The sequence below is a fragment of the Gossypium raimondii genome, chromosome 9, assembly GCF_025698545.1.
Source record: "Gossypium raimondii isolate GPD5lz chromosome 9, ASM2569854v1, whole genome shotgun sequence".
Classification (NCBI taxonomy): domain Eukaryota; kingdom Viridiplantae; phylum Streptophyta; class Magnoliopsida; order Malvales; family Malvaceae; genus Gossypium; species Gossypium raimondii.
In genome coordinates, this window is record NC_068573.1 from 46841875 (window position 1) to 46911272 (window position 69398).

General features: G+C 32.7%; 11 protein-coding genes across 16 annotated transcripts in view; 3 read left to right on the forward strand and 8 right to left on the reverse strand.

Moving 5' to 3' along the window:
• Positions 1 to 3842: 3842 nt before the first annotated feature.
• Positions 3843 to 5805, forward strand: LOC105800440 (protein STRICTOSIDINE SYNTHASE-LIKE 13). The gene is made up of 4 exons (XM_012631588.2): positions 3843 to 4387; positions 4558 to 4842; positions 4949 to 5116; positions 5294 to 5805. Exons 1-4 carry the CDS (start codon positions 4020 to 4022, stop codon positions 5691 to 5693), a joined length of 1221 nt encoding a protein of 406 aa, XP_012487042.1. The 5' UTR covers positions 3843 to 4019; the 3' UTR covers positions 5694 to 5805.
• An 85-nt stretch (positions 5806 to 5890) lies between these two features.
• Positions 5891 to 10000, reverse strand: LOC105800438 (probable transcription factor PosF21). Of its 2 annotated transcripts, none has more exons than XM_012631586.2 (5): positions 8939 to 10000; positions 7679 to 7811; positions 7409 to 7493; positions 6413 to 6787; positions 5891 to 6201 (listed from the first exon to the last, which is right to left on the reverse strand). In XM_012631586.2, exons 1-4 carry the CDS (start codon positions 9595 to 9597, stop codon positions 6423 to 6425), a joined length of 1242 nt encoding a protein of 413 aa, XP_012487040.1. In that variant the 5' UTR covers positions 9598 to 10000; the 3' UTR covers positions 5891 to 6201; positions 6413 to 6422. The 2 variants fall into 2 exon arrangements, with proteins under 2 accessions (XP_012487040.1, XP_012487039.1); XM_012631585.2 differs by having other exon boundaries at positions 6399 to 6787.
• A 10762-nt stretch (positions 10001 to 20762) lies between these two features.
• On the reverse strand, positions 20763 to 25482 carry LOC105800442 (probable hydroxyacylglutathione hydrolase 2, chloroplastic). Its single transcript, XM_012631590.2, has 8 exons — positions 25315 to 25482; positions 24220 to 24402; positions 23150 to 23353; positions 22665 to 22788; positions 22352 to 22452; positions 21956 to 22030; positions 21764 to 21862; positions 20763 to 21244 (listed from the first exon to the last, which is right to left on the reverse strand). The coding sequence occupies exons 1-8, from the start codon at positions 25366 to 25368 to the stop codon at positions 21098 to 21100; spliced, it is 987 nt and encodes a 328-aa protein (XP_012487044.1). The 5' UTR covers positions 25369 to 25482; the 3' UTR covers positions 20763 to 21097.
• A 1092-nt stretch (positions 25483 to 26574) lies between these two features.
• LOC105800443 (probable dolichyl pyrophosphate Man9GlcNAc2 alpha-1,3-glucosyltransferase) lies at positions 26575 to 30321 on the forward strand. Its single transcript, XM_012631591.2, has 6 exons — positions 26575 to 27204; positions 27290 to 27476; positions 27565 to 27672; positions 28470 to 28631; positions 29337 to 29589; positions 29681 to 30321. The coding sequence occupies exons 1-6, from the start codon at positions 26789 to 26791 to the stop codon at positions 30175 to 30177; spliced, it is 1623 nt and encodes a 540-aa protein (XP_012487045.1). The 5' UTR covers positions 26575 to 26788; the 3' UTR covers positions 30178 to 30321.
• Positions 30322 to 30920: 599 nt separating this feature from the next.
• On the reverse strand, positions 30921 to 32386 carry LOC105800444 (60S ribosomal protein L38). Its single transcript, XM_012631593.2, has 3 exons — positions 32220 to 32386; positions 31476 to 31659; positions 30921 to 31111 (listed from the first exon to the last, which is right to left on the reverse strand). Exons 1-3 carry the CDS (start codon positions 32220 to 32222, stop codon positions 31089 to 31091), a joined length of 210 nt encoding a protein of 69 aa, XP_012487047.1. The 5' UTR covers positions 32223 to 32386; the 3' UTR covers positions 30921 to 31088.
• Positions 32387 to 33259: 873 nt separating this feature from the next.
• LOC105800445 (uncharacterized) lies at positions 33260 to 39525 on the reverse strand. Its single transcript, XM_012631594.2, has 8 exons — positions 39209 to 39525; positions 38910 to 39103; positions 36761 to 36860; positions 36356 to 36421; positions 35546 to 35657; positions 34711 to 34793; positions 34164 to 34225; positions 33260 to 33630 (listed from the first exon to the last, which is right to left on the reverse strand). Exons 2-8 carry the CDS (start codon positions 39092 to 39094, stop codon positions 33519 to 33521), a joined length of 720 nt encoding a protein of 239 aa, XP_012487048.1. The 5' UTR covers positions 39095 to 39103; positions 39209 to 39525; the 3' UTR covers positions 33260 to 33518.
• A 9506-nt stretch (positions 39526 to 49031) lies between these two features.
• LOC105800446 (uncharacterized GPI-anchored protein At1g61900) lies at positions 49032 to 55015 on the reverse strand. 4 transcript variants are annotated; one of them, XM_052620972.1, is made up of 11 exons: positions 54814 to 55014; positions 53132 to 53254; positions 51785 to 52627; positions 51010 to 51255; positions 50867 to 50881; positions 50591 to 50731; positions 50394 to 50441; positions 50076 to 50100; positions 49902 to 50005; positions 49562 to 49642; positions 49032 to 49308 (listed from the first exon to the last, which is right to left on the reverse strand). In XM_052620972.1, exons 1-10 carry the CDS (start codon positions 54830 to 54832, stop codon positions 49581 to 49583), a joined length of 1626 nt encoding a protein of 541 aa, XP_052476932.1. In that variant the 5' UTR covers positions 54833 to 55014; the 3' UTR covers positions 49032 to 49308; positions 49562 to 49580. The 4 variants fall into 4 exon arrangements, with proteins under 4 accessions (XP_052476932.1, XP_052476933.1, XP_052476930.1 ...); XM_052620973.1 differs by lacking the exon at positions 49902 to 50005; XM_052620970.1 differs by lacking the exons at positions 49032 to 49308; positions 49562 to 49642 and having other exon boundaries at positions 49728 to 50005; positions 54814 to 55015.
• A 553-nt stretch (positions 55016 to 55568) lies between these two features.
• Positions 55569 to 57609, reverse strand: LOC105797981 (transport protein particle 20 kDa subunit). The gene is given in 5 exon segments (XM_052620974.1): positions 55569 to 55863; positions 55968 to 56232; positions 56324 to 56409; positions 56535 to 56639; positions 57519 to 57609. Coding segments are annotated over 4 exon segments (525 nt in total). The 5' UTR covers positions 56616 to 56639; positions 57519 to 57609; the 3' UTR covers positions 55569 to 55770.
• A 2367-nt stretch (positions 57610 to 59976) lies between these two features.
• On the forward strand, positions 59977 to 60870 carry LOC105800447 (uncharacterized). Its single transcript, XM_012631599.2, has 3 exons — positions 59977 to 60318; positions 60412 to 60483; positions 60580 to 60870. The coding sequence occupies exons 1-3, from the start codon at positions 60151 to 60153 to the stop codon at positions 60634 to 60636; spliced, it is 297 nt and encodes a 98-aa protein (XP_012487053.1). The 5' UTR covers positions 59977 to 60150; the 3' UTR covers positions 60637 to 60870.
• Positions 60871 to 63435: 2565 nt separating this feature from the next.
• Positions 63436 to 65288, reverse strand: LOC128032492 (endochitinase EP3-like). The gene is made up of 2 exons (XM_052620776.1): positions 64841 to 65288; positions 63436 to 63973 (listed from the first exon to the last, which is right to left on the reverse strand). Exons 1-2 carry the CDS (start codon positions 65238 to 65240, stop codon positions 63567 to 63569), a joined length of 807 nt encoding a protein of 268 aa, XP_052476736.1. The 5' UTR covers positions 65241 to 65288; the 3' UTR covers positions 63436 to 63566.
• Positions 65289 to 67155: 1867 nt separating this feature from the next.
• The window catches only part of LOC105797754 (endochitinase EP3), an 8171-nt gene continuing 5928 nt past the window's right edge, over positions 67156 to 69398 (reverse strand). The window contains exons 1-2 of one of the 2 annotated variants that reach the window (XM_012627678.2): positions 68412 to 68895; positions 67156 to 67750 (exon numbers count right to left, since the gene is read on the reverse strand). In XM_012627678.2, the coding sequence (XP_012483132.2) occupies positions 67344 to 67750; positions 68412 to 68811 (807 nt within the window). In that variant the 5' untranslated portion in view covers positions 68812 to 68895 and the 3' untranslated portion in view covers positions 67156 to 67343. Of the gene's footprint in view, positions 67751 to 68411; positions 68896 to 69398 lie in introns of those variants that run through there. The other variant, XM_052620777.1, reaches the window with a different exon arrangement.

Below are 69398 nucleotides of genomic sequence, written 5' to 3' on the forward strand. Positions count from 1 at the left end.
TGGCCCAATATACTTACAATCTTTCACTTCCTCGTCATATGAATTTATAAATTTCCACTTATTTGTTGAATTCATCACGAGTACCTGAATTGATCCGTTTCATTACATATTCTCATGTCGTCACATTTTCCTATTTAACTATTGTAATATATCAATTACTCAATATCTCATAAGCTAAGTGTCACATATACATTATCCATTCATCTCCCATACAACTATCAATATTAGCCACAAAGATATTACAAACTTTCTCTATTCGATGTTAAACCAAAACATGTTACTTCATTACCAACTAACCTTACTAAATATACACCTTATACTAGCCCAAGTGTTTAACTATTCACTCATGACATAAATATATTTTATCTATTATTATGAATATAGATGTGCTACCCAAATCATAATTCACCTCGCATAGTAACCGAGTTAATTTTTATCATGTGTCAAATAAATTACAAAACAAGTTATATAACAAAATATAGATACATTTTAAACCTCACCAATAAACAAATTCTCATGGCATTAAATAATCATCACATATTAAAGACAAACGTACTTAACATTTCCATCACATAAACCGAATTAATCAGTGCAACCTCAATGATGTAATCATTATTTTAACTTACTTAACCAAGCCAAATTATACCATCATCTCACACATAGAATGACCCACCTATCATACTTCTCAATTATGTCACTTAATAGACCAAGTATACCTAACATTTATCATCATGATCAATCCACAACCAAAATACATCCATATATCAAAATTACTACACACACATATATATACCATGACTAAATTTCTTAAACATTTGATCAATTGCTTTTCAATACCGCAATAATTCTTTCAATACCAATACGTATTTACCATTCAATTTACCATTGACCGATTATAATTGGGGATATAACCATTTATACACAATTCATTCATATATTTTATTGTCCTCCTCCTCTCCATTCCACATCCTTAATGTATATAACACGCTTAATAACATTATACATAATTTCATTACTCACTTATATGTAAATTTAAAGCTGCCCATCTGAGTCAGAGTCACTAAATTATTTTATTCCGGAGCTACGGAGCTCCAAATTAAAATCCGTTAATTTTCCCTGAAACTAGATTCATATATATTTTAACCATAAAAAATTCAGAATATTTAACTTAGCCAATAAGTATAGTTTATTCTTTAAATTTTCCCTTGTTGCACTGCTCGACAGTTTTAACCTCTCTTCACTAAAAAACAATTATCTCATTGTACAGAATTCGGATGGTATTCCTGTTTATTTCTCATGAAAATAGACTCGTTCAGGATTCTAAAGATATAAAGTTTAACCCATAATTAATTTTGTACAATTTTTAATGATTTTCCAAAATCAGAACAGGAGATTCTGAAATTATTCTAACTCTGCCTCACAAAATTTATTATATCTCATGACTTACAATTCCATTGCTTACACCGTTTCTTCTATGAGAAACTAGACTCAATAAGCTTTAATTTCATATTTTACTCATCTTCTAATTCGATTCCCAAGATTTTTGGTGATTTTTCAAAGTTGGTACACTGCTGCTGCCCAAAACTATTTTAGTGCAATATATTGATTACCATTTTGACCCTAAACTTTTAACACATGACAATTTCTTCCCTAGGCTCGGAAAATGAAATTCTTGTAATTTAATCATTGATCCAAGCATAATAATTCTCATAAATATCAATAACAGCCCATGGATTCCATGAAATTTTAGAATTTTTCCACAATTTCAATACTTTTCAAGTTAATCCCTAAAACATGTTTTCATCCAAAATTCTTTAATAAAACACCTTTAAACATCCATTAACATATCAACTTCATCATCAAATAACAAAAATCATATGAATTTATCAATGGTATCTTCCTAAACTTTCAACAAAATGAGAAACTAGTAGAATACTAAGTTGGACCTAATTGTAAAAGTTTAAAAATATAAAAATTTCAAGGAAAAAGTAAGAATTACACTTACTTGAAGCTAAAATATGGAAGACCAGCTCTAAACCCTCTTCCATGACTGTTTCCCACCGAAATTTCAAGAAGAAATGGTCTTAAAATCCTTAAAATAAATTTTGGCCACATAAACTTTATTGTAATTCCAATTTTGTCCTTAAATACATAAAAATCTTTGATTTTTTTAACGGTATGCCGTCTCTGCCACTTAAGTTGGTTCATTTAATCTTTTAGTCATTTCTTATTTAATTGTTAAGATATTTAATCATTTTAGCAAGTTTTGCATCTTTTCAATTTAGTCCTTTTTAATTAATTGACTGCCAAAACGTTAAAATTTTCTGACGAAACTTTAACACTACCATATTGACACTCCGTAAATATTTATAAAAATATTTACAGCTTGATTTATAACATTGAGGTCTCGATACCTCTTTTCCTCAATTCCTTGACTTAATAAATTTTTATAAAACATAAATTACTAATTCAAAAATCTCTTAAAATCATATTTGACTCGTAATTATTAAATAATAAAATTTACGAGCTTATTTTCTGAATTTAATGGTCTCGTACCACTATTTTCAACATTTCTAAAAATCGGCTATTACAACAAGATTCTCAATATTTACAATAACAAGAAGATTTCTAAATTGCAATGCGAAATTTTTAATGAATATTTAAGAAATTCAAGATTTTAAAATAAAAATTCTAATTTCTTCGAGGATTTGTATTAATCAACCCTAAATATTATTTCTCAATCAAGATGCTAGAAATCTCATACAAAATCAATATAATTAAAGCACTAAAAATATAATCTTACATAAAAATCCTAATCAATCACAAGCAAGGTCATAATCTTAAATTTTAGAGATTAATCAATAAGTTTTAGAGATCAACCTAAGAGTATTTGAAAGATTAATCACCTATGGATAGCGTTTGGTATGATGGAAAGTGATAACTTTTCCGGGAATTTAATTAGTTAAAAAGTAATTCTAACGTTTGGTATGTCAAAGTTTTTTTATTTTATTTAGAATCTAACTTTCCCATTAACATGACAAGGTGGTTCCCATGATAAAAAGCAAAAATTTAAAAAATGCTAAAGACGATATTAACTTCTTCTTTTTTTGGTCTAGGGTATTAATCTATTAAATGTAAAAAAATAAATTATTATCTCTTTTCCTCTACCAACTCTATTGTCATTTCAACCGATTCGTACAAAGTAAGTTTTTTTCCTAATTTTATTTTCAATAGGCAAATTTAATCCTCTACTAGTATATTGTTTGCATATTATATTTATTTTCTATTATTTTCCTCTTTCTTCTTTTCGTATTTTGATTGAAGTTTCAATTTATCATAGTATTTATTCTAAAACAAGTTTTATATATGTAGGATTTTGTATATGCTTTGTTATATTTAGAAAATACATGCAAGATAAATTTGAAATAGGTTTTTAAATTAAAATTATAAATTAATACAATAATATTAAAAATATCATTTAAAATATTATTATTAAATATTTAATCCAAGATTTATTACTAATAAAGTTTATTGTAAGATATTAAAATATTAAATACATGAATATAATTTTTATTTAATAAGATTAAATTTATAAATTTTCATTTCAGTCCCAAGAAAATATTTAGTGAACTAAAGGAGATAATGTGATTTTTCAAATATTTTAATGAATACTTCAAATAGAATTTTCAATAAAGGGAATTGAAAGATTGAATTGTTTTGGTATTTCCCAGAATTAATTAGGTTTCAATTTCAGGTGTAAATAATAATCAAAGTGTAAAAAATGAATGAGTAAAAGCTCCATTGATGAATCTTTCTCATAAAACAAACATGACCAACAATACGCAACCTGCTTTCATCATAATATCAAAATATCATATCAATTGCATGTTCTCTAACTTCTTAACCAATGAATTCCTACCCATGTCTTGTAATGAAAAAAAATAGCACTAAATTAACCACTAATTTCATCATACCAGAGATTTGATTGATCTTTCACAGAAAAAAAAAATTAGACATCAATGGAGCAAAAAGGCAAACATAAAGAAGAAACATTTTTGCAGCACCCAGTTTTGTTCATCGTTGTGTTGGTTTTCGGTTTCGTTTTGATGGATCCTTTCGAAATCGGTCCGGTCGGTGGGATCGAGTTTAGGCCTGTGAAACATGACATTGCACCATACAAGGAAGTGATGGCAAGTTGGCCAAGAGACAATAAAAGCCGGTTGGGAAATGGGAAACTCGAGTTTGTCGACGAAGTGTTCGGTCCCGAATCGTTGGAGTTTGATGGATTCGGCCGTGGACCTTACACTGGATTAGCCGATGGGCGTATTGTTCGATGGATGGGTGAGGATATCGGATGGGAGACATTTGCCATTGTTACATCAAACTGGTGAGCTTCTTTCAATCATTTTGTTTAGAACTTTGATGGAAATGAAAATCTACGGATCTTTGTTGCTCGGATTCTTCATTTTTCGAGTCTGAGCAACATATGGTCGGATAGATGATAAGATATAACCTTAATGCTAATTTGTGGTGAACATGTACATAAAAAAAATTAAGGTCAGAGAAGTTATGTGCTAGAGGTGTGGACTCAACAACATCAAAGCAATGGAAACATGAGAAATGGTGTGGTAGACCATTAGGCCTAAGGTTCAACAAAGACGGTGGAGATTTGTACATTGCTGATGCCTATTACGGATTGCTCGTGGTTGGACCGGGAGGCGGACTCGCCACACCATTAGCGACTCATGTCGAAGGGAAGCAAATACTGTTTGCTAATGATCTGGATATCCATAAAAATGGTTCAATCTTTTTTACTGACACTAGTAGAAAGTACAACAGAGTGTAAGTGAACCAAATTCTTAAACATATATATACACACATGCATACATATATTATACATATATATATATATACAATGAAGGGTTACTTACAGAAGATTATTGAGCAGGTATCATTTCTTCATATTGTTAGAAGGCGAAACGACCGGAAGGATTCTCAGATATGATCCTCCAACAAAGACAACTCATGTAGTTTTGGATGGTTTAGCTTTTCCAAATGGAATTCAGTTATCTAAGGACCAGAGTTTCCTTTTATTCACTGAGACTAGCAATTGCAGGCATTTCCCATTTTCATTTTTCCGCTCTTTCAAGTTTTTATTTCTTTTCTTTTTTGGATACTAATGAGACCCTAATCTTAAAATAAAGAAAAGATTGCAAATTTTAAGATTTGAATCTTAAAACTACTTGCATACCCATTGAATGCATTTTGATACTGATTTTTGCCATGGTGACAGGCTAATGAAATACTGGGTTGAAGGTCCAAGAGCAGGGACAACGGAACTGGTTGCACATTTGCCTGGTTTTCCAGACAACGTAAGAATAAACGACAGAGGTCAATTCTGGGTAGCCATAGATTGTTGTAGAACACAAGCACAAGAGATCCTGGTTCATAACCCATGGATGAGGAGTTTATACTTCAGATTACCCATTAAAATGAAGATTTTAGCAAGAATTATGGGGATGAAGATGTACACCGTAATCTCGCTTTTCGACGAAAATGGAGAAATTGTCGAAGTACTTGAAGATCGAAAAGGTGTGGTGATGAAGTTGGTGAGTGAAGTTAGAGAAGTTGAAGGGAAACTGTGGATTGGAACTGTGGCTCATAATCACATTGCTACTTTGTCTTACCCTTAAAATCTCTTTCATCTCATTTTACATGCCATTTCTCTTATATATTATGTTTGTCTTAAACTCTTATAACTATGTGTTCTATAGCCATCTTTTCCTTCGATTATGAACTTTTTAATCCCTGTTTTTCTCTAGTTTTATCAATGAATTTCCAGCAATGCTAAGAAAACCGGATTAAAGATCAATGAATTTCAATCAATTGGTTTAATGTTAGAGATGCACATTATCAACTTTGATTCAAAAAAATATGAATTGGGTTCAATGTAATTTGTTCAAAGTTCAAACTAGCCCGTTTTCTTTACTCGGGTAAGGCAGATGGGCAACTAAACAATGTTGTCAAACACTTACAAGACAAGCTTAAACAATACTACAATAGTCATAAAAACTAGACATAAACAAAAGCATTGTGCCCTGCAAAATTCATATAGGAACTTTGTAAGCATCATAAGCGAATAAAGCTCGCACGACAAGTTCTTCCCTATCTAACGCCTCAACAGCAGCTCGGCCCTTCAAACTAGCGATGAAAGCAAATGTAACAGATCAAAATCGGATAATTCCAGAAAAAGATATATTGGATGATTATATATACCTAGAAATAAATGTTATATAGAAATACCTAGAGAGATAAAAGAGATGTGAAAGAAGAAATGTCCTATCTAACAATGGACTGTTAACCAAAATTTGGAACCAATTGTGAAGAGCCATGAATACCTGGCCCTACGGACCTTTAACTCCTCAATCATTTGATGCCGTTGAGCTGACATCTGATGAAGATGGACCATCTCTTCGGTTGGGGGAAGGCATGGATCCTCTAACTCTCATCTCCCCAGCTTGCTGTTGGAGCTCTTGTTGCAGCTGAAGTTGCTGCTGAAGTTGATGCAGTTGATGCGGTGGGAACTGATGCTGATGCTTTTGCAATTGAATCTGTAGTTGCTGGAACTGCTGGGCCGTTAGAACAGCCTGCATAGCATGATTATTTGGGATGTATTGCTGACTAGCTCCAAAAGATGCAAAGTTCATCATTGGTCCACCATTTGGCATAGGTTGGGCAGTCAGCACCTTCAGATGCTGGATTTCTTCTTTCAGTGCATCGTTCAATGCTATCGGATAACAGAAGACAAATAAATCATCATAATATGGACCACAATAAGAGCAGCTCAAAACATTAACAAGGTGCTCATAGTAGAACAAATGGCGTTATATTCCCAACAAATATGCAACCCAAAAGTAGAAAACCTACTTTAAGAACCATTCCATTACATGGACAGTCTGAGGTACTGTAAGTGTAAAATGGATATTAACAAGCAGTCCGCAAAAGGTGTAACCTACCATAACATCAGTTATAATATGAATATCCAAGGGAAATAATGTATTGGGGTATTTGCAATAAATACTCTTTATACGTCATCACTGCACTTGAATTGATTCATCAAGAAAGACTAACAAGCAGACCTCTCAGCCCCTCTCTTCCCTCATACATATGGCCTCATTACTATTAAATATCTATGATGGTAAGTATATGTAAAGAACACACATCCAATGTATTGTGGATTCAGTCTATTTTTTCTCTCTTTGACTGCCCATCTGCTAAATTCTCACGCGCAAAACCTTTCAAATCCCTTTCCCTTATAAGGAGGATAATAGACAAAAACAATAAGGAAAGAGAAGGCAGTAAGACAAAGATTTAGGTATTTGAACAAAATATTTTGAGAGGTGCTCACAATCTTGCAAGTAAACCTGTTGCTCCATTGTTTGTAACCGCAGTTTCAACTCACTATTTTCAGCACTCATACCACTGGAGTCTCTCTGCTCATAAGTTACCATGAGAAGAGTCAAATGAACCATTAGATAAAAAAACATAAAAGTAAAAGAGAAAAGAAAATGAAGGTCCAATGGAATATATACATACATATTTATAGCCAATGGAACCCTTGAATGTGGAAAACATTTAGCAAAGACACGAAGAGAGGGGCCAGAGCTGATGCAAATACCTGTAGTAGAGTCAGCTGAGCAGCGAGCGACGTTGCTTCTGTTTGCAATGTCTGTATTTTCCGTTCAAGCTCAGCTATATACCGCATCTTTCTTTCCTTTGACCTCGCAGCAGACTGCCTATTCGCCCAGATCCTATTGCATAGCAAAGACAAAAAAACATATCAGGATAACAACATACATTTCAGTTCTGGAAGAGATGAAATCTATAGAAAGGTAGAGGTTCCTTAAACCAGAGGGGAAGAAAAGTAACGGAAGGGGAACAGGAGGAGAATTATCAAGAAACACGAACACGGGAAGATAAAAGATATCAACTATAACATACGAAACTACACTAGTTTCCAGTTAAAACATTGTCTCATAGTGATCTCTGCCACACATCTTTATAGAAACGGTTTTGAGTTAAATCATAGTCTCATAGTGATCTCCGCCACCACATCTTTATCGAAACGGTTTCAATTTAAAACATAATCTCATAGTGATCTCCGCCACCACATCTTTATTGAAACGGTTTCAAGTTAAAACACATCTTTTTCGAAACGGTTTCAATTTAAAACATACTCATAGTGATCTCCGCCACCACATCTTTATCAAAATGGTTTCAAGTTAAAACATGGTCTCATAGTGATATCCGCCACCACATCTTTAGCGAAACGGTTTCAATTTAAAACATACTCATAGTGATCTCCGGCTCCGCCACCGCATCTTTAAAGAAACGGTTCCAAGTTAAAACATGGCTTCAATTTAAAACAAATCTTTATCGAAACGGTTTCAATTTAAAACATAGTCTCATAGTGATCTCCGCCACCACATCTTTATCGAAACAGTTTCAATTTAAAACATAGTCTCATAGTGATCTCCGCCACCATATCTTTATCAAAACGGTTTCAGTTTAAAATATAGTCTCATTGTGATCTCTGCCACCACATCTTTATCAAAATGGTTTCAACCAGACGACAAAGCACTTAATGCCAAACTTTAATAACAACTACGAAGTTAATGACATTATATGAAGCACAATTGCTTCAATAACAGGTAATACATTCATATTAATTCTACATTCAGTCATGAGTTACATTACGCTTACGTTCCAAAATATAGTGACCAAACTCATTGTCATCATTAAAACTTATTGCCAAAACCCCACAAACTTTCCTTATAAACGCGAATTTTTAAGTGAATTCATAACAAAAGAAACTGGTATGGCAGTAAAATTCCATTCACTTAGCAAATATAAGAAATTGAAATGAAAAACAAGATACCTCTTAGCACGCTTGGGATCAATAAGAGCAAGCTCAGCAAGCTTAGCAGCGGACATTGCTTTCTTAGAATCAGCAGGCGTAACCTCATCCGAACCAGAGAGGAGCATTTCGGGCTTAATACTTGTCGACCCATCCATCGACTGGCTATGTTGGTGCCTAATTCTAGGCTTCTCAGAAGACCCAACACCAACACTCGCATTTTCCTCACCGGACGTTGCCGTACCTGCTCCCATACTCACCGCAGCCGATGGACCAGAATTTGGAGCAGTCGTTGTCAACGACTTGCCAACCTGAAACATTGAGGTGACGGAAGAAGAATTGAACTTATCGATATCGAGATACATAGACAACATATCGTCCTCCGTTTCATCGGAATAGGAAGGCCCGTCGGCTGCCCCAACGACGCCGAGATCACCGTCGAAGTTAATATCATCAGGAAGAGTTATGATTTCGGAATGGGCACGGCGGTGACCTAAATTCTTCGGTGGATTATCAGGCATTTTGCTTATATCGTGACTAAAACTATTCGAATCCGAAGTTTGACCAAAATTTCCCGTTTCAGATATCGCATTTGAAGTGCTTGCAGCATTTCCGGAAGATGAAAACCCCGGAACTCGACCTGACATTGGCGGTAAACATGGAGATTTATCCTTTTCCATTTTAGGAAAAATATGAACTTGAAATTCCGAAAAGGAATAAAGAAAACCCAATGGAGACGACTTTCACAAAGTAATTACGTAGAAAGGAAAACCAAACTGGGAATTCGGTGAAGAAAATGGAAAACAACAGCAAAGAAAGAAGATTTTCCGGGAAAATGGAATGGATTTTCAGGGACAAGAAAATCTAACAGTAGATCTTCAAATTAAACAAAGGAGAAAGATGGAAACAACCCACTAAGGAAAATAGGAAATGGGAAGGAAAGGAAAAGAGGAATAGGGGAAAGCCATTGTCAGCATGAATGAGGAGAACAGAATCGAATCAAGGAAATCACATGGTGGGAAATGTTTTTCCAGAGAAAAGAGAACGAGAAATCTGAGACAGTGCTATTTTATATAAAATGAACATAAAAGGGAGATTTTTTTTTTATATATATAGAATAAGGGAATTATTATATGGATTTTGACTAAATTACAAAATAATACCTATAGGCCGATTTTTTGAAAAATTATTGTAATGGGCCGTTTTTGCTAAAACACTTTCAGTTGATGTTGTTTTCAGGGAAAGCTGAGAAAAATGCTTCTAGCGGGAAATGATTTTCTTCACTAACCAGTAAAGTGCTTCTAGCTCAGCGCGCTAAGCAAAAACGCGTCCAGCTCAAAATGTTCCCCTAACGATCACTTCCAACGGCTATTTAAATAGCATTGCCCCCAACAGTAAAAAAAAAGAAAAAAACTATAAGCCCCTACATTTCTCACATTCTCTCTTAATTTTTTTACTAAAATTTTATTTCTATCTAAATTCTATTTTCTATTAATATTTTCAAGAAATATTTTTTTATTAAAAATTATTTCGTGTTATAATTTAGTAATGGTCGGGTCTCTAATCTGTCTTGATAACAAGCACATCTCCATCAACCAATTGAAAATGATAAGAATAAATTTTAATCTTGTTTAATTCTTTTATTTCATTGTTATATTTTAACTTAATATTTTTTATAATTTTTACGTAAATAGGCGGAAGATCGAATTTTACAATGCCATATTCGTAATCTACCCGGTCCTCCATCATCGTTGGTCGAACCATACTTGAAGGAAACTGGTTTTTGGCACGTGGCCCTTGTAGGCGAGGGGTGTAAGTTGGACCCGAAACTCATAAGCTCGTTGGTGGAGAGGTAGAGACTCGAGACGCACACATTCCATCTTCCATGTGGCGACTGTACTATCACTCTAGAAGACATGCATTTACAGTTGAGGTTACCCGTGGACGGGTCGGTAGTCACCGGGTTTGTTTAGTCTGCTGATTGGGGAGTCATATGTGGTGAACTTTCGGGTACGGCTCCAGAGACGATTTATGGAGGTTGGATCGAAATGGCTTGGATACGAAAAAAATTCAAGGAGCCAGTTGAGGATTTGATTGAAGTCCAAAGAGAACGATATGCTCGGGCGTACATCCTTCAGATCATTGGGGGTATCCTGATGTCGGATGAGTCACGAAATCTCGTCCATCTCAGGTGGCTGTTGAAACTCGTCGATTTTAGAGCAGTAGGTGAACTCAGTTGGGGGTTCGCTGTGTTGGCGACATTGTACCAAGAGATGTGTCGGGCGACGCAACCAGGAAAAATCAAAATTGGTGGTTGCCTTTTACTACTACAATCATGGGTTTGATTTTGATTTCCATTTTTACGTCTTTGAGTGAACTACTCGTATACATTTTCACTCGTAACAAGGTAAAATTTAGTAGATATTACCATGATTAAATTGATTTAAATTAAAATTATTATGCTAATAAGTTATTTAAATAGGTGGAACCATTCGCCGAGTCACGTGGGATTATCTACTGAGCTTCAAGATATACAGCTTCTATTAGACCAACGATCGGAAGCAGAGGTATGTATTTATTTAATTTTGAACTATATACAAATAACGTAGTTGATTTCGTATTTAATAGTATATATATAACTAATGTTTTTATCACGTTTATATAGTTTGAATGGACACCATACAAGGATCCAATAATTCGAGAAGTAATCCCCGAGGAATTCTTAGTGAATCCCAAAGTTTGGCACGTGAAGGTCCTATTGGTAGTGTACGCTACCGTCGAGATGCACGAGACCGACAGAGTGTTGCGACAGTTCAAATTTCGACAGTTAATTCCTGTGGCACCTTAAGACCTTGATGATTTGCATCCTATCAACTTATGGTGGCCAGATGAGAATTGGTCAGTATTCCACTCCCCACATATCAACATATGGAATAATCGATATGATTTTTTACCTACTCGCGAACCTATTATCGTTCCTGAGTTAGCATGCGATCTGGAGTACATGATATGGTTTAGGATCCATGGCAAGCCATATTTGTACGGAGAAGAGGAGAGGCGACAACATCCCTATAATGGCCCAAATTCAAGGTTATCGGAATAGTGGTTTCGTAACCACAAATCCAATTTAAAGAGAAATTTATTTTAATATTTTTGCATGAATATTGGTATGATAGGAAAATCGTATGAAAATATCAATAGAAAATTTTACCGATTTAGTGGTTAGTTAGAAAAAAAAATTATTGAATAAATTGAGTAAAAATAAGGTATCGAGACCTCAATCTCGTAAAATCGAGTCAAAAATATTTTTATAAATATTTATGAAGTGTTAGTAATATGGTATTAAAATTTCGTTAGAAAATTTTAATGTTTGGGTAGTCAATTAAGTAAAAAGGACTAAATTGAAAAAGGTGTAAAAGTTACTAGAAGGATTAAATAGCTCAATTGTTAAATGATGAGGGACATAAATTACAAATAACCCCAAAAGGAGATATTTTGGGCGGCATAAGCTGAGAAAAATCAGGAGAATTGAAGAATTAAGAGTAAAAATTGGAATATTACAAAATTTGCTTTAAAAGTTAGGACTAAAGTGGAATTATCTAGATTTCTCTTTATTTTTCTGCATTCTCATTAGCCAAAAACGTCCTAAGGGTTTCTTCAAGCTGTTTTTTCATAATTTTTGCACCAAGTGAGTTAATCCTTGCCTTTTTCTTGTATTTTTTTGTGTTTCTAAGACTTTTACAACTAGGTACTATTACTAAATTCATTAGTTTTTGATTTTATGAATGAATTTGAAAGTTGCTATGAATATGTGCTGGAATTTTATGATGAAATAGGATGAAATTGAAGCTTTAATCTGTTTATGAGATGATTTTATTAGGTAATTTCAATAGAAATTAATTTGTAGGACCTAATTGTGAAAAAAGTTTGGAATTAAAGTCTAGTACAAAATTCTGATTTCCAAAGCTTATAAAGTAGTTTAAAGTGATGGGATAAAGTATAATTGAGAAAAATCAGCTCAATTGAGAGGTTAATTGAGCAGGGATAAAATTATCATTTATTGAAAGTTTAGGGAAAAATGGTAATTAACATCATACACTAAAACAGTTTTGGACAGCAGCAGTAGTCTAACTTTGAAAAATCACCAAAAATTTTAAAGATCAAATTAGATGATGAATAAAATATGACATTAAATCTTATTGAGTCTAGTTTCTCATAGAAGAAACGACTTAATCAATGGAATTGTAAATCATGAGATATAATAGATTTTGTGAGACAAGGTCAGAATGAATTCGGGTTCCCCTGTTCTGACTTTGGAAAATCATTAAAAATTGTAAAAAAATTATTATCAGTTATAATTTATATGGTTATAATCCTTAATGAGTCTATTTTGAGAAGAAACAAATGGAAACATCATCCAAATTCTGTACAATGAGATAATTAATTTTTAGTGAAGAGGGGTCAAAACTATCAAACAATGAAATAGGGGAAACTTTAAAGAATAAAATGTACTTTTTGGATAAACCAAAAAATTCTGAAAATTTTATGGTAAGAAGATATGTGAGTCTAGTTTCAGGGAAAATTAACGGATCTTAATTTGGAGTTCCGTATCTCAAGATATAAATAATTTAGTCACTGTGACTCAGTGAGACAGCTTTGAATGCACTATAAATAATAATGGAATTATAGAGAATGTTACATATGAACATGAAATGTATTAGATTAATGATTAAATTTATTTATTTATTTAGATCCAGAAAATTCAAATACGAAGCCTGATCGAGGAAAAGAAAAAGTTCGGGATTAGTAGATTTTTGTTTACGAACAAGTGTCGAGGTAATTTCGTGTAACTTGAATTATATTCTTAAATGCCTGAAATGTTTGTTATTGATGTGAATATGATTTGAATGTTCATTATATGAAAATTGATGAAACATTGATATATTTGATAAAAATGGGAAGAAATCCCGGTTGAATAGAAGGAAAATTCGATGGATCTCTGAAAAGGAATTGACAGTAAAAAGGATCTAACTCGGACGGGTGATCCTATCCTGATATAGCCCTCCCGAAGAATATGTGGAAAATGGATTTAGCCCGGACGGGTAATCCGAATTAGGGTTTGAATTTAGCCTGGACAGATAATTCAAATCCAAGCTCATTAGAGTAATTGTCGTTGCAGGGGATTTAGCCTGGACTGGTAATCCCGACAATACTCTATGAGCTTATATTACAAGGGATTTAGCCTGGACTGGTAATCTCGCTGTAAGGATGAGGTTCGCGGGAGTGTGCTCTCTGAAATGGAAATGTGCGCATATGAATATGAATTGACGGACCCAGATTTGTACACTTAGGTGTACCCCTGAAAATCCATCGAAATTCTGAGAAGTTCTACTGGATAAATATGGAAAAATAACAAGGAAATGGAAATCATGGAATTGATTTTGCTCATCAATCATGATATATATTATTGATACATGGAAATTATTGGGCTAATTTGAATGTTGAGTTTGTGCATGATAGGGGAATAATGTATTGAATGAATGTATGAATGTTTATTGCATTGTATTGAAAATATTAGGTAAGTATAATTCTTGTTACATGAGCTTACTAAGCAGAAAGTGCTTACCCTGTTTCCTTTTCCCCTGTTTTGTAGTGTTAAGAGCTCAGAGGTCGAATTTGGTCGGAGACGCATCACACTATCAACCTTAAGATCTCGGTATATAAAGAAACTTTATTTTGGAAATCAATGGCATGTATAAGCTAGTAAAGTAGATGTTAATGTGAAATGAATGTATAGTTAGCCATTGGTATGGCTAACAAATTTTGGTTTTGGTATGTGATGAGATTATCTTAAGAATACGATAAATCTATCTTGAAAATATATTGAAATGGATTGGTTGTGTCGGATTGTTCTCGGTTTAAAATTTGCAGGGAAGATTAGATATTTATAAAGGGGTTATATTGAATAAAAAAATTATTCGGTAAAATCTGGTAATGCCTCATACTTTATTTCGGCGACGAATATGGGTAGAGGGTATTACAATCCCCATACAAGTAGGCCACGACGGTCCCTTTTAAATCCAAAGGCTAGTGAGGTGAGTCCACCATCAGCGCTCATGTAAGAACCGACACCGATGGCCTCAACATCAATGCCCACACCACCCTCCGTTCAGTATGTACTGTCTTATTCTAGTGCATATTCTAACCATATCATCTTCACACAGGCACCATATGTTGCACCACATTTTTCTGCTTCTAGTCCTATGCCAGGTTGGACTGTTGGACATCCATCCCTGATGTTTTACACGCCAGGGCCATCTACTTTCCCGATGATGTCAACACCGACGATGATGTATAAGCCATTTATGTATCAAACACTGATGGAGAGTCCACTCGTTATCCCATCGGTGCATGAGACTCAACATAGTTATGCTCATTCGTCGTTTGTGACGCAAACACCTCCGGAATCTTTGTTATACCAAGGTGAGTCATCTTCTCAACTATATGTTCCTAGATTTAAGGATGCACGATGGCAACTGAGAATACAAGGATTGCAATTGATCGAAGGCGAAGAAGAGGAGCAACCGATACCACAACCCCGCCCAGAGGCAGAACCAAGAAGAAATCTAACGCGTAACCATTAACCACCCCGATGTGGCACAGATTCTGATCGGTGTATGCACTGATTAATTTTATCATTGTATCAAACATTTATATTGTATAGATGATATTTATTATTATGTTTTTAGAGGAATATTGTTATCATTTAACAAAATGCTAGTTGATATTTGTTATCATTTTACAAAATTAACGTTGTAATTTGTTATAATTTCACAAAATGAAAAGCTAATATTTGTTATCATTTCACAGAACCGCAAGTTTATATACTATAATGGAATTGATATTTGTTCTCTACTTTGCATAGTCCTTTTGATGTTGACATGATGACATTGTATGGCTCGAGTTCCTACATTACTTGCATAATCTCGTTGGTTTGACCTGTCTCGAATATCCATATTGTCGCGTATTCAAGTCGACGTCAATAAAACATAAAACTTAACCATAAAATCCTAAAACCCTAATAATAAACCTTAAAACCCCTAAAATTTATACAAAGCCCTAATAAAAACTATAACGGCCCGATTTAGACCCTAGTTGGACAGTGGTTTCGGGATCACAAATCCGAGTTAGAAAAATATTTTAATATTATTTTTGGTGTCTACAGCATGTTAATTTATATGTGTGAAATTTTCGTGTGAAAATTTTATCGTTTGTGTGCTCGATTTAAAAAAAAGGACTTAATTGCGTAAAATGCAAAAGTGGCTAGCTATTTGTTAAAGTGTTATATTGCTATGACTTTTATAATGTGGGACCCTTATGTTGATATTATACCATTGAAATTATAAGTGGACTTTTATGGACATGGTTAGTTAATTATTTAAGTAATTACAATAAGGTTAAAATGGTAAATGGATTATTAATATGTATTAAATAAAAACAAAACATGAATTTAATGTTTCGTTCATCTTTCTTTCACCGAAATTAGAAAAGAAAAAGGGGTTTTAAAACTTTTGTACATTCGGCTATGGTCCAAGCTTGATTCAAGGTTCGTTTTTGCTCGGTTTTTGATAATTTTTACGTTTTTGAGATCGTTGCTTTGTGTTTTAGCTAGCCCATGCATTAATTTTATGAATGGATGATGAATTTGAGATTTTCCATTGTTGATAGCTTGATGATTTTTGTGTTTGATGATGAAAAATAAATATATGTTGTTAGATTGTCAAGTTTAATTAAGTGATTTTTAGTAAAAATGCCTATTTAGGATTAAATAGAGAATTTTGTAAATTTAAAGATCAAAATGTGAAATAAATGAAAGGTATGGACTTATATGAACTATATGTATAGTCGGACAAGCATGGGAAATATGAAATTTTGTGTATTTTGTAATTTTATGAAATAGGGACTAAAATGTCAAAAATGTGAATTTTAGGGGCTAAAGTGTAAAATGCCCTAATTATGTGTTTGTGGTTTGAATTGAATGAAATGTGTTATTAAATAGCCAAATTTGAATTTATATAGATCAAGAACAAAAGAAAATTGAATTAGATCGGGGAAAGTCGAAAGTGATCGAGTAGTCGATTCCATCCGTTCGTTTCCATATGAGGTAAGTTCGTAAGTGAATAAATGATGTTAAATTGTATGTATTTATTTTGTACATGGTCGAATAGAATTATAAGTGTATATAACTACATTGCCGAATTGAATTTAGCATGGAATGATTTGTTATGAGCTTGAATCGATCGAATTACGATGTCCGAAAGTCCCGAACGAACCATAGGAATAGTTAGGATACATATGTCATGACATAAGATTCCGGTATGTGATTTTGTGTAAGACAACGTCTGGGGACGTTGGCATCGATTTGAGATTTATGTGTAAGACATTGTCTGGGATAGTGACATCGATATTTGATTTCGTTTGGGACGTTAGCATTGTACGAGCTTTTTGAGCTATCTGAGTATCCTTATTGATTCCGAATGGTTTAGCAGGCAATGTTGAGTTAAGATCGAATGTGAAATCGAGCTAAATGGTTCAGGTACGTGTGAAGTTAAGTGTTCAAGAAAATAAGGTAAGAATAGTACTTGAGATAATGATATAATTATGCATGTTAAAAGAGTGATTTATGTGTATATGAGATAGTTTATATTCGGCCAAGTTAAAATCATAACGCTAATGTTTATTTGATGATTTATTTGCTTATGACTTACTAAGCTATCCAAGCTTATTGTGTGTTTGTATGTTTGTTGTTTTATAGATTTTGGAAGTTAGTTACGAGCTCGGAGATCGTCAAGAAAGTCCGTCACACTATCGATCGCTATTTTGGTATTTTAAAAGCTTGAATTATGAACCTATGGCATGTATAGGCTAGTATTTGTTTTGGTTGATTTTGAAATTGTTTATAAAGCCATGCGAAAATGGCTAGAGATGATGCTTATGTTTATGCATTTTCGGTCATGGTATATGTGTGTGGTGTGTTTGGTATTTGAGTTCGGTATGAAGTAATTATATATATATGGCTTATGATCAGTTCACTTTGGTAAGCTTGATATATGATTGATGGATGAGTTTTGGTTGTGGTTTGTTATTGGCTTATTATTGGAATGTATGATTTGTAATTTGAATCGGTGTGAAAGTGGTAAAAGATGTGCTTATGTATTCAGCTAGTGATGAGTTAAAATACTTATGCTTATGACATGGTTGCTTGTAGTTTGGTATTTAATTATTAAGTTGATGGTTTCATGCTTGGTACGAAATGTGTTGAGTATATAGATGGTGGTATATTCGGCCATGATATGTAATTCAATATGATAAATATGCAATATAGTATTTGGTTCGGCTAATTATAGACTTATAGATTGATGTATAATTGACTTATAAATAGGGTTAGATTTAGTAAATGATGCACATTCATGTTCGGCTAAAGACAGGTAAATTGAATATATATATACATATATGCATATGTCATGTTAGCTAATAAATGTATATGTCTGTGATAAGATCAATTTTGGTTTGGATATTTTGATTCGGTTTGTAGTGACAAGTATACACACATATTATGCTTGAATGTTTGGTCATATAGGTTCGGTTTTATATGGCTCTTTGGATGATTGAAAGAGTAATGTTTAGACATGATATACTTTACTATTGGTGATTGAAATTGGTTCAAATCGAAACGGTGTTTATGCACATGAGGATATATACATAAATGGTATTAAAAGTATACTTGACCATAATGTAAGTTACTAATGTCGTATATGTGTATAAATTTGAAGTAGTGTAATATGGCTCGTTTGGTGTATAATAGGCACATGTGCAGAAGTTACTAAACGATATGTTGGATATTTAGTTAATGATATGGTTAGTCGTGGCTTAGATATAAAATGGTCATATACAACTTATTATGATGGTATATGTGTTTGGTATATGAAATGATACATACCTAGTTGTAAAATAGAAAATCAAATGTCATATATTTGATAGTTATATGGTTTAAATCTTGTAAATATGAAGCATGTGTAAATTGGTTTGTTGTATAACAACTTAGTTTGAATATTCGAATAGACCAATAATATTGATGTGATTAAATTGATGAAGCATGGTTCATATATGTATTATAAGTAGTAAAACTTTGAATGATTTTATTATTTATGTGTTTCATATGTGATAAATTGACTTTTATATTTGAATGAATGATTGCTATTTAATTTCACAGTTTATTTATGACAATTGATTATGAGATGAATTTCATGACTGTGTTAAACTGTGTTTTATCCGGTAATGCCTCGTAATCCTATTTCGGTGACGGATACGGGTTAATGGTGTTACAAAAACACAAGGTAAAACACTTTCAGGTGGAAGCGTTTTTCTGAGTTTTCCCTGAAAACGACATCAGTTGGAAGCGTTTTATAAAAAACGGCCCATTCCCATAATTCTTCAAAAATTCAGCCTATTTTCATAATTAAAAAAAAAGGCTTTGGTAATTTAGTTCTAGATTTTAGATGCATGTTATTTACATTCCCCAATTTTGGAATAGATATAAATATTAATCAAAAAAATACTATATTTGAAAAAAATTCTAATAAATATCTTTATTGAAAGTTAAATAAATATTTTATTGAGATAATGGAGGTTTTTTGATTGATTAAAATAAATTTAATTTGGTTAAAATATATTATAATTTTTGTATTTTTGAAAAATTAAAATTTAGTTCATGTATTTTTACTTTTAAAATTTTAAATTTTATTTTTAAATTTCAAAATTTAGGTTTAATAGTTGATATTGTTATTTTTTTGTTAAATTTATTTGTGTCACATTTTAAAATAAAAAATACTCACTTAGTTATCATGTAATTAAAATGACGCTAAATTTAACAAAAAATATAAAGTTAACAGTTAGACTTGGATTTTGAATTTTAAAAGAACTAAATTCTTAAAGATAAAGGTGTAGTGGCTGAATTCCAAAATTTTGAAAATTATAAGGACGGCCTTAAAAATTTATTGTGAGTTCAAATTCAATGTTTCATATAAAAATATAAAAAGAAATAAAACTATTTTAATAATAGACAAAATGTATTTTATATACAAAAGATATTTATATAAAATAAAATGATATTATTTTTATATTTTGCAACAGTGTGAAAGAAATACACCACCCATCACCATTTGTAGGTTATATAAAAGACTTCATTTATTTTTCTTTATTGGATGTTGTAGGGTTATTTTTCAACTCGTCCAAAATATATTGCATTACACAATTCTTAAAGATGGTATAAATTCAAGGTTTTATTCATCAAAATCTATTTATTTTAAAAAAATGTTTTCCATTACATGTACTACAATCTTCTAATCTAATTATATTTTCATCCAATTTTCTCTCATTTATTTTTTAACCTCTCTGATTCCATTTAAAATCCATTTTATTGGTGCTTTTATTATTTTAATTTAATTATTTCAATCTTTAAGAAGTTTAAAATATCAATGAAAAATACAAAAAGAACAACTCGAGAATTCAATTTCAGAACTTTAAAAAGAAACAAGAAAGGGTTAATTCCCGAAGAGTCCCCAAAATACCACCGAGATTCTTACCAATCCTTGAACTTCAAAAAATTCCTATTGGATTCTCAAATTATCTAAATTACATGAACCAGACCCTTCCATTAAACTTAACCAATTTGAATCTACCATGAAGTATATTTAAATATGTATGAGAGTTATTTTCTTTTCTTCTAACACATTCATGCATTTGCAATTTGATCCATTTAACATCCAAGCTAATGATACGATAGTAAAGAATGAAATTGGGTTTTAAGAAAGTGAATTGACATGCTAAACATTCAAAGATTTTTATTACATAACCTATACACAAAGAGGAACCGAGTATAACTAAAGGGTATTCCGTAAATTGATCCCTAAACTATACACTTAAAAAACAAAACATAAAATACTAACGTGACATGATCAACTAATACTAAAATCACAATTTAATATTGATCAATTATGTCACATCAGTATTTTATGTAACAGAACTAACTCATTCGTAGCTAAAATAATATATGTTGAGGGATCGGATTTACCGGATTGCATTCGGGGACCAATTTTTGTATTAACCCCAAAAGTAATCCTAGAAATTGTCCTTTGCTCGACGGATGACACCCAAGGCTTCTGCTTCATTCATGGTGGCTGGAATATCTAATGCCTGCCGGATTTCTGTACTTGACGTCCGAAGGAAGGGATTGCATGCCTTCTCTGTCTTTAACGTAGTCGGAATCTGAAACAGCAAGTTGATAATCAACTTATCATACAAAATTTAGATTGAATATGCAGCAACAGCATCGACAAAATGGGTGCTTGCTGCCAAGCTCGTACAGATGGAGTCGAACTACGGCGTAGTGCAGTTCCATAATATGTTAAATCAAGAAAAATGTATACGACACGGACAAATCAAATAGGGAAATATTGCTCATATCAAAATAACCAAACTGTGGTCAAACCAACAAACTGTCCTACGTCAAAGACAACAAGAAAAAACATGATTCACGACGTGTTCTCAGTCAAATATGGTGTAAAGTATGTACAACATGCATCCAAATGTATAGATAGCAAGTGCAAAAGCCGTTTATGTCTGTGCATGGAAGAAAAAGTACAACAAAAGACTGGCCCCAAGCTCAGTCAAACAAAATAATGGTCATTTATCGACAAATTTCATGATCTAATCCTTGGATGAATCATAACAAGAACACAAAATTAACAGTTGGACCATAAATTTGATGTTAAACCCAGAAATTACCGTAGGCAATCCTTTATTGCGAAGTTGAGCTACATGGGCCGCATACGACCTAAGCGCCTCGTTCTTGGGTTCTATAGATAATGCAAATTTTGAATTACTCTGCCAAAATGGGTACATATATTGGTTAGTGCTTTCCAGAATGCCAATTTGGGGGAAATTAAGTGGTTGGTCCCAAAAATTAAATAGACTGACCAAAGTATATTCATGACCACAATATACATTTGTACCATCAGGCAAAGACATGATCCTCTGAAGGGAAGAATGCATCTGTGGAACAGAATTCAGCCATCACGATACTATCAAGAACAATGAAGAAGATTTGCGCTAATATAAAGATCACAATATGTTACTCAAATTTTACATTAATTTGGAAATAATTTTAACTTCATGAACCTTCAATAGTAAAGGAACTAATGTTCAAAAGTTATTTTGCTCCAACTATTCATTTTTCTTGAATACATGGAAAAATTTTAAAAAGCTGAATATACTATGTCGGACACATACGCATATCCGAAGCTCAAACCCGAGTCTGAGTAGCAATAGCATAGTTGTCAACTAAGAGATAATACATGATAGAAGCTAAATTACCTGCTCTGGAGTTCCTTCAAAAAGCTTGCCACATGATAAGCTGAATAAAGTGTCTCCAGTAAATATTGCTCCAGAACCCGTAAAATAGAAGCTAATATGGCCTGTATGACACTTTTTCAGTTTAACAACAACAACAACAATAATAATAGTAATAATGACGGAAGGGGGTTCAAAGGAATAAACAACCACAAAGCTTGCACAACCAAGACTGACTTTTCTTAATTCTAAATTCAAGTGTTATTGCATTGAATTTTGAAATAATGAAAAATATTGAATTCGACAATTTTCGATGGAAAAGACTAATGAATCAAACCTCGGGTATGGCCAGGAGTTTCAATAACGCGCACCTCATGACCTGCAAACATCCACTTGTCCCCATCTTTTAGAACAATATCGATTCCAGGAATCCTATCTTTGTCTATTCCTGAACCAATCACCTACATGAAGAAGAACATTATTATAGGTCATTATCTATTCCCAGAAATGGCTGTGATGTTAGATACAGGTAAGTGTTTGACACTAGAATGTAATTTAAAAAAAAAAAAAGTTTTCTTAATGTATTTGGAGGGTCCTTCGAGGGTCATATATACCTATACCCTATTTGAATATGTGTCGGGGACAATTGCCAGTCCTTGAAAGATAATCAGAGCAACATACCCATCATTACGAGAAAGATACAAAAACCCTATTAGACTACACATGGTTATTCCATTTAAATGTTCCTTTGAAAGGAAATTACTCATCTGACATGAGCTGAAAAGGTGATAGAAAAGTTACAAGGAGATGACATTTTCATACCTTTGCACCATATCTTGCTTTTAACACTGCGTTCCCACCAGTGTGATCATGATGGTGGTGGGTATTCAATATATAAGTCAAATTCCAGTTTTTCCGACTCAAAGCATCAATAATTGGCACAGCTTCTGAAGGATCAACAACTCCAACAGTGCCTGTGTCCGCATCATGTAAAAGATATGCATAATTGTCTCTGAGACATGGTACCTAACAAAAATAACCGTAAGCTAAAGGTTCGTATCTAATATATGGGTAATGTATATGAAATCAGTTATTATAACCTTCAACAACAACAAATTGAAGAACTTCCATTTCAAGTTATAAGCATAAACAAAGTTACTCCAACAGCAGAATCTAGGAAATCGAGCATGAGATTCAGTATCACTCAATCAGCTCAAACCCAGGAGTAATACACTACACAGTTTAAGTCCCTTAAAGAAAGCAACTCTAATACCTGGCAGCTTGGTTTAACAAATTATAGGCCCCGGTTGGTAAAGGTATCAAGCTACTTCAGCAGGGGCCCATTGATACCACCTATCTGATGCTCCATATCCAAACATGGATATAAGAGATTAAGTACCTCTGAATTTCATTTGGCAAATTCCTTTTTTTCCACTATTCCAACCGAAACGGTCTTAAGAATTTGAAAATAATTAATAAGAGAATGGATGTACCTTAAATTTCATATTTTACACATTGTCATTTCACCATTTGAACTCCGATGTCATCTTAATCATTTGAATGATGACGACCAACTAAATACCTTAAATTTGATGTTTCGCTATTCAAACGAATATCTAAGTATTCAAAACAATCAGCGAGAATGAAGACACTGAACCTAATAGATCAAGGAGCTCTAATCCTCAACCTGAACCCCCCCCCCCCGGGGGGTCCTAAGAAAATGTGAACTGAACTATTTTGCTCATAAAAGATAAGTTTGAAGGCATCCTTGTTAACAATGGCAGAAGATCTAAAAAAAAAAACACAAGGATGGCACCAGAAAGGGAGAAAACGGTGAAAATGATTAAAACTGCACATTCAAAACTGAGAAAGATGGAAAGCAGTGCACTCACCAGTTCAATTTGTAAAGAGGAAGACATGTTTGAAACACTGCAAAACTCTGCAACCCTAAGAGACCGACTTGCTCCACGCAAGGTTTTGAAGGGTGTTGATAAAAACCGCATAAAGCCATACACAAGACCCTTCCTAAGGCAAAGCTGTCTCATGCCTGGCCACAAACACTGTCCACTCCTCACCTAAAACATCACAAAACAGGCTTTCAAACTTAAATACCATAAACCAACATATATGTAAGAAAAAGTTCCCACAATAAAAATCAATGGATTTCAGAGAAGCTCTGCAGAAAATAGTAATACAATATCACAAAAAAGCGTTTTGGAACTATTAACCAGATTGTAAACCACCAATCATTTCTCATTAATACATAGTACTACTCTGCATTAAATGATTTCAAATAGTTCATATCAGCATACACTACTTAAATATATATATATGGACAAAGCAACAAGTTCAACTGTTCGAGTTCATCTCGAAGTCGATGCTTTACTTTTATGAGTTGTTGGAAACAATTCATACCATATAATCCAGAAAACCAAAACTCCAAAACAAGCCAAATAAACTATACTGAAAATAACCCCCATTTGCATACACCATTTCAAGACAAGCAAGACAAGATTCATATAAAAATGTGGTGATAAAATAATTTGCTATCTTTTTCAAAACAAGTTTAAATTGTTCTTATTAAGGTAAAACTATAGGAAAACATGTCTAAATTTTGGAAGATGAAATGAAACAAAGAAAAGATAGTTAAAATTGTAATATAATTACATAATACAAAGCCAAAACTCAGACTTCCTATTAAGCAAAACTAAGACTAACTCTAGGCCATATGAAGAGGGAAAATAAAGAAAAATGAAAAAAAAAAAAACAAAAACAAATATACCCATTTCCTGAATTAGCCACAGCAAGAATTGTCATTTTCCTAGAAGGGCTAGAAGCAAAAATCAGATCTTTACCACTATATTTTCATTTCTCTCGCCAAAAACAAAGAAATAATTTACAAATTGAACATAATAAAACGCAAACTTGCCTAATAAAAAAGCAGAGGAAAAAGAAAATCCAAGAAAAAGGAAGGAGAGAAAGCAAACCCTGGAACAAGGAAAGGAGGCGACAGCAGAAGAAGCTTTACAGAGCATTTGCATATCAGTTTCTCTCTCTAAAATGGGTTCTCCTTTTCCAGAAAGTTTACTCAGTAGTGAGAGAAAGTACGTGTATTTATGGGCTGTCACTCAATAATGCGTGAGTTTTATTTTGGGTGACTGGGTGGTTAGATTTGCCTTTGAATATTGATATTGTATGGGTTTTATTATTATTATCATGGAAATTCTATAAAAATAAATAAAACTTATTTTTTTTAAAATGATTTAATTTTAAAAATTTTAAAAAATATTGGAAAATATTTTAAAAAAACTCATGTCAAAATTTTAAAATTATTTATAAAATAAAAAATTATATTATCAATATACCAAATATTCGCCTATTTATTATATTTAAATAGATTATCATCTTATAAAAACTTCGCAACATGTTTATAATAATAAATAGTAATAAAATAATTTAAAAAGATTTTACATCATGTTAAACTTGAGAGAGTTTTTATTTTATTTTATTGACAATAGAAGTGTCTATAAACTTAGAAGAGTATGCCTACAAATAATATTTGTAGGCTTTATGTTTGATTAAACTTGGCTTGATTCCATATTCTAAAGTTTTACTTAATTTCACTCATATTTTTAATTCACTTGTACTAATTTGTTTTTATCTAAATATATTATATTTTAATTTTGTATTTTAAATGTTTTTATTAAATATTTAAATATACAACTTAATATATTTATTAGTGTTTACCTAGTATTATATTATTATATATTTTATTTTATGTGTAGTAATTTGTATAATTTAAATTATATTTTGAATATTAAATTTTAAAAGTTATGATATGATTTCTAAGTAAGTGACGATATAGTCACTAATGTCATCAATTTATTACATTTAAATAGTTGGGCTATTAATCGTAATTAAAATATAACGACAAGCTAAAGTGACACGTTATATCATTATTTTAGACAAAAATTTTAGTGTAAATTACACTAGTCCCTATTTTTTTTTTTACTTTTTGAGCTATTTTATATTTTTAATTTCTTTGATTTAAATATGCATTGGGTCCTTGAATTTAATATATGCTCCCAAATTGGTACTGAGTACTTAGAAAATTAAGAAAAAAATTAAGTCTCAACATTTTAAAACTTTTTGGATTAATCCAAGAAAAACCCCAAATTGCACTTTCCGTCACCAACCGTTTAAGTAAAAAATTTGGGGTTTTTTTTGGATTAAGCCAAATTATTTATAGGTCCCAACAGTTTAGTTTACGCATTTTTATTTTTTACAATTCATTTCATTCGTATCAATATTCAAATGGATTTCATACTTGTAAACGAGGCTTAAAATTTAAATGTGTATTGTAAAAGGGCTAACCTCGCTCGAGTCCAGATCCATACTCGCCACCGCCAGCGGCAGCTCCCGACGAGGTTTTCCTGACGGAATGAACTTTACGGCACAAGAATGAAGAAAAAAGGAGAAATGAAAAAAGTTAAAAAGGTTAAAGATAAGGTCAACGATGGTCAATATGATGATCCTTGGTGGTGGTTAGTTCAAGAAGGGATCAGACCCTCCTTCCTTTGTATATCCCTTTTCGCGCTATTGGTACGCGTCGCCGTTGGTCTTCACCCATATTCCGGTGCCCGTACTCCTCCCAAGTTCGGTGATTATGAGGCGCAGAGGCATTGGATGGAGATCACTCTTAATCTTCCACCAAAAGATTGGTATCGCAACAGTAGTGTTAACGATCTTTCTTATTGGGGTCTTGATTATCCGCCATTAACTGCTTACCAGAGTTACGTTCATGGGGTTTTCCTTAAAACCTTCGATCCCGACTCCGTTGCACTCTTCACTTCACGAGGCTATGAATCTTATCTTGGGTGGGTTTTCATTGTTTCTACGTTTAGGTTTGTAGATTTTCAATTTGTAGGCATTTGACTGTGGTGTTTGTGCACGTATTTGTAGGAAATTGCTAATGAGATGGACTGTTTTATCTTCTGATGTGCTGATATTCTTCCCGGCAGTTCTTTATTTTGTGTTGGTGTATCGTTCGATGCGGTTTGGCATGGGCCAAAACAGCGATGTAGCTTGGCACATTGCAATGATTCTACTGAACCCATGCCTGATCTTAATCGATCACGGTCATTTTCAGGTACTTTCAAGCCCTTTTTTCCAGTCTACTTCCACTAAATTATGAACAATTATATTGGGTCTTGATATTTGCTTGGTTCCTTTTGCAGTACAATTGTATCAGCTTGGGTCTTACCATAGCTGCCATTGCTGCAGCACTCTCTCAAAAGGATCTTGTGGCTTCCGTGCTATATTGTCTTGCTCTCAACCATAAACAGGTAATTTATGGTTTAGCTATTGTTTTGCAAAATTTTAAGTTTTCAGGTTTTCTTCGGATTTGAGAACTGTTTGATCAGATGTGTGATTTACTGCATTCGTGGACTGTTTATTGTTGTAGGACAAGCTAGTACTAGAGTCCAACACTTTTTTCAAACATGGATAGGGGGATATGACCTTTAAAGACATCCAAATATGTGGAAAAATCTAAAAGAATGAACATAGCAGTATTGGACACATACTCGTATCTGGCACTCACATGAGTCTCAGTACCATAGAGAACAAGTAACTCAAAACTCAATTTTCAGAAATATCAATCTTTCATTCGTCAAAAGCCCTTAAAACTATTAGAACTTGGCATATTTATAACTCAACTGAACCTTAATAGAAACATCAAGTATCAATTATAGCCCTAAAGTCCTAATTTGTAGAAAAGAAGAAAATAGTATACATGAGATTTTGATTTATTTCAAATTGTAGCCCTAATACGTGAACGTTGATCTTGTGTAATTGTATAGAAGAGATTTTGATTTTCAAATTTCTCAAAGCATTAACATTGTTGTGGACATAGCACAGCCACAGTTACATATTGCTTTACAAACACTTATTTTTATCTAACATGAAAATAATGTGTAAAATTGACTCAAAATAAAAGTTTTATGTGTACCATTGAACCAAAATCAGATGACAAAAAAATCTGAAATTTATTTGTTATTTGTGCTATGTAAGATGTTTATTTGTTGATATATTCAGGATTAGAATTTTAATATGGGTCTTCCTATGTTTTTATGTTTTCCAGATGAGTGCATATTTTGCACCCGCCTTTTTTGGCTATCTATTGGGTAAATGCCTGAGGAAAAAGAATCCACTGCTCGAGGTGACAAAACTGGGATTGATGGTTATAGGAACATTTGCTGTCGTCTGGTGGCCATATCTTCAGTCGAAAGATGCTGCTTTGGCTGTAAGTGGCAGAATAAAATCCTTTTATCTTTTTCCTTCTTGTTCTCTCTCTAAATTTCTTTACTCCCTAGTTAGCTTTCTGTTCTTTTATAGCTTGCTTTTATTATTATTTTTAATAGAGCTTCTCTTTTCCAGTTCTCTTCTTATATATGAAGAATTCATGCTTGCTAGAGAAATAGACAGCCCTATGTTAATTACCTTTTATATTTTTTTTATTGAATATACATTTACTTATGGGATTTATTTACGATTAATAACTATATCAGTTGTTAATCTTTTTGTCAAACAAGAGGCCAGATGCTTCTGAATATTTAATCATATTGCATCTAGTTGGTGTGGAACTATCTAGTTGGTGTGGAGCTATCCTTGAGATTCACCCATGAAAGTATCTCATATGCTAATAATCTTGTCTGGAGAGTATAATTGCTTGAGGACTAAATGAAACTCATGGATAATTCCCATCACGATGGATAGAAAAATTTCCAACACCCAATAATTTGTTATATTCCATTTTACCAGAGTTGACACATCATATTTATAGGATTGAATACCGAGTTACTGACACGCCACTGCTGCTAAGCTGGTGCCTGCAAGTAGCTTCCATTTTGTTGAAAGAAAATTTTCTTACTGGTTCTTAAGAAATTGAGGTATTTTAGTCGTTTAAGAATGCCACTGTGACTTCCTCTAATATGTTTGCCTGTTGCAGGTTCTATCTCGTCTTGCACCATTTGAGAGAGGGATATACGAGGATTACGTGGCTAATTTTTGGTGTACCAGTTCAGTGCTTGTGAAATGGAAAAAGTTATATTCTACACAATCATTGAGGATTTTTAGCCTTGCTGCAACCCTTATAACATGTCTACCCTCAATGGTTCAACAAATCCTTGCTCCGAGCAGTAAGGGTTTTCTCTATGCGTTGCTTAATACTTCTTTCTCGTTCTACTTGTTCTCATTTCAAGGTATGTATTTCCTTTCGATTTTCATCCTTCTAGCCTTTTTTTTTTTTTTGTACCAGTTCTCAGAATCATTACTTGTCCTTGAAATATGCAGTGCATGAGAAATCTATTCTACTTCCGCTTCTGCCTCTTACCCTATTAGCCCTGGAAGAAAGTCGCTCAATATTGTGGTTAACACACTTCGCCATGTTCTCTATGTTTCCTCTTCTACACCGGGACAAACTGGTTCTAGCGTATATGGCTCTTTATGCTCTCTTTATCCTTGTGTATTTTGCACCCTGTGGGCCAAGTGGAAGATGCCACGGCACCAAGACTCTCGACAATACCCAAAAGACCAAGAGAAGTGTGGATTTCATTACTTCCATTACTTTCCACCCGCTTCTAATGGGCTTTCTTGGTTTGTGCTCTCTGATTCTGCATGTTATTTACCTAACCATGCATCCTCCAAATAAGTATCCTTTCCTTTTCGAAGCAGTGATCATGCTTATCTGCTTCTCTCAGTTTGTCTTGTTTACTTTTTACTTCAATTCAAAGCAATGGATGTTATCTAAACACCTAACATCAAAAGATAAACAAAAGAAGCTTATTTGATTGTGCACTAACATTAACTTCATGAGACTGATTTTTACTGGGATGTATCAGCAGATTGATTTGTTAGTTCTTGGTTGATGATCACGATTTACATACATGCATGTATGTATGCTTTCTTGATGAATTGGTTTCGAGTATACAGAACTTATGTTTGTCTCTTACTAGATGTTCTCTGGCTAAACTTGCGCCGTCATAATGTTATTTTTATTTGGTACCAAGTCGGAATTACATTAACAGTCTCAATTTTGGTCATTGGGGTGTCAACAAGGTTCCTTAAACTCTTGTTGTTGACACCGGCATAATGTTATTTGCCCTCTTATGTTTAAATGAGTCTAGGTAACGCTGCTTCATAGTTTGATTTCTTCAACAATTCTAGTCTTAGTTCTTTGTTATTTATATAATTAAATGTGTATTTTTAAACTGGAATTTTGAGCTCCAATGATTTAGTTAGAGATTTCAACAAATTGTATGCTAATAGAAAGGCTGAAAACTAATTGAATTGTTGTTTTGATCCAAATTATAACTCTGTAGAGGGTTAACAGTCATTATATTAGATTTATAGAAATCATGCAAAATCTCAATACAATTCGTTTAACCATTCGATTTGATGAATTCATTGATCTAAACATGTCTAGATGTAGTGCTTAATCTATAAACAAAATTAACATTAATACTTGCAGCATCCGCAACGTACGCAAAGATGATGGCAAATTTTGAAATGATTGAATTCAACAGATAATCACTTTTGTTCAATCTCCCAATCAATTAATTCAAAGAGTGCCAAGGTTTAATTGAACATCAAAAAGTACATCCTCCAAACACCAAATGGCGTGAAATACAATAAAACCATAAATCAAAATCCAGATTTCTTGGCCTAGTAATTGAATAACAGACTTGGAGAAGCACTATTTTCACAGATCTTGGACACTCAAACCTGCAAACATGAAAAAGAATGAGAGGTAATGGTCAACACCAATGACCCAGAACATCGAGATGTTACTAGAATAGAAACAACACTAAGAATGAAAGATATAGTCAAGGCCAAGAACGATAAGAAAGAACACTGGGACAACTTGTAATGTTGCAAGTATGACAGCAATGGCAACTTCATTTCAACTATGTATGTATCTACAATTTTCTAACATGCTTGTTCAATCAAGAAAAGAACAAAGGGAATGGTCGGGACCAAGAATGTTGAGATGGAAACAATAAGTCGTTCCATTTTCAATTCTATAACATGCTGGTTCAATCGAAACAAGAAAACAAGAGACTACTTCCAATAATGCATATCTATCTACCTGGAGGAAGGGACTGCTTCAACTTGTCGGCTTTCTCAGCATCAGACACACAAAGTGTGTACAAGTACTTGGAGCAACGGACCTTAAACTTCACTACATCTTTGCTCTTCTTGATCTTTACCGAGCGAGCATCTTTCCTTCTAGCAGTGAGAAGGAAGTCCTTGATCTCATGAATTTGCTTAGGCTGTCCATCATAACATCTGAATCAGAGATCATAACCACACACAAGCATAAAATGTTTCACCTCTACTCCGACTTCATTTTTCATTCGAGAATTTATCTTCGATATAATAAGACCCTCCAAATGAACAAACAAAAAGGTGACAATGTAGCAAATAAACAACTGAAAAGAACAAGCCCTAAAAACACAAATTGTTATTTTCACAGATGAATCAAAGTTATAAAACCAGAGCTCAAAAATCAAAACCCTAAACCCAATCAATATTTTAAGCAACCCCATCAATGGAAACTACTAGTTATCATAGTTCTACAATCCCTAGAACTATTAGGGCATAAACCCTAAACCCAATCAATATTTTAAGCAACACCATTCATAAGTTGTAAAGGTTCAATCCCACTTCAATTAGGGGGGGGGAACACAGCAGTAGGAAAGCTATAAACATAAACAAGAAAAAGGATCCGAAGTAATAATCAGCAATTAACGTAAAATGGGGGAAATGAGCATCAACTGAAGAACAAATTCAGAAATATAAAGAGAGAATTGAAGTGAGAAATGAAATTAACCATCTTGGATTGAAGGTTTTGGAGACTTTTTCAGTTTGAAACCCAGCACGCGCCGAACCTTTAGATTCTTTGGTAGTCAACAAAATATAGGATCTCCTGACAAAACCCTAGAAGATATTTCCCCTCGCATTGCCCGTTTTGGCCTTGGATCTATAATTTTACTATAATACGTGTCCGAGGGCATAACACGACTCAAATTATTATTTAACAATAAATATGTTTTAATTTAAATTTAATTATAAAAATTCATTTATATTAGTATAAACTTCGATTTTATTCTACCTTTTAATGGAATTCATTTAATTAAAATAAATGTTTGATTCGTTGAAATGAAATAAAAGATAAATATACTTATTTATATCGAACTTATAGAGATAATGGGCTAAAGAGTTGTGGTGATGGATAAAATATTTATGAATTAGGTAATTCAATTTGTTTTGGGTTAGATTTAGATTTATATTTTCAATCTCAAACTGGTTTGGTTTAACTCATTTTACTGTTTATAAATAATAAAAATTATAAAAATAAGTTTATATAATTAAATTTAAATAAACAAAATTTTGGTATTATTTTCTAAACAATAAAATGAGCTTAGGTTAAGTTTAGAGCTTAAAATTTTTTTAAACTAAACTTCAACCTAACTTGAATAAATATTTTATTAGTCAAGCCAATATGACCAGATTAAATTATACTTACCCAAGCTCAAAATATGAGCTTAAATTTTTGCCTAAATTGTTCATATTTTTAATAGCTGATTGAAGCTCATTTTGACCCAATTATATTTTTATTTTAAAAATATTTATATTAATTTCAATTTAATATTTAATAATTCTAAGTATAGGTAACCTAACATTTTAAAAAATATTTATATGATTTAGTTTTTATGTGAATATTAAATAATGTATATTACTAACAAATATTAAAAATATAATTTTTTTAATGATAATAATTCAAGGGTCGACGTCGGAGTTGGAGAGGAAGATAAGAAAAACTGGAGAAGAAACAGAGAAAGATTTCAAAACTATACCAACACAAAGAAATAAAATAAAAATGTTACTAATTCATTGTATATGCATAATATCCCCTATACAAGCCCTAAATCACCTTCTACTGCATCAACCAACAATCAAACTATTAAGTTCAGAAGCCAAATAGAACACAATCCTAAGTCTTCTAAATTCCTAAACGCTAAAACTGAGCTAACCTCATCGATGGACTAATTTTCTCGTTCAGCAAGGCCACACCGTGCCATGTTTTAAGGGAAACTATGTCAAGAAACTTAACGAGTCAAAAGGTGGATCACAACTGCATAGGATGGGGTGAAGGAGAAAGGAGGAAGTTGAACATCTTGTCCCTTATTCTCTCCCGAAGTTGTGGCATCTGCCTCATTGCGTCCGGCATGTCATTCAATCTGCAAATGTAAATTAGTAGAAGCATATAAGAATCGTCTCCTCATACCAATATTCATATGGGCTGGAAATGGATGGCAAACAAGGGTATTTTTAGAAAAATAAGATGTCAGAGCAACATAACCCGAAATCCCAAATAATATTTATGCTTACAATATAATTTAATGGCTAAGAATATATTTGCCATTCGTAAAAACAGAAGCAAACCTGCATACTATCCAATCGTATAACAATAAGGTGAAGAAAAACGGTCATAAATACACAAAGTATTGCGTAAAATAAACTAACATGCATGAAGATAAACCTGCATCCCAATTCTACCATACACCTATATGTGCCCAAAACCTATGCATCAGAATACTTGACAGTTGCAAAAAGAATGTATTAAATGATATGATCATATATCATCACCATCAAGAAGGAAAATGTGCATAAACTCGACGATTGTTAAAAGAACTCTCTATTCTTTTTTGTGACACATAACAAAGATTTCAATTATTATAGAAAGGAATGCTTAGCGGAAACTGGAACTTACACATTTATGATTTTGAGAATATTTTCACGAGTTTGGCAGAAGAGACCGATATTTTCCTGTAACTGGAAAAGGGTAAAAGAGACAAGTTCTGTTAGGGATCCACCAAGGCTGAACAGAACAGAACTTTGGGTTAATCAACACAAATGAACAGAAATTCTATCCACTTTTACATGTTCCGCATTGCAACTACAATTCCTATGATACTAACTCCAAAACATTACCGTCCTGGTAGAGGGAGATATTAGAAGAAGAGACTCTTCGAATATTTATTACTATAGGTAATGGGACTGGTAATAGTATGTACAAGCTATGTTACTTGGACTTGGGTATGTCAAAAGTTTTCAAATTTTTCCATGTATTTCAAGGATCCTTGAAAGGTCACGTCCTCATACCTATGCCCACATATGGGTTGGATATAGGTGGGGACACAGGCATTTTAAGAAAAAAAATGAAGAGTCAGGGTATGTAGCATTGAAGAACCAGAACAAAAATCAAATAAATAGAAGAATAAAGGGAATTTGATATACTCATGACATGAGTACTTCACCTGAAGAGCCGCAATATTTTCAGATATCCGATTTAAGGCTTGAGCATTCTGCTCCAGAAGTTCTCCTGTCACCCCGCCAATGGCTGTGAAACAGCATAATGCAGCTTTTCAATTAAATTTTCTGATAATAACAGCACAGAAGACAAGGGACTTTTCATGCTCACAGAACTTCAGGAACCATAGAACTAGACTTAATCTTCGTTGTTTGCAAAACCAATGATATAGAACAGAAACTATATTCGATAAATATTTTCAGCTACTTCTTTGCACTATTTTAGTTGCTTGCATTGTGCAAAGAATTGACATTCATCCACACAACAAAGTTTCCAAGAAAAGAACAGATACTTTTAGCTTATTAAGTAAACAATGAGACAAAAAAGGGCAAAGGGATCGAGTCAGGACAACGCCAGTGACACAGGCTAAACGAAGGAAAGAAATTATGTTTCACCACCCACAGTTCGAATCCTCCAAAAGTAACTTGTTTTCTAGACCTGAAAGTTTCAACAGCTTTGACGGATAGCTACAAACATTTAATACCACCCAAACATCATCCAGAGAAAATGCCAAAAATTGAATGCAACTATAGAAGCAAACAATATATTACAATTGTATATAAGACTCAATCTCTCTCCAACAAGACTATGTATATAAAACTTCTTCTAGTATGACACTAAGTCTTGATGAAAAAGAAAACATTTGATTACAGTAAAATTAATTAAAAATTCGGGGTAACAGATGGGACTTTTAAGGAAGTAAAGAACGAACTTGCACATAAAAGCAAACAAAAACTGAGCCATTATTAGTTACTTAAAAGTCTTCAAAGATAAAATCCAACCTGTGTATGAAATACCATCATTAAAGTCCACAGGAATCATTGGGGTTGGATATGGGGGAAGATTAGGTTGAGCAGCAAAATGAGTATGATTTCCAGAAAGATAAACTCTTTCCTGAAAAGGAAAAGCAAAAGATATTCCTAAGTATCATTGGTCCAAAAATGGTCATGAAATATAAATATTGCCTTGTTGCTTAGCACGCAAGAAAATATTATTATGAACAGGAAACTGTGAAAGAACTTGGTTAAGTTTAAATTCCAAGTCTAAATGTTAGCTAAAGTAGGGGACTTTTGATCAACAGACAAAGCACCAGTGCAATGCAAAGTTCCCCACAGAGAGGCCTCAAAGAAAAGATGATGAAAAGACAACAATGTATGATAATGCATCCGTTAGTCAAGCATATGCAATACCCATGAACCTAAGGTAATCAAGCAAAATTCCACCAAAAAACAGCTGCATAGCAGCAGGAACTAATTAATCTCCATCTAACATCTTACCAAGGAAAACAAAAACCACTATCAAAAATGGTCCCAAGGTCTGAGGAGCTTTCCTCCACTACCTTGTGTGTAGAAGAGAGTTTCGAGTGTGAATGAAAGCAGTAATTCACATCTCTTCTAATGTGAATGTTTAGAAGGGAAGTAGATAAACAGAGAACTGTCTGCATGTCAAGCGTCAAAAAGAGAGAATTTACTTTTAGCTTATTTCTAATTGTATTAATTCTAAAAGTACCCAACTAATAAGGCTCATAGGAGCAACCAAAACACAAATTAGTGCAACTTTGCACAGAGAAAGAGAGAACCAGTAAAACATACCCTCTTGTCTTTAATTTTTCTGGCTAAATTGAGTCCTTCCTTCCTTCTCTTGCTATTTTCCTTTTTCTGCATAAAGTATAAACCAGATGGTGCTTGTATGATACACGCATAAAAAACATTTTTCTCTGCAAATACAGAATAAAATCCTTTTGACAAGCATAAATGCTTCATCTTCTAAAGAAGATTTAAGATGAAACCATCAAAATATAGCAGCATGCTAAAGCCACATGCAAAATATGTTTCTCGTGTGGTTATATATATGAGTCTAAATTCTACAGTTCTGGCAAACAATAACTGATGGGTTTAAACTCAGGTGTGACCATAGTATACAAGTACTTCAAAATAAATGAAGAATCCAAGCAACATAGGGTCTAAATAGAGACAAATGAGAACAGTAAGGCTTACAGTCATCCATTTGTAACGCAAAGCCACATCCCGTACTGTCTTATTCTGTAACTCCAGGGCTATCTTTGCGTAACGAGTTACACTCGGTTCTAATGCATGTCTGCAAGAAATACCAAGATACCAGCACAAAAATTAAATTGGTGGACTCAATTCAAGGAAAAAACACAAAAAATTCAAAGCAAAGTAGCTCAATTAATTGGCATACAAGAAAAAGAATAGAAGACCAATCGAATAACATAAGTAAAAATTATGGGCTGGATAAGTACGTTTGAGTGCATCCTCAAAAGAGATCATCTGGTATTAGTTAATAAAAACAAAATATAAAACAATGAAGGAGAGGAAAGGGACTATTGTCTCCCTATCTATTTTTCTCCCTCCAGAAACTTAGATACCCATCTCACCAGTAATACCTTCACTGGGCATGGTTGATTAAAAACTTGGTAAATTTGTCTCTAGACCAGTATGCACTTATAACTAATAATGGTTCTATAATTAACCACAGATGAGGAACATAATCAACCCTTTCATGAAAATAAACAGAAAAGGGAAATGATTAAATTATAATGAACACATATTGTAAAATGAATAAAATCAGCAACATCTAAATATATAAAATCACTCACCAATTTTGTCTAATAATTGACTGAAAGAAATCCTACCATATATCATATTTCTACTAATCCTAATGTCACCAATTAGCAAAACAATTGAGACTCCAAGTATGGAATAGAACAAACTACACACATAAAAATAAGGAACCCATTACAATATTCACTACCAAATATCCGAGTTTATAGTGCCAACAAAAGGTTGAAGGTAGAATGGGTTCAAACACGAGCAGCACTAGTAAACTCCACTCTCAAACCTTAAGATCCAATGTCAAACTTTTGTATATCTCCAGGAAACCAATGGTAAGCATCAGTAAAATATAAGATCACAAACTACTTTTATTTTCTTTTCCTTCCTCCCCGTCCTTATAGGTAAAGATAGGAGATCCCAAGAAGGAAAAAAAGGTGGGTCATGAGAATGGTGTTGTAAAGAAGATAAGGGGTATTGAAAAGGCAGGATTGCGGATGCGATGTGGGAAACCATTGCAAAGTGGAAGAAGCAAGTGAAAAATAAAGGAGAAGTAAGAAGCAAAATAAATGAAAATTGAAAAAGATGGCGAATCACAAGAGAAAACTTCATTTTTTATAACATTTATATTAAAAAATCTAAATTATTGTAGTAAAGTTATCGGCCTTACTAACTGTAACTCAAATTCCATAACTTCAAAGAAAAATCCCAATTTAAGCTTTCAACCGTAACTAAATTTAGTCTACCTGTTAAGAAAAGAAATGCAACAAAAGAAAATAAAAGTTTAAGAGAACAACATTCTTATGTGATCAGGTAAAGTTTGAATACCATGAGTATGAAATACAAGAGCGATACTTAGGAGGAAGTAAGATGCTTAAGACATGTAAGCCATTTGATTATACATCCGGACACTAAGAAAGATGCAAAAAATACAGAAAAGATTTTATCTTTTCATTTACGGGACCGATGCATTGCAAGTTTCGAAGAAAGGTGATTCTCTAAGTTTCAGTATAATTGAAGTCAAACGCTATCCCAAACATTAGAGAATAAGACAACTCAAATGCAGCGATTTTGGCTTCGAAGCATAACATTTCATTTTAGCTTTGGTATCTTGGCACAACAAAAGAACTACATTAAGAAGCATAAGATTTCTAAACAGCATTTAAAACCCCTCTCTTACAACCATTTGAATACTCAGATTGCAACTATAATTAGTAAGTTTAGAATAGAGAAAACAACTCAAACCATTGAAGTGAAATCTCTGAAATGGTATTTAGTGAAGGAACAATGATGGATATATAAATAAGTTGCTCCCATTCATATTGGCTACTAACTTTTTTCCTAGCCTATATAAAATTTAAGCACTGCAATATTGGCAGACTGTTGCCGAACATATCATTTGCAATCAGTTCTAAGAAACCACCATTCAAAACAACAAAATTTGCATTTCTATCATTTAAAAATTCAAAATCTATATTAAAGACTTCATATATTTATAAAAAGACAATTTCATCAAACACCCAAAATTCTATGCAACCAAAAAAATAAAGAAAAAGCAAAAAAGAGTACTCACTTTTGTAACCCATTTTCGAGTATTGCTTGCTCTTCTAATGTCCAATCCATGGAAATACCAGGGTTATGCTTCAAACCGGGACACCAAGTCTCGGGTATAGGTTTCCCGTTATTCAAGTGAACTCCATTGAAAGAAGACGGCGCGTGATTCGCTTCTTGTTGATGGTTCCCCGGTGGGTACGCCATCAATTTTAGCTTCAAAAAAAGAATCTCCGATTTTCACACTATTTTTTTTTTATTTTTTAAGTTTTAAAGAAACTACAATGGAATCAAACAAACAAGAAGGGAAAAAAAACCCACAATTGTCAGACATGAGAAAATTGATTCCTTCCCGCCAGATGAAGGGTTCCCGCCATTAAAGAAACAAAACTCAGATTAAAAAGAAAAAAGAAAAAGAAACCCGAAAAGAGTATCAAACATCGTGAAAAATGGAAGAGAATTCAAAGATCAAAAGAGTAAGGGGATGTTATTAGACTGAAGGGAGCTCTTCTATTTTGAAATTTTTATATCAGCGGATAAAGATGAGAACAAAGCAATTGAGAGAGAAAAAGGTTCAGCCGAGAATAATGTACTGAACATAGGAGAAATCAAATCAAAATCAATTTGATTTGAAAGGTGAAATAGAAGGTTTGTTTTTTATTTTAAGTTTCCATAGTTTAATGTACATCTAAATTCTTTAATTTCATTATTATCTTTTTCTTGAATTTTATTTGTTTATTATTTTATATTCTTTTGCCAGTATTTTCATATTAGCCGACTTCTTCACTTAAATGACTATTTTATCCTTTAGAAAATATATTATATATATAATATTTGATCTAGTCTCTGGATGTAAATCCCATACATTATCGATTAATAATATATATCATCATTAGATAAAATAAAAATAATTTGTAAATATTAATAATATTATTTAAATCTAATTAAATAATAATTAATTATAAATAAATGTTAAAATTTTAAATTTTAAATTTTAAACCCTTAAATTTAAGATTTGAAATTTGAGAATTATCCATGTTTAAATAAAATTATTAGTTTTTTTTTATATAGAAAAGAGAAGAAAAAAACCATTAGGCAGTCACTATTTTGGGTACTGCTAAACCAACAACATCGTCATGCAGAACTTGAATAATTGGTGAGCTAAAATGATGAAGTCCAATGTTCATTCTAAATATAAATATTCATACAAAAATAGAAAGAAAAAAAACCTCTCATATATATATATATATATATATACATATTAGAAACTCTATCACATACATATGCATTTGGAAATATAAATTTAGGATACAAATTCGTGTTTAAAATTAATAATGAATAATAAAATGTGTTAAAAATTCGATAAGCTCAACACACCCATTACAAAGGACCTAGGATCTACAACTAATGTTACACCAACTCTCTGAAGTCGGTTAACCTTTTACTTCCTAGCCTCTAAGTGCACTATGATACTCAGGTAGCATGGCCGACCATATATCATTCAGGCAGTAGATCCAACCATATATAAAAGCTAACCCAAGTGCATTACAATTACAATTACAACATGACACATACTTCCCTCTTTTTCATCATTAGATGAATGAAAGCTCCTACCCCTATTTACAGAGTTTAGTGATCATTGGATTGTTGACACGTCTAGAGATGTTCATGGGCCTAGTGGCCCGGCCCGGCCCGACAGCCCACCCGAAATATGGGAGGGTTCGAGAAAAATATAGTCCCGAAATATGGGTTTGGGCAAAAAATTCGGGCCTCGGGCACCACTTTTTTGGCCCAGGCCCGACCTGACCCAGGCCCGAATATAATAAATATATTTTTTATTTTTTTATTTTAAAATATTTTTAAAATACTTTTTTTTTTAATTTTTTTATTTTTAAAATAAATTTTTGGTGTTTATTAAAGAAATGGGCAGGGTCGGGCCAGGCTTGGGCTTAGGAATTTTTTTCCCGGGTCAGGCCTAGACAAAATTTCAGGCCCATATTTCGGGCCTGGGCCTAGGACGCAGGCCGAATTTTTTTCTGGGCCCGGCCCGACCCATGAACACCTCTACACATGTCAACATCCTTACCATTAATTTCATAAATATCTAATAACTAGAATGTTAATGTATAATATCTAGTCTTCTAGAGAATATCCTATTTCTTTATTTTATATATATTCTAGAATCTTCAAAATAAAAGTTCTCTTAAAGGATAAATTTGGTTTTTATCTAGAAGTTGTATTGGCTTTCAACACTCCCCCTCAATGCAAACTTCATTCTACAGATGATTTACAGATCATACCAAATACTTCTCTGAACTTCTCAAACTTTGGTCTACTTAGACTTTTCGTGAATATGCCTGCAACTTGTTCATCTGTCTTTGTTGGCACCATCTTGATCTCCCCTTCAAGGACCTTCTTGCGAATATAATGATAGCGCACTTCTATATGTTTTATCCTAACATAAAAGATCGGATTCTCTGCTAGACATATGGCTGATAAATTATCGCAATGAAGCCTTACTTGACAGTCTGTTGGCTAATGAAGATCTTCCATCAGGTGTTTCAGCTAAGTACTTTCTTGTGTCGTTGATGTTGTCGACCGATATTTCGCTTCGGTACTTGATAATGACACTATTGCTTGTCTCTTGTTGCACCATGATATTGCTCATGAGCCAAGGTTGAAGATGTACCCAGTTGTCGATCACAACGTATCATAGTATCCAACATAGTCGGCATCACAATATCTAGCCACTAGACATTATTTTGTTTTCTTGTATAAAATTCTAAAATTAATGGTGCCTTTAACATACCTCAGGATGCATCGTACTGCCTCAAGATGAGGTTTCTTAAGATTGCTCATGCATCGACCAACTGTCGATACATAGTTACATCTTCTAAATGTTTTCCTTCATCTGCTCGTAGTTTTATATTGAGATCCATGGGAGTGGAGATAGGCTTGCAATCAAGCATCTCATACCTCTGTAGAAGATCATTTGCATATTTCTATTAGCCCAAAAATAATCCTTCTTTCGTGCGCTCTACTTCAAGTTTAAGAAAGTGTTTGAGTTCTCCTAGTTCCTTCATATGAAATCTAATAGAAATATTTTCCTTTGTTTGCTAGATTTCCTCACAATAATCTCCCATGACGATTTGGTCATCCACATATACTAGCACTATGCCTAGTTTTCCTTAATTTACTTTCACAAATAAACTAGGATCTAAACAAGAAATCATAAAACCACTTTGTATTAAGAACTCATTGATCTTTCCGTACCATGCTCTTGGACCCTGCTCCAAGTCGTAGAGCGTCTTCTTCAGTTTGTAAACATACTCGGGATGGATCTTATTCTTGAAACCTCTTGGTTGTTCCATGTAGATGTCCTTGTCAAGTTCTCCATGTGGGAAAGCATTCTTGACATCTATCTTGTAACACCTCTAACCCGTCTCCGTTGTCAGATTAAGGTTACGGAGAATTACCTTATAAATCAAAACATTTAACTTCACAACAAAAATAATTATGCAAATTAAACGTTAACATTTAATACCTCAATTTAATTATAACAAAAAAATATTCTTACAAACCTTAAACTGAACCTCAGGGCCCTAAAAAAGTTTAGGAACATTTAGGAATCAATTTGAAACAAAACAGGAAGTTTTGGAAAAACTTGAAAATTTTGAAAACAGAGGTCACACGGCCGTGTGATGTAGCCCAGACCGTGTGAACATTCGAAGTCTGGACACACGGCTGTGTTTCAGCCCATTTTTTCGGCCGTATGGGTATTCAAAATAGGGTCACACGACCGTGTCACAGACCGTGTGTACATTCAATGTTAGGTCACATGGTCGTGTCGCCATGCTGTGTAACTCTCTGAACCCGTGTGTACAAATCTACACCTTAAAAATCAAAAGACACACAACTGTGTGAATAGACCGTGTACGACACACGACTGTGTGGCAGCTCCTGTCTCAGGCCATGTGTCTCAAAGTGTACCTTAAAATTCAAGTTTACCAAATGTGTTTACTTGGGCCGCAAGCATATTAACTGTCTCCAAATGTACTAACGTCTAGAGTGTAAATACTACAATAAAATATATATCAATGAGGCGACATCCGCAAGTATACAGGTCTAGTTGTTATATAGTTTATAACAGAGTATGTGAGTACTCTGATAATCATACCCAAGGGAGGTGAGTGCTAGATTAATTTTAACATAAACACTGAAAGATATAATTAGTACTTTAAATTAGTTATAGTACGAGAGTAAAGGGAAAAAAAAGTTTTTATGATTTTTATGAATAATAAAATAACATAGAGAAATAAAATTCGAGAGATTGAAAAATAGAAATAGTTAAAGCTGATTATGGGTGATTAGCTCGCTTCAGTAACCCTCGTCAACTATCGCTTCAGGTTCGTCGTCAATCAACTAGTCACTATCCCAATAGGATTTTCCAATCTTCCACTCGAATAACTAGTCGACAAAGACTACTTATCTTCTAACCTCACAATCCAAACCGATTTGGGGTGAAGGTGTTCACAGATGGGCCATACCAATTTTGGGTTAATTCCCACCTTGATGACTGCCCAAGGTTGTCAGGCCTGAGGTTTGTTTTACATTCTTCATTTCCCAAATAGCTGATCTATTGAGTTATCCTTACAAAATAGTTAACAGATCATACTTTCACTCGCTAATCCCTTATAAAGGGATTAGTTCTTCATGGTCTCCATAGACAATATGAAATCGATATAAAGAGAAAACATGTTAAATAAATCGATAATATAGAGTTTATGAAAGAGCCTGATTGTATTAAGATTGATTGCAAATCCACAAGGTTTGATTGTCTCCATAATTCAGATATCTCAAAATATAATAAAAAACAATTGGAAATAAATCTAACCTAAGAGAAAAAAACTAAATTAAAAGACTAATTCTAGGCTAAATGAATGGTGACAAATGAGTTTATTTATAGCTTTCAGGTGGTTGTCGTCCTTAACCCTAGGTCAGCTGACATTCCCGATATTTAGGTTTGATTGTGTGGACCAAAATGCCCCTACCTCGTGTTTAATTTCCGTCCAAAGTTGATGTTGCGACACACCAGGTCTTGTGTCGCGACATAGTAGTCAAATGTACTCCTCTTGGGATATATTCAAGGGTGTGTCATGACATCAAAGGCAGTCTTGAGATTTCTCCATTCTGCTCCCTATGTTACGACATTGAACATCTCGTGTTGCGACATAGCAACCAATATCAGTTTAGTACGCCTTTAATGGTCTCCTGCACACGCACAAAATGTGTTAGCTCACTCTTAGGCCTCATTCGGCCCCTAAGGTTAATAAAAGACTCAATTTGCACATTTTATTAATTTAGCAAAAACTTGCAAAAACATAATTAATACCTAATGAAAATGTTTGCTTTCAAGCTCCTAAAGTGTGGAAATTAGTTTAAATTGCTACACCGAATTACGGCAGATCAGATACCATTTAACAATCATTAACTTATTCCAAACACACTTAAACCTAGACTAAAACATGCCAAAAACTCACATATATCATACATTTCAAAAGCTTATCCATTTTACCCTCAATGGTTCCACAATTAAACATCTAAAATGATTCAAAAACAAGGTTATAATTCCACACTTTAACATATAACATTTATACCAAAAAGACCATTTCATTCTCATGCCATTCCACCACAAATTAACATTTTAAAAACATATCCAAAATGACCATAAACTATACAAACTTAACCATTTACAAACCAAGCCAAATCCATAATTGCAAATAAACACAATATGATCAAAACAAACCATATCAAAAAAGCATTTGACCATAACTATGCTCATCATAAGCACCAAAACATCCAAGGACCAATACTATACTTAAGCCATATACATGCGAAATACACATATGTCATTTAACCATTTCCTTCATGTTTCAATTAACCAAAAGCCATTTATCAAAAGGCATAACACACAAATGAGCTTGACACCATTTCAGAACAAACCAATTACCAAATTAACATTTAAACCCTATTACACTTAAGTCTTATACATGCCATTTATAACCTTCTTGCCAAAATAACCTTAAACTACTAAAATGATGGAGGGATAGTGTGATGGTGCTCCAACGAGATTCCAGCTGAACGAGCTTTGGATGATTTACAAGACAAAGAAAAACAACTATGTAAGCAACTAATACTTAGTAAGCTCGTGTAAAGGAAAAGTAAACTTATTAAACATTTTAAGTTAAACAACCAAACATAATTTCATTATGTCATAAGCCAAATTTTCCTTGCCTATACAGATCACCTCACATGGTTAGTTGATGTAACATTTCATATATAAATACAATAAAAGCATGGTATAAAACATATCTAACATTTCACTTTCGTAATCCATCTCTCATACACATACATTAAACCAATTTTTCCTTTCAATTGCATCTTTCTTCATAATTCATATCATTACTCAAAATCATAGTTCATTTCATTTACATACCTTTTCTTTTTAACCAATTCATTGCTCGTTGAACCAAATATAATAACATTGAATATTTAGGATAATACTCATATAACCATTTAATTCTCTAAAACACCACAAACATAACTAGATAACATATTTATAGACATATGAAACATATAACTACCAACGCATTAATATTCATTATCAAACTATACTAATCAAAGCATTCATCTCATATTCATACTTATGATACATATCTCACCTGAAACATGTTACCTAAATAGTGGATGGTTGAAAGATGAGACACTGACCTTTTCATTGCTATCCTTTTCGACCTTTTCATTGATATCTTTTTTAGATAAGGTCATTTTCAACCTTTTCATTTGATATCCTTTTCGGATAACACCCTTTTCAACCTTTTCATTTAATATCCCTTTTCGAATATATCCTTTTCAACATTTTCATGTGTTATCCCTTTCGGGTAACTCTCTTTTCAACCTTTTCAAGGATTCGGGAATTTCGAATGTAGTGCCACGGTGACTTTCAACCATGGTCTTTTCATTTTCGAGTATAATACCATGGGGTATTTCAATCATAGTCCTTTCCCTTTTTTCAAATCAAATCAATCAAATAAACAATTTCATAAACACATATATAAAGCTATCAATTAATCTTATAAATTCAAATGTAATATTTTAAAATGAAACACGAACTTACATCGACAAAAAATAGTTGTAAAAGCGAAGCCGACAACTAATCTGACACATTAGCTTTTCCTCGGTTTAGATTCGTTTGATTAGTTTCTTGATCTAAATAATAATTTCATTCAATTAAATAATTTAAATAGCTTAATATCATTAATTCTAGCTTATAACCCACTTTAATATGAAATTACCCCTAACATTTTAACTTTTGTGCAATTTAGTCCCTAAACCCAAAACTTGCAAATTCACCAATTTTAAAGAGAAATCCTACTAGCCGAATTTACTAGGGGTTCCATACAGCCCATATTTCCCACCATTTCACACTATTTTCATTGAATTTTCCTATTTTCACAAATGGGTTCTTAAACACAAAATTATTAAAAAATTACTTAACAAAGCACTTATATTTAACTACTAACCTTAATAATTTATCAACTAAATTCACAAAAACTTCAAACTCATTCATGACAAGTCTCTAGAATTTTAACAGTTTTACAAATTGACCCCAGGCTAGCTAAATTAAGTTAATACGAACTTGAAAATATAAAAATTACTAGAAACGGAACAAAATATCATACCATGCAATAGAATCAAGCCTAGCCAAATCTCATGAATGCAAAAATTGTGTTTATTCTTCTCATTTTCGGTGGTAGGGGAGAAGAAAGATGATAGCCAATGTTTCTTCCTAATTGTTTATGTTATAGTTTCAATTAAATTACTAATTTGCCATTAATCAACCATAAAATATAATTAGAATGTATGTAATAACTGTACATTATACATCCAAGGGTAAAATTACCCATTAAATCCTTTCACTATTATGTCTTTATTAAATTAACACCTTTAACTTATAGTAACATACTTTTGCATATTTTACAATTTAGTCTTTTTAATTAATTAACTATTTAAAATTTAAAATTTCTTAACCAAATTTTAATATGACCCTAATAACACTCCGTAAATATTTAATAAAATATTTACGGGCTCAATTTATAGAAACAAGGTCTCGCTACCTCATTTTCTAAAACCACTTGACTTCAGGGATATATTGCTGGAATCTAATTATTCGTTCAAATAACATAAATTATCAAATCAATTTCTATTATAACTATTTGACTCGTAAATATTAAATAATAATATTTACGAACTAATTTATCGAATTTGTGACCCTAAAACCACTATTTCTGACCTACTGAAAAACTAGCTGTTACACATCTACCACAGCTTCCAAGACTTTCTAGCGACCAATGCTAGCAAGACTCGAACAATTGTGATCTTTGCCACCGGACTAAATGTTTAATCCATCCCATATTATTGAGAGAAACCCTGAGCAACAAGTCGAATCTTATACCTTTCAATCGACCCATGTTTGATTTCCGTTTAGTGCCTTAATCTCTTCTTCCATAGCTTTCTGCCACTCAAGGCTTTGTGCTACCTTTTCATAAGTAGATGGCTCAATAGGTATAGACTCATCTATGCAATTAGCGTGGGGTTAAACACTTCTCTATGCATATTTTTTAAATAAAATGATTAAATTATCATCGAATAATGTACCTTAATTTTATAATTGTTCCTGATTGGCTATTGACACTATCAAGAACTTAAATAATAGTATAGATATTAAAACACACGAATTATATATAAAATTAAAAATATTTATGGATTTTTATTTCACATATAAAATTAGTAAATTAGCACATATGTTTTTTATTTATTAATTATCTGTTAATGTATATGTTAAAAATTATTTCAGAAAGGATAAATAATGATTAGCACTTTCGAGTCTCCACAAAAATGTCGAAAATGATACTTTCTTAATATTTTGAAAATGGGTTTAAAAGGATTTTATATATAAAATTGGGTAGTTGAAAATCAAATAAAATGTTAATTACGATTTGTTTCTATATCTTTATTTTATTCGTTTGATTTTGTTTATATTTTGGTTATGGTGTTGACATATCAATTTCTAAATTATTGGACCTTTTGTAAATATTATATTTAGCCTTTTGGAATCAATTTCTTTAATCAATATATATATGAGAGAGTGCGTGTAATGAATCGATGATTTTTGTTCTCAAATTTCTTAGTTTTTCTTTTGGGTATAAAAATTAATATCCATACTATTCATTTTAAATTTTAAATAATATCAGGAATTTAAGTATTTTTTGTATTTTAAAATTTTAAATACAGGAAAGAAAATACATAGTACATATTAGGGATAAAGCAGAATAATATAATGAGACTCGTAATTTCAATATCTCAATTTTCCTAAAAGAATTAACTGATTTAAACATTAAAATTGTTAATGAATTTAAATATTTCAATATCTCAAACTGAACTTCAATAATGATGTATTTTATATTTGGACGAATTTAACCGGACCAAAGTTATTGTTTATTAATATTTTAATTTAAAATTTAATTATAAAAATATATTAATATTAATATTAAATAATAATCGATGTTGACAAAATTTTAGAGATGTTTGATTCGTTGAATCTTAATTACGTCGTCATAAGGTTATGCAATTATTCGGTTCATTTTTTTGGAATGTAAGATTTATGAATGTTTTTTTGTTCAATAATAAGATTACGTGGCTGGTTGATGAAATGTACAATTGACTATAGGCATATTTTACTCAATTGTTTTTATTATAAATTTTGTTTTTTTAACAAGTTTAGCTCATTTTATACTTTTAGTCTCAATTTTCATAAAATTAATATTTTTTATTTTTACATTTTATTATAATTTACATATAAATAAGTATTTGACATTGAAATAAATTTATGAATAATAATTATAACAATTCATGAAAAGTTATTGCAACACCAACCATAATCATAATTAATATATTAATAAATAAATTGTAAAATAAAATAAAATAATTATAATTGTAATATATGACATCTATTGGTTCAATGCAAAAATATATATTTGTTTTTCATTAGTCTCCGACTTTATTTGAAAAAACAAGAGATAAATTGGTCTAAAATTTAAGATTATGCCCGTAATCCACAATAACCTAAGAAATGGAGTGCAATGATGTTACACTCTAGATTACATATTGAGAATATTACGTAATATAAGGTTATAGGATGACTAAAATATTGACAATCTAAACACTATAATCTCATTTTAAAATATCACGTTACAAACCATAATATTATATTCGGCAAACCAAACCCCCTTTTTAAGATCTCATTCCTCATGGCATAATATGATCCACACCATGCTTGCAAGCACTCGTGTGGTTGGAAACTAGAATTGAGTAAAAAAATTAAGTAAAAAATCAGTCCAACTTTTGGATGATTTATGAAATAAAAATTAAAAAAATTTAACTGCTGTTTTTATATTTTATATTTAAAAAAGTAAAAATAACTTAAAAAGATTTATATAATATTATTTATTTATTTGAATTTCCTTATAAAAATATTTATAAAGCAAACAAATAATATCTAAAAAGCATAAAACAAAAACTCATTTAATAGGCTTCCTCTTTTGATAAACGTACCTTTTTTCACTCATTTTCACTAGCTTAGCTTAGCTCCCTCTACTTTTTGTCTCATAAAGACAACCTCGTCGGCGCACACGGCTTGCAATCAAAGAAAGAACGAAAAGAAGAAAAATGCAATTTCTTATCAATACAAAAATATATTGTAAAATTCAATTTGATTCAGTTTAATGAAATTCATTTAAAAAGATTTCAATTATAATATAGAAAATGATATTTTTTTGGATTTGTTTTAAAAAAAAATTCAAAGTCCTATACATTAAAAGCAAATTTATCAAAAACAGCGGGACGAATGGGAGAGAAAGCATAGAAAGGGAAGACAAAACATATGGATACTTACTATACAAGAAGGGCCTAATGGAAACATACAATGCAAGTAAATTTTTCCACCACACAAAAGTCCTACACTGTCCTTTTTTAAACCACCTCAACCTCAACCTCAACCTGCAAACTACAAACTCTTTTTCAGTACAAAAATGTACTGAAAACAAAAAATGAAAAAATGGGTACCAACATTTCCAATGTGCATCCATGGCAGCCTGCATCAACCAACTCAAATCAATATTTCTCCACAATTTCACAACAATCTATAATTTCAATATATATATTACATAAAATAACCATATCTATGTTACTCAAACTAAGGTGTGTAACAGGTACGGGTTAGGTTTTTCTTGTATTTGGAGTCCTTATATCCCCGTACCAATATCCAAATATATGTTAGAAATGGGTATTGATACAAATACTTCAAGCAAAATGAAGAATCAGAGCAGCATAGATGCTTGTCATTTCCAGCATGCTTATTGCAATATGAATAATAAATGTTACATACCTAGATTTTTCAGCGTCTCCGATGTTGGTAAGGCAGGCAACGACATCTCTGCAGCAGCAGGAAACAACCATTAGGACGCTAAGATGAAGCACACAAGGCAATTATGTTCCTTTATTGAATCCACACTTCAATTGTGTTGATCCCTTCCAGATAAAAAGCAAACATACAAAAGCCATTTTTTATCCTCAATCAATTACCTGGAGCACAAAGAGACAAGGACGACATTGAAGATGATGACGGCCACGGTGCTCCAATGTTGTCAGTCAAGTCGCATGTAAAGCTGTAGCCCGTCGAATTGTCAAATATCACATCTGCTGGTAAGCTTCGTAATAGGCATCCTAAATATGTAGACAATACAAAAAAAATTTCAGGCCATATGGTACATTCTGATTTCACACACATAGACCATCTATATTTTTAGCCAATGCATGTGTAAATGTGGGGGGATAGGAAGAGTAAGAAATGTGACAAACCTTGTTGTCCGTATGCTGTCGTAGCAACCGCCCATAGGAATTAAACAGGCAGAAAGAAGAAAACCTCAATATCAGATAAAACAGCAATACAAACAGAGCAAAATGGACAATGTTGTAGAAGAACATAAAAAAGAATACCGTACCTTGGATACTAAAATCTTTTAAGTCAACATCACAAAGCTCATAAACATTTGTCATAACTCCGCCTTTTCTTAATATTGATCCAAACATAGTTGCACAGACAATGGCTTGCTTGTTTGTTATTAACATTTGCTTCTGTATCCCCGCAATGTATGTATTTAATGAGCTACAACAGGAAGGGCTGGGAGCAGCTATGTTACGGCATGCCTTAATTACTTCTGATGGCTGGTTAAATTCCAAAGGGCAAACTGCAAATTCAAAAAATAATTATCCTGTTGTAGGCAACATAAAATACTGGCAAATAATACAAAACAAATGCTACAACATCTTGCAATGCAAATGGAAAATAACCATGCGAATTCAGAGAAGGAATAAGAAGTTCAGGATAATGCCTAATGGACCAACATTAAAAAATGAATAATCATATCCAAAAACCCCACATCTGGAAATGTGTTGGAACGGGTACTTAAAAAAGAGCTGGAACAACATAGGAACCAACAATAAAGAAGAAAAAATATATCATGTAAAACACAAATGATGAAGGTGATTTAAACATAAATCTACAATCCATTCAGACTACCTACACTGCCTCTACTTTCAATTCTTTCACCAAATGATGGCTCCATACAATATAAAATCATCTTGACTTGAACTGTCCCAAGGTAAAATACACACCCAAGCAAGTTTGCAAAGAAGACTTGGGTAACACATAAACAACCAGAACAGTTGATAAAGTAATATTGAACAACAATCAGGCAAGATATACAGAAACTGTACCCTTGTTGACCTTGCAGGCAGATAGTATTCTGAATGCAGAGTTGGCCACATCTGGCAAGAGTTTCCTTGAAAGATATGAATATACCACCCCTTTACAGTCATTAATGGCATCCATATGATTAGTCTCCCCTACTACAGTTTTATCATCATTGAGCATCATTTGTGTTCCAGAAATCTGTAGAGCAGCTTCCATAATTGCAGGTTGGCAAACCGGCCTGCAGCACTCCTTTAGAGGATCAACAGTGCTGCAAGCCTCTAATAACTTGCTCGTATTCACTGTTTTCTCAAAGGTATTAACATTCTTCACCGGACAAGAACCACCTGTGAGATTTGATGATTTTACAGAACATACCGTGGGAATTGTCTTGTTGGCCCCTCTGCTAGCTAAGATACTAATGACATCTGAAAAACAATCATTAGCAACAGCATTTCCCAAGACCAACTTATCAGAATCGATGCCATAACCCTGGAAGATGTGGAGTAAACTACCAAGCTGTGGACAACATATAACATTTCCTACAAGTGCTGCCAAAGGTAGAGAACAATCAGATGCTGTTTTCCCCATGATATTCGAGATAGCAGAAAAATTTACAGGGCACCTTCCAGTTAAATTTGGTTCATATGTTGTGGGGAAACTTGGGTACATGGGTGGTACAGATTCGTCAGGAGAAGGGTATCGTGGAATGACAGCAGGGGATATTTCTATAGGTTCAAATAATGCAGTAGTCGGTGGATTAGCTAGCTCAGACGTGGAAGGAATGTGACTAGGGTCATGCAATGTGGCAACATCTTGGAAACTCGATAACCAGAAAATGAATATTAATAACTGTTGGCATAGGGAACCTGCAACCATACACAAGTCACATTTGTATCAATAAAGGGATAAATATTCAAAAGATAAATATAGTAAGTTCTGGAACGAAGGTTAAAGTTTAATGCTAAAGCACCATGTATACGTTTTGCCAGTAAGGTAAACACAAAGAACAAAACTAAGAGATCTAGGCCAAACTCAAAATTATAATAAAACATAATGATGGCTAACCATTAACTGGGGGAAATTACTGTAATTACTTACTTCTTCATTGTGACTCCTCTAAGATTCCCTATAAGTGTGAACTTCAAGTAAAAATTTATCATCCCGAACAAATTAAAAAATACATGGTTCAACTTGAAAATAAAGGAGAACTTGCCCTATATTCATAGAAATATTCTCTTAAAATTAAGAAAAAAGCCAACTCAAAACCTTCATAACATAAAATTTATGGACCTCCACCACTTTTTAAGCACCACAATGTCATGTCTAAAGCTAAAGTTAAGTAGATCCAATTAGGCAATCAAACAACTTGCCTTTAACACGACTAACACTCTGAAAGCAATCCATAGCTCTTCTAGCCTTTTGCCACCATTGGGTCATGCAACTGAAAATGCTCTTGTAGCTCTCTAACAATGATTGCAGCAGTGCGGTAAAGCCTATATCAGCTTCATGTGTTAGAGCAAGTTCAGGAAAGAAAACCAATGCCCAATAAGAAATAATGTAAAACTAAATGTAACTCTTTATCCTTGCAACAAAAACAGCACCACGTGTCAAACTTTGTAGGAGAAAAGCAATAAAATAAAGCATAAACATTGATGAAAAATTTCATATCCATAGGACCATAGCTATTACAGCTGCATCACACTGTATCATCACCCTACCTGCAAGTTTCAATTCTGTACATTTACATTATAGTCACGGGCATTTCCAGTTTAGGCACTGTCTGATTGTAAGTAAAAACAATTAGTTACGGACTCAGTGAGCATCTTTTTACCTCCTTCAACTCTTTATGCACCATACAAACAAAGTAAGGCTTAACAACTAAACTAGTACTACAATTCAACCCACACTAGAAACTTTCCATCTAAAGCTTGTAATTAGAACAAGGGACTCTGACACTCCAGAATCAACAATCAAGCCAGTCATCAAAGTTTTAACTATGACACTCTTCCAGAGCCCCTCAACCTCACAATTTTCTCCCTCTTCACCCACCCAAAAACCATTTTATCTCAGTTCGATTACAGCCAGAACCACACCTAGACAAGCTCTATAAGGAATCTACCTAAACTCCAGACAGAAGAAAAAAGATGGAAATAGTACTTTCTACGCCATTTTGTTTTTTCATACTTTTCCAAAATTAACGAATCCCACTTAAATAGCCTCACAACTGCAGTAAATTACTATCAAGATCTTTTATTTGCTGAAGACAAACTATGGAGTAGACATATATTAACAGAAACTCTAGCTTAACTCAATCAAGCAATTAATTAAGCTTAATTGAGAACATTTAGAAACAATATTTTAGTTCTTCCATCACATCAGCTAAAACAAAGAGTTACAAATCTAAGTAAAATTGGATAAGAATTGTTTAACCCAGGTAGTGATCAGCTAAAGTTCAACTTTCTTTTCCATTTTTTAACAGGATTTCGTTAAGGAAACCTAAATCTACCCGGGGGGGGGGGGGATACCCATTTTCCTTTTTTCCCCAGACAATTTCTTAGATTAGCAAACAAACGAGTAAGCAATATATTAAGCATAAACAACAAAACTAAACCATATAAACACATCAATCTTAAAAAAGCAAAAATATAAAAAAAAACCCTGAAAACAAACTAAATCAAGAATCAAACCATAAAATTTTCTCAAATCTTACCATCTGTCCCAAGACGAAATTACAGTATCTCAAAGAAAAAAAATTATAACTGAAGCAAACCAAGCTCACCAGATTAAGCGTCTAACAAAAGGAAACCAAAAAAAAAAAAAAAGAGAAAAAAATATCTGAGCTCAAACTTCTACTTCACTCTTCTCTTACCAAACAATGAAGAGTTAGCTCAAACAACTCCAAAAAAGAAAAATCACCCAAATTTCCTTACTTCTTGGTAAGCACAAACCCCCCAAAAGACCAACAAAAAAAATCCACACTTATCCAAATTTCCTTCCTTTTTCCAGCATTTTCTTAGCTACCAAACACTGGAAAAGAAAATAAAAAAGTTACCTGAAGATGTGGAACACATAACATATTCCGGTGAAAATTGAGAGGAAGAAAGTTATCAAATCAAAAAGGAGGGTTGAATCGGTGGGTGAAAAAAAGGATTAAATTTTATGAGTATTATTATTTATTTTCTTAATAATTTTTGGGAAACCTAATAAATAAATTACTCAAAATGAGAGCTTTTTGTTTGTTAGCTTTCATTTTTCCTAGTATTATTTCTATTTATTATTATTGAGGAAGTCTTTCATTTACTGAGTGAGTGAGTGAGTGAGGCGAGTCAGAAATGGGGTCGCTGCTACCGAGTGGTGGCTAACTTTACTTTCCTTTTTCTGGTCTCGGGTTCGGGTTTTTCTTTACCCGACTCGTTCTAATATTTTTTTTCTCCAAAACATCTCATTAACTAAATATTATAAAATTCAGTTGAAAATTATGTATATGTACTTAATTATTTTTAGTTTTTAGAATATAATAAAAATTAAATCAAATAATAATTATTAAAATTTTGTCACATTTATTATTTATTTTTTAATTTAAAATTGATTCAAAAAATTTAAAATGTATTCATCCAGTTAAAAAATAAAAATTAAAATATCCAAACTCGAATTTAAAAGTTTTGGATCCAATTATTGAGCTATTTTCTACTTTTTAATAGGAATTCATTAATTTATAGTAATAATAAAATAGTCAAATACTACAAGTTCATCTTCATTGGATACCTTTTTAGACGTTGAAAGTTACCCAGTTCTATCTTTTCCATGTTCCGTTCCGTCATCCCGTTACAACATGAAACGATTTCACACTATACTAAAGAAAATAATAGGACTGGACACAAACATGAGAAAAATAACTAAAAAGGGTATAACTTGAATAAAAAAGATGAGAATATAACCCGAATTATGAACACGTCAAGAATTTATATTAAGCTCGATATCGAGTTCTTGAACAGAAAAATTTGCTTGCCTAGAGATATTTTCTTGCAAGAGCACCAACTTTTGTATCGAAATGTGATGATGTAATGCGGGAACCAGGCAAGTAGAGTGGATTAAGAAGACTCTGCAATTACCAGATAATGAAAACATCGATCAGGCAATGTCAGATGTGAGCGTGCTTCATATAGCTAAGAAGATGAGTTAACAGGAGCAGGGAACAATGGTTACCTTTATATAAAGCTCATGAACCTCTTGGAAAAAGCTTTTGATTCCATCATCGCTACGAGAGTCGTGAAGTAGCATAAATCGTGTATGTATAATGAAGTGAAGGAAATGGATTGGTTTAGAACTAGAAACAGGCGATACTCAAATGACAATGAAAGTTATCGAGTCATGAATATTCGAGTCAGTTCAGTACATGTTAAGGATATGATCATCTGTAACATAAACCGATACCACCAAATCATTGAATTTGTCAATTGTTTTCAAGATCCTGCAACAGTATGATGAAAGAAATATAGCACAAGTTTCTAAAGTTGCCCGGAATATACTGACGTTGATGTATTGTGAAAAACAGAACTCACATGGCACTAGTGGTCCATGCAAGATCTTGAACAATATCCAGAGCTGCTTGTAATATGAATTGTGGCAGCTGAGCAGCATCTTCTCTCTGCATTAAGAGATTCAGTCAGTGAGACGGAAACAAACTATGTAATTCAGACTCAAGTGTAAGTGTTTGATATGAGCATATGTCTAAGGAATAAATACATTGGAAGATGTGGAGAAACATCATACTTTAGCAGCAGAACCCACTTCAGCTTCATATATTGGGATGTCATTTCGGCTCGCGATGATAAAACAAGCTGCAGTTGTCATCCTTGAGGTATGGGAAGATCAATTCTAACATCAAAAAGGGAGAAAAAAACTTATGCCATATGGTACATAGAATGTTAATACATCCGTAGAAGTGTACCAAAGAACAAGCAAAAGGGTAATCAGGCTCAAACCGATGACTTCCAACTTATCAAGATGACACTCTACCCGTAAGTTATATACCCTTTCCATGCCCTCATTAAGAAATAGAACCGACTATGCCTAAGATAAAGGATCAATAAACTCAACGACCCCACTATTCTTGAGGCTTTCTTTTTGCAGTATTATGGATACAAAAACAATGGAAACGATTGGATTCGATTGTCAACTGCTCTAATTGGGAATAGGATTGACTATGGATTAAAGCCTGGTTCTTGAGGTCATCAATACATAGATTATATTGTCTCTGTTTGTTTGAGTGTGGCAATTGTGATGGTGTGCGCACATGTAGAGATAGCAGATACGATAAATTCTCCTTCGCAGCAACTTGTATCACTTTTATCTGTATAGCTTTAATGAATGTTGAGTTCAAAAGGTTGTAGGTAAAAGCACAATTGTACCCAAAATCCACTCTTTAAAAGAAATTTTGAAAATCCATAATATAGATAAAGGTACAGTGATTTTTTAAAATTAATGAAACATAAACAAGAACATCAAAATCACACAAAGTAACTTTCTTTTTGGGTTATATTCCAGCTAAGAAGAACATCAGTTTAGACATATCGGGGAAGCGTTATCATGCGAGAAGCTGCAATTGGATTGAAATATCTCCAAGCTTTGCGACGTTAATCCAAAATATGAATCTGAATCTAGACAACCCAAATCATAACTATATAACATGAACATTATATTTGTATACACCAAAGAAAAAAAATTAAAATGGGTAACAGTGTAATTGATGCAAACCTGAAATCAGGATTTTGGAGGAAGTGGAAACGATAGGAATACAGGGAAACAGAGGTGGAACTCCGATCTCAAAATCAGAAACTTGAAAAACTCAAAGCAAATACAACAGACTCGAATCGAATGCCTTTGAACTCTCTAGTATGGTAGATTTTTTTAAGGTAAAATTACACCATTAGTCACTAAAAGATGGGTAAGTTTTAGTTTTGGCCACTTAACTAAAAACAAATTACTATTTGATCACCGAACTATTCGAAAGTTTTCATTTAAGCCATTGAGTTGTTAAGTTTTTTTTTTTTTTTAAGTTCTGCTAGCGAGCTTCAAGCGACGATTCGGCGATCAATATACATTGATCAATACCCATCAACGAGTAGAAGAACATATTTTAGATCCAAGTTGATCTGATGGTCAATGTTGAAGATTGGAGAAAAAAATTGTTTAAATTTTGGTTTGTAGATTCATTACGTCTAAAGCTGTTTCATGAAAAAAATTAAAATTGAACTGTAGAAGAGAAGGGGAAAAAGAGCTTTCAACCGGTGCAAAGTGCAAACAGTGTGAATAGAGAAAATCATACAATATTGATTTTAAAAAGTCTAGTGACTTAAATGAATACTTTCGAATAGTTCAACGACCAAATTGTAATTTTTTTAGTTAAGTGACCAAAACGAAAACTTACCCATAATTTAATGACTAATGGTGTAGTTTACCCATTTTTTTAATTATAATTTTTTGGATAAATTATTAAATTATTAATAAATTTACATTTTGGTCACTTACTTTAAAGTAGAGGTGATCATGGGCTGGATTCGGGCTGGGCACAGACAAAATTTTAGGCTCGTTTTCTAGGCCTGGGCCTAGCCCGGCCCAAAATATGGGCCTAAAAATTTGTCCAAGCCCAGCTCGAAAGAAAATTGCTAAGCCTGGCCTGGCCCGGCCCATATTAAATATATATTTAATATATAAAATATATATATTTGATTAAAAATAAAATATATAATTCGGGCCTGGCCCGGGCCAAAAAAGTTTTACTCGAGCCCAGCTCGTTTTCTAAACGGGCCTCGTTTTTTTGCTCAAACCCATATTTAGGGCCTATATTTTTATCCGAACCCTCCTATTTTCGGGCAGGCCATTAGGCCGGGCCGGGTAGCCCAACCCATGATCACCTCTACTTACTTATCTCTAATAATAACTTTGATTTAAATAGTTAGAAAAATTAATCGATTTTTATTCTTAATTACTATTGAATCTATCTAACATTAGAGGTGATCATGGGTTGGGCCACTCGGCCCGGCTCGACAGTCCGCCCGAAAAATGGGAGGGTTCGGGTAAAAATATAGGTCCGAAATATGGGTTTGAGCAAAAAATGAGGCCCATTTAGAAAACAGGCCGGGCCTCGGGTAAAACTTTTTTGGCCCAGGCTCGGCTTGAATTATATGTTAAATATATAATTTTATTTTTAATCAAATATATATATTTAATATGGGCCGGGCCGGACCGGGATCGAACTTAGCAAATTTCTCTTGGGCCGGGCTTGGACAAATTTTTAGGCCCATATTTCGGGTTAGACTGAGCCCAGGCCTAGAAAACGGGCCTAAAATTTTGTTTGGGCCCGACCCGAACCCAGCTCGGCCCATGATCACCTCTATCTAGCATCACTTGAGTTGAAATTTGTTTGGAGGGACCAAAATTAAATTAGAGACAAAATGCAAAAAATTCAATCATAAACTTATAAATTTATAATTTCTAAAACAATTTTGTAATTTTAAATAGTTTAAATTAAATTTTAGTTTAACTTTTCAAAATTTAAAGTAGTTAAAATATAAAATTTTCATTTTAGGGGCAAGGTTTCTTAATTACCCTTGGATTTAATTACTCCAATACATAAAACTTTGGTCTTTATTAGAGATGATTATGGGTCAGGTCAGGCTTCAACAAATTTTAAGTCCGAGTTTAACTCAAAAAATGAGTTTAAAATTTTATTCAAGTCAGACCCGAATAAAAATACTAAGACACGAGCCTGACTGTATTAAATTTTTTATAATATTATTTTATATAAAATAAATTTAAAAATATAATATATTACATGTATTAAAATAAATTAAAATAAATATTTCTCAACCAAATGATAATAAATTTAAAAAGATATTTATATTTAAATAACACTAAAATAGATTTAATTTAACAAATAAATACATCTGAAATAATAATAAAATTAACAATAAAATAATAATTATACAATATCTAAATAACAACAAAATAATAACGATATAATAACAAAATCATAACCACAAAACACAGTAATATATATATATATATTACAAATTCCAGCCGAACTTGAATCAGTCGAATAATCCAAACCATGATAAGTTCTAACCTTTACCAACTATACCGAAAGCTGGTTTTAAAACATCTATCACATGTGATTTTTATCCTAAACCTAAATTAATTAAACCTTAGGGTTTATACATATACGTATGTATATTATTTTAAGGAAGGCCACATCCTATACTTTTCAACTCATAACTCTTTATTACAGTAGATATAAACTTTAAACCCATTCAACATATTTAAGAAAAAAAAAACCCAATTGAACAGAAAGAAGGAAACCAGAAACAATCTTCAAATTTGGACAAGCATGGGGAGGAGCAGTTGGAGCAGAGGAGTGGGAAATTTGAGATCATTCATAGGTAATTCAATGGGAGGTCTTAGAGGAGGTGCCAATTTAGCTTCTTGGGTTGTTGCTGGAACTCTCGCTTATTTCCTTTGGGTGAAACCTTCTCAAGATCTCAAAAAACAGCAACAGGTTTCTTCCCCCCATCAATTCACCCAAATCCAACTTAATTTTCCTGTTCTTTTTCCTCGTTTTAAACAAAGGATTTATTGTTGATTTTGTTAGGAAAGGGCAGCTCTTGCAGCTTCGGATCCTTATCGCTATATAGAGAAACGAAAACCAATCCCTGATCCCCAGGTGTTTGATTAAATGCCTTTTTTTTTTTTGCTTTTATTTCAAATATTCATTAAAATTAAAGCTTATTTTTCGACTTTTTATGTGAATGGATGGCAGGAAAATGGATTGATATACGGCAACAAGAAGAAAACTGATAGTAAAACAGAGGAATAATGTCTGATATTACCATTTTGTAAGTTTGGGTTTTCTCTTATAAGTTTCCTGAAGTTATGGGAATCGGGATGGAATGTTGATCGTGTAGTATTAAGTATGATAATCTCATGATAGCTAATTCGTTATCCACCGTACTTGGTGGCACTTTTAACATCCATTACCATTCCTTGCTACAAATTGGAACAAGTACTGTGATTATCAGCAAAATAAGTCAATAAGAGTTTCTTAATACAACCTGTGGCTTCTTTCCAATGGCCCCTTTCTTTAGGGTGTGGGAGATTTGTGTGGTGAAAGGGTGATCACGGGTTGGGCCATTTTGAGCTCAGATCATATTGAATTCTGAGTGTTTTCTGTCCCGATTGAGTCGAATTCAGCTGTTTTCCAATCATGTTATTTTGAGTTTGCATCTGGTTTGGGTTATTATGTGTTTTGATGGGTAGGTTTAGGGTTCGGGTTTTTTCAACTTCAGATGTTGGATTTGGTGAATTCGGATTTGGACAGTTCGAATTCTTTTTGTCACTTACAATTTATGGGAAGGGTTTTAACTTTTCAACCATCAATTGCATGTTTCCTGAGATTCTCACTCTTTCTCATTTAACACAATCAATTACTAAACTCTAATAATATGCATTACTGCATGCTTAATGATTCAATTATTAAGTACAACTTTATATAGAAATGTATGCCTATATTTAGACACTGATTTTACATTGGTGGTTTGTGGCTGTGCCACTAAGAATTGATGTCATCTGCAATCATTTGGGCACTATGCATATAGGTAAAAACAAAGATGTGAGACAGCTAAAACTGTTGTGGATATACATGCTGTTGTTCGGATTTTTTCATTTTTTCTTAAGTACTTGTGTTCAGTCTTCGTATCTGATACATATTTGGGGATGAGTTTAAGGGTATGATTATCGATATATATGAGAAAACTTTAAAAAAAAAAAAGTTGAGTATATTTGTGGGGGGGCATATATTCATGTGACACTCAGCGGATAGAGGAATTTATTTGTTTTATTTTAGATGTATTAATAGATGCTAAGATTTGAATTAGCATCTCAGTTTTGCTGAGTAACCATGTAAATTTTGCCTAAAAAATGGTTAAACTGAAAGAGAATGGTTTGTGTAGTTGAACTCAAAACTCAAGTAAATTCATATATAGACGAACCGTAAAACATACAACTGTGTTTTTAATCTTAGGACAAAAAAGTTAGAATTTACTTGTACTCTGCCATGTGAATTTAGTTCTTGCACTTTAATTTAATGAATTTTAATCCCTGTACGTTTCATATTGGTCAATTTTAGACCTCGTACATTTTGAATTTTGAAATTTTAGTCCTGACGCAGATGTTAGGAGTAAAACTTTGCTACTAGATTTAATTTATATTCTCCAATCGAATCATTTTTTTTCCTTATATTTATTAAATTTCGAAATTTTAATCTTGACGTAAAATCTATCAATTAGCTTCTTCTTTTTTTTGAATAATTCGTGAAAATTACTAGTCAATTGATAAGACGCATATGATGATATGTTTGTTTTATTAACAAAATTTAGTTATTAAAATTTTGAAAATATAGAGATTAAATTAAAGTTGAGAGGCTAACAGCAAAGTTCAACCATTAAAAAACTAAATTGGATGTTTTTGAAGCACTTACTCGTTTGATAGTGGGTGAAACTATGAAAGCTAAGTGTTGTAGGATTTTTCTTATAATACTATTTTGGTTGATTTTATGATTGTTCTTGGACATGTCCCTGTTGGGAATAGGAAACTATGAAAAGGCTAAATTCCAACTCTATAACTTTTAGTTTATACTTCATTAAATCCTTAATATTGTTGCACTGGGATCTGAGTTGGGAAGGGAATGTATTATCTTCCTATTTAAAGGTTGAGAAGATATATAATAAGAATCTATAATGTGATTGATGTTTAAAATTTTTTAATTTATGTTAAAAATAAAGTCTTTACATAAAAAATTTCACTTGAAAATTAACGGTTTTTAAGTGTGAAAATTCATAATAATGAACAAAATAATTCAAAGATATCTAAAATATTTTAATAACCATAATGGGTTCTAGCCCATCCACTATGTCCTAAAAAACCATGGAAATGCTTAGATGGTTTACATGATTCCCTTTTAACATCGTGTTATATGCATTAGGGTAAATTGCAATAGTAGTCACTTAACTTTCTTTCCTATTTATCTAATTATGAAAAGTTATAAAATAGTCATTTAATTATTTAATTTTATCTTTTTGGTGTGACAGTTTTTAAAATTGGCATAATAGCAACTTTAACCCTTAACATTTAACATTGTATAATTTGTTTTTTTCGTAGTTTTGTTTTTCTTTGTAACCCTTTCACCTACAAAACTTAAAAAATAAATTTATCCGCTAAATTTGATTGAAAATATACAAAAAATAGAAACACCAAAAATTTAAAATAATAATTTTATCTTTTCTCATTCTTTTTTAAAAAAGAGATCAAATTACACAATATGTAAATATTAAGGGTTTTTTAGAATCAAGACTAAATTGACATAATTTATAAATGTTGAGGATTAGAGTTATTATTATGTCAATTTTAAAAGCTGTGACCTTCAACTAGCTGGTGACAAAAAAAGACAAAATTGAATAGTTTATAAATTTTAAGATATTAAAGCAATTTTTATCATTTTTGAGAAATTAAAGTGTAATTTTACCATTATTAATTTAAAGTTTTATAAATTACAAAATGGGGAGGGGCCGGCCCAAAACTAAAAATTCACTCCACGATAAGTAACATCCACATCTCGAACTTGTATAAAACCCAGACCATGTCTGATAAACCAAATTATTCTGTTTAATAAGATTACATTTTTTCTGTCATCCAACAGTAACCAAAGTTAAAACTAGTTTTTAAGTACTCAACACGGATTCAAAGTGAAATCTAGCATCTTAGATTAGGCCCTGGATCCACACCAAGCTGGTTACAATAATCGATATAGTACTCGACCCGTCGCTCAACGGTGGCTGGGTTTCCACCATCGCACTCCAGAGCTCCATTAATGGCACGAATGGTTGCCCCGAACCCTTGGCTTATCACTGGTTGAACAGAGTTCACCCAGTACCAGACGGCGGTCTTGAAGGAGATAACTGGGTCGGTGGCGACGGTTTCAGGCGAGTTTAGTCCATCGAAACCGATGCTCTCGCCAGCTGGTCCGTAGTTGAAATTCCAGGATAGTTGGATTGGTCCTCGGCCATAGTAGCCTTTGTTAGGGTTGCATGGATATTGTGTGTTGGTTTCATCACAGTAGTCTCTTGAGGCCCCGTTTATCTCTTCTATGTAGCAGAAATCTGTATCCACAAAATGATTTGGCTGCTTAATTACTATGAAACAACCTTGAAACAAGCTTATGCTCATAAATTTTTAAACGTGAATGTATATAGGAAGTCCCTCATCAAATTAATTTTTTTATTATTAAATAGATTAATTTAATCAATATATTATCAAAAGAATTAAAACAAAATTAACATTTAATATTTAAAAATAAGATTAAAATTATTGTTTAACTTCAAACAAAATATTTGTTTGCAAAATCATAAGAAGCTTTCATAAATAACTTTGTTAAATAGTAAAGGATATTTTTAAACCGTAATTATTAACTTTATTTCAATTTGGTCTTATTTAATTCTTTTTATTAATGAAGGATTAAATTGATCCGTTTAATAATCAAGGGACTAACTTGATCCAACTTCAACATTTTAAAATTTTAAAATATTTTAATTAAAACCTATAAAAGTTTTGAAAATTTTAATTAAACCCTTTAAAACTTATGAAAATTCTCATTAATTTCGTCAATTTAAAAATTAATTAGACCCTATATTTTAATGAAAATCCTAATTAAACTTTTAAATTTATAATAAAAAAATTAATTAAGCCCAAACCTTCATCCATGTTCCACCACTAAAAAGCTTAAACAACTTAGTTTTCATCTTGAATCAGGATTAAATTTAAAAAATGAAATCCAATCCAACTCAAGTAGAGTTTAGAGCCTTGAATTTCAAGTGAAGCTGGAGCTTCTGGAGCTTCTTACAAGTTAGCTCAACTAGTCTGGACTCTACGGCAACACAGCACTTCATACATACATGCATGCAAAGCATTAAATCCTCCAAAGTAAACTCAATCATAAGAAGAAAAAAACAAAGAGACAAGGAGCTTACGTCCAGTTTCGTGCGTGACATGCGCAAAGAAAGCTGCAATTTCACGATTAGAATCATCAACAGTCCCAATCCTTCCGAACTGAGGATAAGGACCCAATGCTTCAAGAAACGCCGATCTCGTGTAAAAATTCTTCCCTTCACAACTGTCTTCTGCAACATCCAATATCCCATTAAAGAACTCCGGTGTAACAATATCCGCCACCGAAACATTGTTCAGAGCTGGCGGCGGATTACAAGGACCCTGTTGACACCCTGTGCCGCAATAATCATCGCCGGTTCCGCAATACCCCCAACGGCTACAACATAAACCTTCTGCACAACCACAGTTTTGAGCCTTTACCGCCGTTGCTCCGGCGGAAATAATCGCTGCCAGAAGAATGGTAAGTAAACGTTTCCTCATATTGGGTTCTTTGGCGAAGTGAAGAATGGAAGGGGTGATAGTGTGTGGATGGAGAATAATGGCGTGGGATGGATTGATATTTATAGCGTTTTTAAATGGGCGGCGTTTGAAAACTGAAAAGTCAAAGATTTGAGATGCAGTGTTTCCAGAAATGGCCGTGGCGTGGGCGAGTGGTCTGACTTTGACTTTGTGCGCGTATCTATGCTTTTCGCTAATATGAATGATTAACACCACTGAAAAGTACTTTTTTGAGTTATTCAACGCCATTATCCATCTTTGACTCAGAAATCTTGTTTAAGTTCATTAAATTTGTTTACACAATAATTAAATCTATGTACAATGCGTGCACTCAATTAATTAATTTTTTTACAATCTATATGTAATAACATCAAATCAAAATTCATTTTATAGAAATCATATTGATTGCTAAAAGGGATATGTGTAGGGATGATGGTTAGATTTTAATCTGGGTTTATAATTTCAGAATCTTTAAAAAGAGATTTTTTAATTTTTAATTATTTTGCTAAGGCTTTTTAATATTTAAGCCAAATTAAATCAATAAAAATAAAAAAGCACATATTAGTAGAAAAGTCGTTGACGAGGGCTTATATATATATATGGTCAAAATTATTTGCTATCTAACCATGGAATTATTGGTGCTGAAGGTTTGTTATTTAAAAAGTCATGTCTGTTTATCATTGTCAAACTCCACCCTCCAAAATTATTATGTCAAAATATTCTGTTCATTTATCTCATATATATTTAATTTATTTTAAGGCACCAATTATATATATATTAAATTTAAAACATACTATATAAACTTATTATAAAAAATAATGTAATGTTTAAAAAGTCACCTAATAATTAGATTTGGGTGTAATTGCTTGTAATTACACAAGAGAATCAACCATTATAATTAGTGAGTCTCCTTTGAATTGGGTATAATTGGAACACCCGATTATACTTTTTAATTCTTAAAAGAAAGTGAAAATTAGAATATTTATACAGTAATTACACCCAAATTTAAATTTTTTATATAAATTATGTGTTTAAAATATAATTCTTCATATAAACAAAAGATCATGTAATTTTAAAATTATTTTAAACATTTTAAAAAAATAGTAGTGAAGCTTTGAATCAATGGCAAGATTAAAATTTTGAGATTTTTTAAAGAAATTCAAAGTCTCACCTTATGTAAATTGTGAGTTTTTCATAGGTTTATTCTATTTATAGTTAGTTTGAGTTTAACTAGTTGTTGAGTAATTTAATGCAATTTTTGTAGTGATTTATTGTGATTGTTGGAACTTCAAAAAAAAAAATGGTCATATTTATAATTGTCATATTTTGTAATTGTTGAGGGGAGACCGACTATTTTTATTGAAGTCTTTGAAGTATCATACATTGAGAATCAATAGACCTCTCAATGAGTCAATCGATATTGTCTTTAATCGAAGTTTTGTCTCTTAACTCTATGAACAGTCTTAGTACTTGCGGGTGCTTGAAGATGTAGTGGAATCAAAAGAGTGAAAGCCCCTTGTCAAATTAGACCATGCATGATGACTTGATGAAGTGGTAGCATACTTGACCCATGTTGCCATTTAAGGGCATGAGTTCAAATCCTACTAAGGATGAATGCTCATGTCTCATTGGTAGGTAGTTATGTACCACTCACGATTCGATCCGACGAGATACTTTGAACCTGTGATTTCTTTAGTCAACCTCAACCTCAAGCACTTGAGCTCTCCACCAAGTTAAGAAAATATTTTGAAGAATTTAAAAAAAAAAATATATATATATATATATATATTAACCTCCTTTCTTAATGACACAAAACTAAAAGAGAATCACGATCATAGTAGCCAAACACTTGTTACATATCCACTGATATCAAATTTCTGCCGAACATCCGCATCTCGACCTTGTATAAAACCTAGACCATGTATGATAAACCAAATTCCTAGGCCATGTATGATAAACCAAATTATCTTATTATTAAATTAAACTGCAATCCATTCATATAAGATTACACTTTTTTCTTTCGTCCAACTGTAGGCAAAATAAAAACTAGTTTTTCAAGTACTAAACACATACTCAAAGTGAAATCTAGCATCTTAGATTAGGCCCTGGATCCACACCAAGCTGGTTACAATAATCGATATAGTACTCGACCCGTCGCTCAACGGTGGCTGGGTTTGCACCATCGCACTCCAGAGCTCCATTAATGGCACGAATGGTTGCCCCGAACCCTTGGCTTATCACTGGTTGAACAAAGTTGACCCAATACCAGATGGCAGTCTTGAAGGAGATAACTGGGTCGGTGGCGACGGTTTCAGGCGAGTTTAGTCCATCGAACCCGATGTTCTCGCCGGCTGGTCCGTAGTTGAAATTCCAGGATAGTTGGATCGGTCCTCGGCCGTAGTAGCCTTTGTTAGGGTTGCATGGATATCGATCGTTGTTTTGATCACAGTAGTCTCTAGAGGCGCCGTTTATCTCTTCTATGTAGCAAAAATCTGCATCATTTTGCTCCTTAATTACTATGAAATAATGATGAAACAAGCATACACTCATGTAGATAAAGATCCTTTGTAAATTATTCAAGATTTAGAAAGTTGAATTCTAATATCCCAAGATTAGTTCTTGAATTTAATTGAGTATATATATTTGTTTATTTTTAATTAATATTTACAAGAATTTATTATGAAATTTTACCAGATAAAAGTAGCTCATTCAAATCTAATAGAGAGCTTAAGGGCGGAATGTAAGAGCAATTACCCTTCAAAAATTTAGAAAATTGTAATTAAGCTATTTAAAATCTTAAAATATTTTTAATTAAGTTTTACAAAAGTTTTAAAATTTTAGTTAAATCCTTAAAATTTTAATTAGACTCTAATGTTTTAAAATTTTCATTGAACACTAAATTCTTTTTGAAAGATCTTAATTAACCCCAAAACTTAATGCAATATTCCACTTGATTCTTCTCTGGAATCCAGACCAAATTTTAAAAATGAAATTAGATTGAATTAGAGAGAAATTCAAATCAATCTCAAATTTCTTAAAATTTCAGTTCCATTAGTCTCGATTGCACTCTACGTACCCTTCCTGCATGCATGCAAAGTATTAAATCCTCCAAAGTAAACTCAATCATAAGAAGAAAAAAACAAAGGAGCTTACGTCCAGTTTCGTGCGTGACATGCGCAAAGAAAGCTGCAATTTCACGATTAGTATCCTCAACAGTTCCAATTCTTCCGAACTGAGGATAAGGACCCACTGCTTCAAGAAACGCCGATCTCGTGTAAAAATTCTTCCCTTCACAACTCTCTTCCGCAACATCCAATATCCCATTAAAGAACTCCGGTGTAACAATATCCGCCACCGAAACATTGTTCAAAGCTGGGGGGGCATTACAAGGACCCTGTTGGCACCCTGTGCCGCAATAATCATCGCCGGTTCCGCAATACCCCCAACGGCTACAACATAAACCTTCTCCACAACCACAGTTTTGAGCCTTTACCGCCGTTGCTCCGGCGGCAATAAACGCTGCTAGAAGAATGGTCGGTAAACGTCTCCTCATATTGGAAAAATAATGAATAATTTTTTTTTTCTTTTTCAAAGTGAAGAATGAAGGGGTAATTGTGTGTGGATGGAGAATAATGGCGTGAAATGAATTGATATTTATCGAGTTTTTAAACGTATGGCGAATGAAAAAATTGCATTTCTAGCTTGGGCTTTATTAAAAAAAGGTTATTAAAAAATTTTACCAAAATATTTATTTTACTAATATTTTTAATACTTTACCAGAGTTCCCAGAAAGGGACGTGGGATGGGTCTGACTTCGACCTCTTATACATTTTGTTTTTAGATTATCAACTCATCCATTCACTAGTTTGAATAATTTAATTAAAAGATTATTAAAAATTAAAAAAAAGGGTTTGAATTAGGGCCAGTTCTTCATTGCTTTTGAAAAACACTTTTGAAAAGTTTAGTTTAAAATTTGAGTGTGTCAAAAAGTACTTTTTAGAAATAAAACGTCCATTTTAGACATCTTATTATCAATTAACAAATATGCATTTAAATAATATTTAAATTAGTTAATATTATTATATTTTAGTAATAATATAAAAAATTATTATAACTTGTTGTTAATATTTTAATATATAA

Excerpts from the sequence above, each read along its gene's own strand:
- LOC105800440 (XM_012631588.2), top strand. The coding sequence starts at position 4,020 with ATGGAGCAAAAAGGCAAACATAAAGAAGAAACATTTTTGCAGCACCCA. Across the intron at positions 4,843-4,948 it reads AGTAGAAAGTACAACAGAGT|GTATCATTTCTTCATATTGT; the intron begins GTAAGTGAACCA and ends ATTATTGAGCAG. Across the intron at positions 5,117-5,293 it reads ACTGAGACTAGCAATTGCAG|GCTAATGAAATACTGGGTTG; the intron begins GCATTTCCCATT and ends CCATGGTGACAG.
- LOC105800438 (XM_012631586.2), bottom strand. The coding sequence starts at position 9,597 with ATGGAAAAGGATAAATCTCCATGTTTACCGCCAATGTCAGGTCGAGTT. Across the intron at positions 7,812-8,938 it reads GATCCCAAGCGTGCTAAGAG|GATCTGGGCGAATAGGCAGT; the intron begins GTATCTTGTTTT and ends GCTATGCAATAG. Across the intron at positions 7,494-7,678 it reads CTCAGCTGACTCTACTACAG|AGAGACTCCAGTGGTATGAG; the intron begins GTATTTGCATCA and ends ACTTATGAGCAG.
- LOC105800442 (XM_012631590.2), bottom strand. The coding sequence starts at position 25,368 with ATGCAAATGCTCTGTAAAGCTTCTTCTGCTGTCGCCTCCTTTCCTTGT. Across the intron at positions 24,403-25,314 it reads CCTCCTTTCCTTGTTCCAGG|GTGAGGAGTGGACAGTGTTT; the intron begins GTTTGCTTTCTC and ends GTGATGTTTTAG. Across the intron at positions 22,453-22,664 it reads AACTCCTGGCCATACCCGAG|GCCATATTAGCTTCTATTTT; the intron begins GTTTGATTCATT and ends AGTGTCATACAG.
- LOC105800443 (XM_012631591.2), top strand. The coding sequence starts at position 26,789 with ATGAAGAAAAAAGGAGAAATGAAAAAAGTTAAAAAGGTTAAAGATAAG. Across the intron at positions 27,205-27,289 it reads GGCTATGAATCTTATCTTGG|GAAATTGCTAATGAGATGGA; the intron begins GTGGGTTTTCAT and ends ACGTATTTGTAG. Across the intron at positions 27,477-27,564 it reads TCGATCACGGTCATTTTCAG|TACAATTGTATCAGCTTGGG; the intron begins GTACTTTCAAGC and ends TTCCTTTTGCAG.
- LOC105800444 (XM_012631593.2), bottom strand. Across the intron at positions 31,112-31,475 it reads GAAGCAGTCCCTTCCTCCAG|GTTTGAGTGTCCAAGATCTG; the intron begins GTAGATAGATAT and ends TCATGTTTGCAG.
- LOC105800445 (XM_012631594.2), bottom strand. The coding sequence starts at position 39,094 with ATGGCGTACCCACCGGGGAACCATCAACAAGAAGCGAATCACGCGCCG. Across the intron at positions 36,861-38,909 it reads CTCGAAAATGGGTTACAAAA|ACATGCATTAGAACCGAGTG; the intron begins GTGAGTACTCTT and ends TATTTCTTGCAG. Across the intron at positions 34,226-34,710 it reads AAAATATTGCGGCTCTTCAG|TTACAGGAAAATATCGGTCT; the intron begins GTGAAGTACTCA and ends ACCCTTTTCCAG.
- LOC105800446 (XM_052620970.1), bottom strand. Across the intron at positions 51,256-51,784 it reads TGCCTGCAAGGTCAACAAGG|TTTGCCCTTTGGAATTTAAC; the intron begins GTACAGTTTCTG and ends TTGAATTTGCAG. Across the intron at positions 50,442-50,590 it reads CTTGTCTCTTTGTGCTCCAG|AGATGTCGTTGCCTGCCTTA; the intron begins GTAATTGATTGA and ends CTGCTGCTGCAG.
- LOC105800447 (XM_012631599.2), top strand. The coding sequence starts at position 60,151 with ATGGGGAGGAGCAGTTGGAGCAGAGGAGTGGGAAATTTGAGATCATTC. Across the intron at positions 60,319-60,411 it reads ATCTCAAAAAACAGCAACAG|GAAAGGGCAGCTCTTGCAGC; the intron begins GTTTCTTCCCCC and ends TGATTTTGTTAG. Across the intron at positions 60,484-60,579 it reads AACCAATCCCTGATCCCCAG|GAAAATGGATTGATATACGG; the intron begins GTGTTTGATTAA and ends AATGGATGGCAG.
- LOC128032492 (XM_052620776.1), bottom strand. The coding sequence starts at position 65,240 with ATGAGGAAACGTTTACTTACCATTCTTCTGGCAGCGATTATTTCCGCC. Across the intron at positions 63,974-64,840 it reads TGTCACGCACGAAACTGGAC|ATTTCTGCTACATAGAAGAG; the intron begins GTAAGCTCCTTG and ends TTGTGGATACAG.